At 40.1% G+C, this 69,135-nt stretch overlaps 1 protein-coding gene and 1 non-coding gene across 5 annotated transcripts; both read left to right on the forward strand.

The window, feature by feature from the left end:
• The first annotated feature begins 10,475 nt into the window (after positions 1–10,475).
• Positions 10,476–57,256, forward strand: ZFR (zinc finger RNA binding protein). Of its 4 annotated transcripts, none has more exons than XM_057431107.1 (20): positions 10,476–10,633; positions 10,902–10,986; positions 28,503–28,785; positions 30,345–30,489; positions 31,337–31,555; positions 32,818–33,065; positions 34,033–34,224; positions 35,939–36,239; positions 37,178–37,371; positions 39,243–39,362; positions 40,263–40,408; positions 40,784–40,946; positions 42,567–42,772; positions 42,992–43,142; positions 44,608–44,749; positions 49,788–49,885; positions 50,701–50,796; positions 53,843–53,954; positions 54,062–54,159; positions 54,906–57,256. In XM_057431107.1, the coding sequence occupies exons 1-20, from the start codon at positions 10,597–10,599 to the stop codon at positions 55,083–55,085; spliced, it is 3,216 nt and encodes a 1,071-aa protein (XP_057287090.1). In that variant the 5' UTR covers positions 10,476–10,596; the 3' UTR covers positions 55,086–57,256. The 4 variants fall into 4 exon arrangements, with proteins under 4 accessions (XP_057287090.1, XP_057287091.1, XP_057287092.1 ...); XM_057431108.1 differs by having other exon boundaries at positions 35,939–36,227; XM_057431109.1 differs by lacking the exon at positions 39,243–39,362.
• LOC130610943 (small nucleolar RNA SNORA66) lies at positions 25,221–25,357 on the forward strand. Its single transcript, XR_008975121.1, has one exon. It is a non-coding gene; the product is annotated as a small nucleolar RNA SNORA66 (small nucleolar RNA).
• Positions 57,257–69,135: the final 11,879 nt, after the last annotated feature.

Here is a 69,135-nt window from a genome sequence, read left to right on the forward strand (position 1 = left end):
CATTATCTCTACTCTTACACATCCATTTCACCAGCTGGATTTGCAAGCAACGTGACACATAATCGTCACACATAAAGCTAAACCTCCCACCAATAAGACAAAAGTCTGAAAAAAACACCTCAGTTACAGTGAACTACGGTACTGCAATTAATATTTCCACTGCAGCTTCAACGCATCAGACACTAGAGTCTATTTATTTGCAAACAAGAGGGCATTCAGCCTTCCTCGAAGGCATGCCACCAGGTGTGCTTCTGTATCTCTCTAGTATGCAAACGTGGTTAAATATAGCAGCCATACATCTTGCCTGCTACTCTCTGTAACAAGTAAATAGCTCATTTGTTGTTTCACAATAAAAATAAGCATCCCTGAAAGAAACTGTATAAAATAACTACAGCTAGGAAAGGCTAACAAAAGATTAAACAAGCATAGCTTAGGGGAAAAAAAATAAAAAAGAATAGTGGTGTTTTTAAATTGGTAGAGAAAAATCCATATGCAAATTAGAAAAAATTGAATTTAAATAATGATAATGGATCAGCGTGATTCTAAAGAAGGGTAATTTCTGCCGTAATATCTTCAAGCACGATGGTGGAAGCTGTAGCACTGCAAATTAAACAGGGCACGGGGAAGCACAACTAAGCCACGCTGCAGGAGGGAGGCAGAGGAGAGCTGCAATGGGACAATGTAAAAAAGCACAGCGAGGACACGAAACCGGGTGAGCCGAATGAGAACATACAGATACGCGGTGGGGCGAGTGTAGCGGCAGTGAACAACTCCAGGGTCCAGATGAGGGAGCGACAACATGGAGGAAGGTGGGGGCGGAAACTGGAGGGTAAAAATCAATGGGGGGTGGTAGGGGTCCCTCAGGAGAGACTGGCAGGCGCAGAGTGACGAAACACTCAAGCACCGGGGAGAGCGAGGGCGGAATGAGACGGGCCAAACGAGGACGAGGGGAAAAGACAGAGAAGACAAGCCAGGGCGAGCTAGGAACACCAGGTAGGCGGATCCCAGCCGCCATTTTCCTCCCCTATTCCTCTTTTCTATGGCTCGTGTTGCCCCCCGGGGGAAAGCAGCGAGGGCCTGAACAGAGGGGCACAGGCAAGGACGCCCAGGCTCTCCCGAGGCAGGGTGGCAGCAAGCAGGCTGCACGTCACCAGCGAGGAAGTGGAGAAAAGGCAGCACAAAAAGAAAAAGGTCAGGGGTCTTCAAGCGAGCAGGGTCAAATCTCGCAGCGGGGGGGAGGGGGGGCCGTAGCCAGGCAGCTCTCCGCCGCCATTTTCTCCCTCACTCAAATCCTCTTTGCCCCCTCAACATGGCAGCTTCTCCTCCCGCCCCTGGCCTGCTGCAGAGCGGGGCATCCCTCCCGCGGGGCACAGCAGGCACTCGAGGAAAAGGGGAACCCTGACCACCACATGGCTAACCGGGCGCGACTTCCACCCCCTGCGCCCGCCGGGGTTACCAAGGAATCAGCAGTCAGCGACAGAGGTGGGGAGGGGGGGGAGGAACTGGCGCCGACCCCGATGGAGCCACACACGGACCCCAACACTTACGTCCCGCTTCACACGCTAGTCCCCTCCGCTGCGAAAGAAGCGGAAGTGACGTCCCGAGCAGTCCCCGCCCCTTCTGTATACCATGTGGAAGGGCTGGGGGAAGCGCTTAAAGGGGACGCGTCCCTTTGTTACGCGTGCCCGCGCATTCCCGTGGGGCCGCTGGTGCCGCTGCCTCCTCTTCCTCACGCCAACGGAGCACTGAAGGGCGCAGGAGCGCCCCTCCAAAGGGGACACCGGGGCGGCGGGGGGGACACGGGTAACGGCAGGGCTTTGCTCGCCCTTCGGCCCAGCCTGAAGCCCCCACGGTTGTGGCCTCGCTGCGGGGAGGTGCCGCCGGGGCTGGGCTTTCACCTGCCGCCTGCTCTCCGCTGGGGAACTGCGAGGGGAGGGAGGACAACTGGAAAGGAACAATTAAACAATTAACAGTAATCTGGCAATGGGTGTTTTCTTCCGCCCGCCGCAGCGGTTCCTCGATGTAGTCGCAGCGCTGGCCCAGCAGGAGCTCCGAGAGGCGGCTTTGCATAGGGAAACCGCAGCGGGGGGCCCCGCAGCGCTGTTGAGGAAGGCGCCGGTTCCTGTTCCCGTCAGCTGGTGGCGGGTTCCCGGCATGGCGGTCACCCTCGTTGGGTCAAGCGCAGGTTGGAGGGTGGAGGTTAAAACAACCTCGGCTCCTGTTTTAAACATCTGCTTTTCAAATGTCCTCCAAGCACCAAAAACCGCCCCAAAACAACAACTTGAAACACAGTTTTACAATGTTAACTATTTGTGTGCCATGTTACAGCAGAACGCGCTGCCTCCACGGTGCCCTGCTGATGCTGTCTCCCGCACCAGGATCTGAAAAGCAGCTGTAGGCTCAGCACACCTCCACAAGTAAGCATTAGTTTCCAAGATAAAACAACACCTCTTTGGAGGAGAGGTGAGGAAAGGTTCTTCTGCCCCCAACTTTGTGAAAGGAGAAGACTTTCAGCAGCCTTTGGAGGCTGCAATAGGCCAAGCAGGCTGTTGGAGCATGGGTGGTTTCATGTTGTGCCTTCCTGGGTCTCCTATTTCAGCCTGTACTTTATGATGAGATTTAACAATATATTATAGTCAACACAGCTTCACGCAGAACTAGCACAGCCTGTTACTGTTTGCTTATCACTGTTCATACTGATGGGTCACGTAGCTGTGCTGCAAGCATGGCAGGCTGCCAGTGTTTAAGATGCCTATTACCAGTCTTGTCCTTTTCTCAGTGCTATTACCTTTAGACCTGCTTTTGCTGTAATGTAAGCTTTTAGTAAAAAGTGCAAGCAGATTATCAGAAACGGGAAGTGGACTTCACTCCCAACACCAGTTTCCAGATAAAGCTATGTCAGGCTTTAGAGCACATGTTTTATGAGCAATGCCTGAGGGTACTGGGGTTGTTTAGTCTGGAGAAGAGAAGGCTCAGGGGGGACCTTATCACTCTTTACATTCTTACACTCTTTACAACCTGAAATGAGGATGTAGCCAGGAGCTGGGTGATCTCCCAAGTAACAAGTGACAGGAGAAGAGGAAACGGCCTCAAGCTGCACCAGGGGATGTTTAGATTGGCTGTTAGGGAAAAGTTCTTCACAGAGTGGGTGCTCAGGCATTGGAACAGGCTGCCCAGGGCAGTGGCGGAGTCACCATCTCTGGAAGTATTCACACACCGTGTAGATGAGGCCCTCAGTGATGTGGTTTAGTGGTAGCCTTCGCAGTGCTGGAGTAATGGTTGGACTTCATGATCTTAAAGATCTTTTCCAACCAAGGTGGAGCGGGGTGGTGGCTGATCGGCCTCTGTAGTTTCAAGGACAAACACCTATTAATAAAGTGTTTAAAATCAAATGTCTTGGGCTTTTTTAAACTCCAAAGATCCCTGTTTTTTAACATGGACCAGAAGGATAAACATAATCTTTCAAAAGACGATAATTTTCCCAAAGTCAGCATGAGCAGCTGCAAGTGATATAAGGAAAGCAAGTGCGTGGAAAACATAGGGTTAAAATACTTTTAACTTAACTTAGGTCTAAGATGGAGAACAATGTGTTGTAAGTCTGTGGTGTGATAACAGAATTTAGTAGTCTGACTAACAAGAGTGAATTGTTTCCTTTCATCCTTCTAATGTGTGAAGTATTTCTTACCATCCTTCTAATTATCAGTTAGTTTGGAGACAGTGACTCCTGAACATCTGCTAGCTTGGGAGGCAATAAATTTTGTATAGAAGGTCACACTGTTTAAATCTTTGCCAGCTATAGAAACTTGCAGATACGGTTGGTTTCAGCTAATTTGTGATTACTGGGACATCCACCTGTGCTAAAGGTGAAAAGTGCACCCTGAGGAAGACTGCTTACTTCATCTTGAAGACCCCTGCCCACGACCCTCGGAGGGCAGTGTGCAAGCGCCAAAAGGGAGGAGACGTATGATAATGAGTACCTAAACTAATTGTAATATCCCTGCCAAACTCTGGGGAACCTAATGAATATGTATGTTTGTGTGTAATAAATATCTGCTTTTTGCCTAACCCCTCGGTGTGCAAGTTAGGAGGAGCAATCCCGCTTGCACCTGGAGCCGTAATAAACATACCTGCTTTATAACTCTCTCTGAGTTGTAGAGCCTGATTCCATGCTTCACATGTCCTAAGCAGGACTTTCAGGTTTCTGAAAAAAAAACCACTTACAGGAGGTGGGCAGCAGAGGTTTGTAGAAGGGATCCAGGAAACCTTTACAGCCCTCACCATGAGGTGAGATAAACTGACTGCCACTGTGAGCCGGTTTTTCACCTTTTCACTTCAGTTGCAGGAAAACAGTAAGTCAATACCAGAAATAAGAAGTGCACTCTTCTACCTAGTTCTTGGAAACTGGCTGCTTTATAACATGATATATCTTGCAAAACAAATATAGGAAATGTACAGTTCTTAATTTGTGCCTGATGCTTTGATTATAATCAAAAAGCACAGTAAACGATGTGCATGCAAATATATTCATTATCACCACTGAGCAAATACCAGGCTTATCGAGCCATATGACTGAAGATGAACAGATGATACTTTAATACTTAATGCTTAACTCCAACAAAAAAGGAAAACAAAAAACCTGTTGCACACAACATAATCTCCTCATGTAGAATACTAATTTGAAAAAAAAAGCCATTCTTTTCAAGGCTTTTACTGACTTTCATATTAGAACACCAATGGCAGTTTAGGTCTTTGTAATAGCTGCCCTACTTTCTTACAGGGCAAGACCCGGTACATAAAGAATGCTATGGTTTTTGGAGCATCACGTTCAAATCAAGAATTCTTTATGCATTTTTAATCAAGTTCTTCAGCCTTGAAATAAATCAAAATTACTAAAAGAGATTTTCCCATATGACCTTAAGGAGTTAATTTCTCCCACCTGCAACATTTCCTCCAAAGCAAGCACCGAGTTTATTTTTACAGTTGAATTTCTGAATAATAGGTCAGGGAAAGGGAGTGTTTGTTGGAACTAGGGATTTCACATTCTGTTTTTTTCAGTAATGATAGGTTTCTTTGATAATTGTTCTGGTCATTTAGTATAGTGGCTGTTGAGCTTTTTGATAAATCACCCTTACTATATGTTAATCTATTTAAAGACAAGAAAGCAGCTACTAGGCTTTAGAAAAGTGGGAAAGAAGCCTTAATTTTCCTGAAGTAAATTTCTTCTGTTACCTTCTCAGTGAGTCATCTATCCCCCCAAGGGGTATAGCACATCTTCTGAGCTCTTAAAATAGATTTTTGTAATAGGTTTGTTGCCTCATCAGACAGTTTCCTTCTGTAGCTGCCTTAAAAGGGCTTAAATTCTTCTAGTTACTGCCTGATTGCCTCATTTCATATCACACATGTCTTTGGCTGAGAAGAACGTTGAAGCATTAGCTTTTTCTTCAAAGGGAAATTTTAGCATGCAGATTTGCACACGAATGCTGAGAAATACACGCTTACGCTTCTGATCACACAGCTATTACTAACTGCAGTGGCTTACTCCTCTAGCTACAAATAGTAGAGCTGGTAGGAAACACATTTAGTGGCAAGCAGAAAGAGAAAGAGCTCTTTAAATGTTTTAGTATTCGCTACTTACTAGTTTAAAAGCTGGATGAAGAAATCAGCTGAGAAAAGGAAGGATAACCTATAATACGGACGTTAACTTTATTGAAGTGTCAGGAAAGAAAGAGTGAGGGATACTGCCAAGCGGTATTTCGTTTGTGTAGTGTAACTGGTTTGTTTCTCATGTGCATACGATGTGTAACTTGAGTTTGCATTAGCACTTGCATAATTTTATCTTGCACTTGGATTTGGGTGGTGGGGTTTTTGTATGTTGTAATTTGGTATTCTAAGCACTGATAACTTCAATTTGTGATTTAATAAATTACATTTATTAACACATCTGTTGTTATGGTTACTGCTCAATGTCTAAATCCTGTTGTTAAAAGGTAACACTTTCTTGCTTTAATCACTTAAAATCTTAGTGAAAACATCGGGCCTTTGTTTTCATTGCTTAAAAAAAAACAACATAATTTCACTTTAAAATAAGAAGGTTGATAAGCTAATGAGGGTCCTGTCTCTGTAGCTATCAGATCTGATTTCCAGGTGAGAACGCAGCACTGGACTCCTTATACTGATTTTAAACCTCTTCCTATCTAGGACTTTTACAAAGAGAGCACTAAGTATTAAATTACCTTTTCAGGAAATGAAAGTGCAGCTTTTATTAACGTGGTCTGTCCTCTACTGAATAAGGAAGCTTCAATCTTCTGTTATACTTGTCCTGCCCTCTGGTGGTCGCACCAAGGCGGGCTGAGAGTCCGGTTTTACATAAACTGGAAGGTTGCCTCTAATAAATCTTGCCTCCCATCTGTACCAAAAAAAAATTTAAAAAAAAGAAAAAGAAAAAAGTTTATGTTTGCTTACTTTCAGTGGTTTGAAGAGAAGGTACAAAATATTTAAAATTTTAGCATTTTCTCCATCGTTTTTCAACCAGAGTTTTGCAGCCCTGCAGTAGAAGCAGAGACGCGTACCTTTAAGTAAAATATTAGGATTGATGACAGTGCATGTTACATGGTACTTTCTTCTTCGCACCATATTTTGGAGATCTCCTGTCCCATAGCTGAAATGAAGTTAAAAGATCTGTTTTTCTTAATGCTAGCTTGACATTTTTGCCTGTGATATTTTTAGATGCACTGAACTTTGCACAAGCAGAGTAGCTGTACTATCTAATTCTGAATTAAAGCTTTGTGATCCAGTGTGTGTTTTCATTCTGGAAATTCCTGGCTGACCTTCTGCAATCTTAACAGGAGCACAGGTGGAGAGGTTTCTTTTTCCTATTAAACAAATAAGACAAATAAGCAAAAATAAACACCACTGTGAATGTTTCACTAAAACCTTCCTGTCTTTCTCCCTCTTCCACATGATTTGCACTTTATCACTCCGTTTATTTTCCTCCCAGGTAAGGGTACAGAAATCAGTGAGGTTCAGAATGCCCTGAAGGATCTAATCTGAGTGTATTACTGTTTCATTTTGAAGCAAATCTGATACACGTCTCACAGAGATGCAATCTTGTTTTATAACCCACTGAGGTTTCTTAAGTGTAGACTATGAATCTGATCCTGCAAGCTAGTAGTAACATAAATAGATGTTATGTAATGGTTCACAAAGTCACGAGGAAGCATCAGGTTCTTATTAGGAAACTGCTGAGGGAAAGGCTTGTATAATACCACTGGGTTGTTTTATTTTTTTCCAAGGAAATGGGAAAGCTGCTTGAGTTTAATTTGGTTTTTGTTCACACTTAGTACATGTGTGTAGTTGTAGTCTTTCTAAAGTGATACATGCACTGAAGATTCAGTATGCAAAACTCACCCTGAAAAGTAACTGGAAACTTCTTCTGGAATTGCAGCTGAATTGGGCTGCCAAACAGGAGCTTCTGCTCAGACATTATGCATGGCTGAAATCACAAGATGTAGGGTGCAGTGTCTGAATTAGAACTACTAAGAATTGTTTGAATGAAGGAAGTTAAGAACCTAAGGCAGAATTCTGTATTGTGCATAAGAAAGCCTTTTCTTTTTCCCTTCAGCTTGTGGAGCTAAAGGTTGAAAGGAGGGTAAATATTCCAAGTTTACCTCATCAATGAAAAAGAAGTAGGCAATTGCAGACCTACCCACTTGCAAATATAGCTTTAGTGATACAGTGTTAAAAGGTGTGTGAATGTCTGTATGCATATAGATGCTTATATTTTAAGCAAAATGTATATTGAATACTGTATATTTATCAGTATATTGGGAGGTTTGTACTGAAAAAACTTGAAAAAACAATGGAACAAAGAAAATATCAATGTCCTTTTTATCAAAGCACCATGATCCGGTGGTCCACTTATGAACAATCTTTCATAAAAATAAAGATGGGAGAGTATAAATACTTCTCGATATTAGAGAAATGGCATGAGTCAATTGAGGTTCTCATGGCAGAAGAGGCCATGCCCTGTGGGAACTGCAAGCTGTCCTGTCCCCACTATGTGGATAACTAAAGAAGAAGAAGAATTGCTGACAGTGCACCTAGGTCTTGAGTAAGGCAGGGAGTGTTTGGGTGCAAGGTCGGGCTGGGAAGAAGCCTGAGGATTGATTGTTTATAGAATGGAATTTATAGTGACTGAAAACAGTCACTGGGAATGACGTAGTTGCTATTTGGCTTCACGGTTCGGACCCGTATCTGTATGCTATATATTACCATGCTTGAGTGAATAAAGGGGAACTAGTTGTGAAAGCAGTATGTATGTGTGTGTGTGTGTGTGTGTGTGTGTGTGTGTGTGTTTGTGTGTAGCCTCTTTCTTTACAGATGCCGCAATGCCCTGTAAGTTCTTCTACAGAAGGTTTGCATAAAGCCCTCTCCTGAAGTACTTTCATATATAACTTCAGGATTAGGGCTTTTTTTATAAGCATTAGCAATTAAGTGTCTTCACCCAATAGCTGCTTTCTTCACTGTAAAGCCCTTTGAGTGGACATGCACTGCAGAGATTAGAAACTTATTCCTTTTCCCATGCAGGTTCCTTTTCATGTTGTGCTTGATTAGGATAAAAATGAACAAAAGGTACAGTACTGTTTAGTTCCTATGCAAAACTAGTAATAATGACCAACAAATTATGTTCAGTGAATTGGCAAAGATGTTTGGCACCTTAAGTAGCTACAGTTCATCTGCAACTGCAATAATATAAGCTTTAGATGAGAAATTACTTTCCTCTTCTTATTTGTTTTATGAACAATAATCTCTTTGTTGAAGTCTTACAGCCTAAGATGCCCGCACATACCATGGGATAAAGGAAACCCCTGTTTTTGTGAGGGCGGTGGAAGGTCCCAAGCAGGGGTGATTTTGTAAGTGTGGCTTGCAGAAAATAAGTACTTCTAAAATGATCACTTATTAATCCAGAAATCTTTTGTAAGTCCTGATCAGTTTATGAAAAATCAAAGCACAAAGTACACAAAAAGATGCAAGTATTTAGGGATTTAAGTTTTGCTTTGTTCCGAGGCTTGAGAAGAATCTGCTGCTCGGAGGAAAGGGTTGCCTGAAGGTGGCACAAATGCGCATTCAATCACTCTCCAGGGGCGGTTAGTGCACTGGCTGCTGCCCAGCGGTTTTTAGGAACAATGTGATGGAATGTGGCTGCCTAGAAACTTCAGATTGATGGGCCCTGTGTGGGTGAGGCTTTACGTTGTGTGCAGTGAGCATGTAGGTACTATGGCAGAACTAATTTGTGGGCACGTCAGCTGTGGTGCTCGGGGACAGGTCAAACAATGTGCAGGAGGCTTTAGCTGGATGACAGTGATGCTCTTCGTGTATGGTAATGCAGTTGTATGGTGCAGCTGGAGGCCCAGGTGAATCTAAACTGTAGACAAATGATGGTATCATAAAATAGTTTGAGTTGGAAGGGACCTTTAAAGGTCATCTTGTTCAAGCCCCCTGCTAACAGCAGAGACATCTTCAACTAAATCAGGTTGCCCAGAACCACATCCAGCCTGGCCTTGAATGTCTCCAGGGATGGGGCATCCACCACCTCTCTGGGCAACCTATGCCAGTGTTTTACACCCACTTTGTGAAGAATTTTTTCATGACCTCCAGCCCGAATCTCCCCTCTTCTGGTTTAAAACCATCACCCTCTGTCCTGTCACAACAAGCCCTGCTAAGTTTTTCCCCATCTTTCTTATAGGTCCCTTTTAAGAACTGGGTGGCCGCAAGAAGGTCTCCCCAGTCTTCTCTAGGTGGAACCCCAATTCCCTCAGCCTTTCATCAGAGGAGAGGTGCTCCATCCCTCTGATCACTGTTGTTACCCTTCTCCAAGGTTTTGCTATGAGCTCTGCACACGTGTACTAAGTGCAGATGCTGCCGTCTACCTCTGTGGCCTTGCAGGAGTGCTCACTACCTACTTACTGCGTGCCATGATCGGGCAGACCATGTGCTTGTGTGGGGTAGCCGGCGGACACTGGCGTGTGCGGTCCACGCGCACAGACACAGCAGGGGCGGCAGTGACCCGCTTCACCAGTACCTCTGTTATTAAAACTACCCACTGCTTGCGATGTGCGCTCGCGGGCAAGAATGAGAAACCCACCCTTCCTCGGCCATACGAGCCCGCAGGCCGTGACGGATAGAGTAAGGCCGAGACCGGGCTAGTGGGGCCCGCAGCAACAGCCCGACAGCAACCGCACGTAGGCCCCGGGACCACAGCTCCTATGAGCCTTTGCACATCCCGCGCATGCTCGCGGGGAGGTCCCGCGGGCTCTCACGGCCCGCCCAGCAGCGCAGTGCAGGGTAACGGTGGTGGCGCGGCCGCGGGCCGGACTACAGCTCCCAGTAGCGCCCGTACATCCCGCGCGTGCGCACGGCGTCGGCCCGGCCGCACTCCGCCGTTGTCGCTGTAGGTGGGTGGGTGGGGGGAAGGCAGCGAGCGAGCGCGGCCCTGAAGAGGAGGAGGCGGTGGAGGGAGGAGGAGGAGGGGGGGGGTGGTGGTGGTGGTGAGAGTTGGAGAGTTCAGCCGCCGCCGCCGCTGCCAAGGCCGGACTCATGATTCCCATATGCCCGGTAGTTTCGTTCACCTATGGTAAGTAACGGCGCTCGGGGTCTTGTGTCCGTGCGCGCTGAGGGGGAGGGGACTGCGGCCCGCGCGCGCGGGGCGGGTGTCCTGAGGCGCTGTGTCTGACCTGGTGCTCACGCGCTTTTCCTGTCCCTTGTCTCTCTGTCTGTTCCCTTCTGCCTCCTCTACCGTTCCCCCACCCCCTTCCCTCCTTCTCTTCCCCTCTCCTTCTCCTGCCGGGCCTCCTGTCATGGCCCCGGCTGCCGCTGCCGTCTGTCGGTTGTCGTCGCCACAGTGCCCAGCCGGCTGGGAGAAGATGCCAAAATGGCCACCGGCAACTACTTTGGATTCACCCATAGCGGGGCTGCTGCCCAGTACAGGTAACCGCCGGGACCCCTCCCTGCCCCACCCCGTCCCTCCCCCTGCTCGGGCCCGCAGCCCCCGCCGTCTTTCTCGCCGCTGGGCCCGCGTCTCCCCGCGGGATCTCCCCGCCCCCTCGGGGCGGAGAGCTCGAGGCTGCTACGGTCTCCCGCTCCGTGCATGGGCCTCCTCTGCGCCCTGCTCCTCCCGGGGGTGGTGGTTATGCCCGGGACCCTTCTGCTTGTGTGCCCCGCCCGCGGGTGTGTTTTCTTCTTCTCCCGGTAACGCTGTGTCCCCATGATGCGAGGGTGGGGAGGTGGAGCTGAGCACGGAGGAGGAGGAGAATAGGCGGCAGCATCAGGTCCCGAGGCCCTTAAATTAAAATGGCCACTTGCAGGCAACGTCGCCAGCACGTTACCGGCAGCCGCCTCCGGGCCCTCCTCCTTCTGCTTCACTGAAGATGGAGCTTGCTGCCCGTGTGTTTGCTCCCACTTCGGTCAGTGTGGGATGACAGAATCCTGTTTAACATAGGTTAGAACCCAACTATGGAAGACTAGATGTTTAAGGGAAGAGCTGAAGCACAGCAAGATACGGGGCACTTCATTACATTGAATCAATGTTATAATTAATATGTTTAAGAAAGTAGAAAATGTACTCGCAGGGCCAGGCACCTTTAAAAAAAGAGTTCCTAGTGTGATATCTAAGGCCAGGAACAGGTCTTCTTAGGGAAGCTTACGTACCTGAAACTACAACTTTTATAGTCACACTGCCATAAGTCTTTGTAGGTTTTGTGAATAGAAATTGTGTATCAGAGTATTAAAATAATTGGTAACATCCATCATCTCATGTTTTCAGACATGAGATTACTGCAGTTGGCAAATACCAGATAGGAGCTTTCTCACATTTTTGGCACGTGTTCGAACAGGCACTTAAATTCTACATTTGAGTCTGTGTTACTTTTTTAATAAATCTGTAATATACAAAGACAGATCTTCCTTATTGTGTAAGTCCTGGTTAATGAGGAAAAAAAAAGACAACTAGAGCGAATATGAGGGATTAAATATATATGAGGGGTTATTAACAAACAAAGGCAGATGTGTCCTACTCTTAACTAGGAAACAAAAATCACATACTTGAGATAGGTTTGGGAATATACAGTTTTATGGAGGTCTTGGAATGACTCCTAATCTATTCTTTATATCTATTGTTTTTCCTGGAAATGGACATAAATACATTAATTTACTCCAGTGTTTAATAGTTAAAAGAGAGATTTAAAGTTAGTTTGTCTTCTAGTTCTTTTAAAGTTTTGTGCTCACAGTATGTTTGTTTTTTATGTGACAGTTATAGTAAAATTTGAAACCGAGTTGCCATGGGGTATGAAGGAGTTTCTAAATAGGATTGTGTGGGTTTTTTTTTTTTTTCTTTTTGTTAAAGTAAATTAACTTTACATGAATAAGTGGGGATGAATTTTTAGAAGTATTGACTTTATTGTAGAGCTGAGGTGGTCTCTAGACTTGCGAACCTGAAAAGCTTGTTTGACATTTCCTTTTGAATTACAATATAAAAACATATAGTAATTGGAATAGCATTCAAGTTCAAAGCTTGCTGTCAGAGTTAATCCTAAATATGTTCTTGAGATAATGGAAAACTGGTCAGAAGAAGCTTTTTCCTTTGTTATCACAAGTGCAAGATGCTATTTCATTTGCTGTTTGGAAAAAGACGCTGTATTCTGTAAGTGTTTTGTACGTTTATCATATCTGAAAACAGTGTTGAAGCAGTCTTCTCACAAGAATTAATATAATATTTTGAGCAGAAAACAGAGGAGTCTCTTAAAATATCAAAAAGTGAGCTTACAGTCAAGAAGGCAGACTTGGCAGGCCCTTAGCAAGTTGTTTGCAGAATGCTACAAAATGTGTATTCCACTTGATTATATTTGAGAAAGAGATGGTGGTTGCAGGGGTGGATAGCAGAAGATTTAATATTGCAACAAGTCTTCTAAGATTGTTACTGGTATTTGAAGTAACAGTTTATTGAATTATAAAAATTCTACATTCTAAGGAACCAAGATAATAAATAAACAAATGGATGTTTATCTGCATAGTTTAAACATAGGTGAACCTCATAAATCTAAAAAAAAAAATAAAAAAAATTCTGGTCACAGTACTAATCCATGGACTAAAAAAAAATGTTGCTCAAAATAGCAAGATTTTTAGGAGGGCACATCGGACAATTGCAGTTGAAGACCTTAGTTCTTTGGTATTTGCCATTTAGATATACTAATGCTATAGCTTTTACAGTAAGTAACAGAAATATTCAGTCAGTGGTTCCTAGTAGTTATATACTGAAACCTGTTGACTTCACCACTTTAAGTGCAAAAAAATCTGTGCTATTCTTTTTAGGAAATATATCTTTCTAGGAGTATCTCAAGGTATGAAACTGTTGAATCTTTAGCTGGAGACATGCAGGAAAAGTTAAAAACCCCTGCCACATCAGAAAGAAGAGAATCTAAATAGTTTCTGATCATTTTCAAAGAATAAAATAAACTATTCTAATTGGAAGGGATCCACAACAGTCACCTAGTCCAACTGCCTGACCACTTCAGGGCTAAACAAAAGTTAAAGCCTGCTGTTAAGGGCATTGTCGAAATGCCTCTTGAACACTGACAGGCTTGGGGCACCAACCACCTCTCCAGGAAACCTGTTCCAGTGTTTGACCTCCCTCTTGGTAAGAAAATGCTTCCTGAATCCAGTCTGAACGTCTCCGGATGCAGCTTTGAACCATACCCATGTGTCCTGTCACTGGGTACCAGGGAGCAGAGCTCGGGGCCTTTCTCTTCCTCTCCTAAGGAAGCTGTAGGAGATCAAGGAGGTCAGCCCTCAGCCTCCTTCTCTCCAAACTAGACGAGCCCAGAGCCCTCAGCTACTCCTCACGGGACATTTCCTTCCAGTTCTGTCACCAGCTCTGTTGCCTCTTCTGGACACATTCAGGACCTTCACCTCCTTTTTAATGGTGGGTCCCAGCACTGCCCGCAGTGCTCCAGGTGAGGCTGCACCAACTCTGAACACAGTGAGAGAATCACCCCTGCTGACCGGCTGGTGATGCTGTGCCAGATGCACCCCAGGATGGGGTTTGCTCTCTTGGCACACGCTGCTGACTCACAGAGAGCCTGCTGCGGACCAGCATCCCCGGAGCCCTTTCTGCAGGGCTGCTTTCTAGACACTCTTCTAATCTCTGCTTATGCCCGGCATTATTTCACCCTAGGTGCAAAACCCAGCATTTGGACTTGTTAAATTTCATCCCATTAATGATTTCCCATTGTTCCAATCTGTCTAGATCCCTCTGCAAGGCATCTTGTCCCTCAAGAGAATCAACAGCACCTCCCCATTTGGTATCTTCAACAAACTTGCTAATGGTGCATTCAACTCATGCATACAGATTGGTGATAAATGTATTGAACACAGCAATTTGTACATGACTTTCCCCTAATTTCTCATACTGAGCTACTATGTTTCTATGGTATCAAGAATGTCACCAAACATTTTCATTCCCAAATGCATTGTTTCCAATGCATCTTGTTTGAAGTCCATTATAATTTTGGTGGTCTTCTGCAGAGCAAGGACACACATGTTTTAGCATCTTCATCAGATTTGTTAATGGTGCATTTGACTCATGCATACAGATCATTGATACATGACTGAACCGAACTGTCCCTAGAACTGAAGCCCGAGGAGCACTGGTTACTAGCCAGATGTATCCCTGTTCCCTAAAGCCCTTCTGAGACCTGCTGTCCAGCCAGTTCTTCACTCAGTGTACCATGAACCTGTCCAGGCTACTGCTGGACAACTTTTCCAGAAGGGTGCTGTGAGGAACAGTATCAAAAGCCTTAACAAAATCAAAAGTAACTACATAGTAGAATCATAGAGTAGTTTGGGTTGGGGGGACCCTTCAAAGCTCATCTAGTCCACCCCCCCTGCAATTAGCAGGAATATCTTAAATTAGATCAGGTTGCCCAGAACCACATCCAGCCTGACCTTGAATGTTTCCAGGGATGGCACATCTACCACATCTGTGCCAGGATTTTATCACCCTCGTTATAACTAATCTTTGCATCACATCCAGCCTGAATCTTGTCTCGTTTAGTTTCAAACCATCACCTCTCATGACAACCGGCCTCCCTGTATTTATACAGGCCCCTTGTAAGAACTGAAAGGCCACAATAAGGTCTCCCCGGAGCCTTCTCCAGGCTGAACAAGCCCAGCTCTCTCAGCCTTTCCCTATAGGAGAGGTGCTCCAGCCCTCTCATCATTTCTGTGGCCCTTCTCTGGACCCTCTCCCAACACATCCATGTCTTTCCTGTACCGAGCACTGCAGAGCTGGACACAGGTGGGGTCTCACCAGAGCAGAGGGGCAGAATCGCCTCCCGTGACCTGCTGGCCATGCTGCTTTGGTGCAGCTGAAAATACAGTTGGCCTTCTGGGCTGCAAGCGCACGTTGCCCTCTCATGTAAAATCTTAAATTCATACAATCAACTAGGTTAGAAAAGACCTTTAAGATCATCAAGTGCAACAGTTACGCCAGCACTGCCAAGTCTGCTGCTAAACCATAGCACTGTATCTACACGTTTTTTGAACACTTCCAGAGATGGCGATTCCACCACTGCCCTGGGCAGCCTGTTCAAGTGCCTGAGCACCCCCTCTGTGAAGGAATTTCTCCTAATACCCAGTCTAACCCTCCCCCAGTGCAGGTTAAGTCTGTTACCTCTTGTCCTGTCACTTGCTACTTGGGAGAAGAGACCAACCCCCACCTTACTACAACCTCCTGCAACTGTCAGACAGTTGTAGAGAGCGATAAGGTCCCCCCTGAACCTTCTCCAGACTAAACAACCCCAGTTCTCTCAGCTGCTCCTTGTCACACTTGTGTTCCAGGCCCTTACACCAGCTCCATTGCTCTTTTTTGGCCATGCTCCAGCACTTCAATGTCTCTCTTGTAGTGAGGGGCCCAGAACTGAACACAGAATTAAGAGCTGCAGCCTCACCAGTGCAGGGAGATGCTCACTGTCCTGGCCCTGCTGCCACACTATTGCTGATACAGGTCAGGATGCTGTTGGCCTTCTTGGCTGCTTGGGCACCAGCTGGCTCCTGTTCAGCTCCGTCAGTCAGCACCCCCAGGTCCTTTTCTGCCAAGCAGCTTTCCAGCCACTCTTCCCCCAGCCTGGAGCATTACATGGTTGTGACCCAAGTGCAGGATCCAACACTTCGATTTGTTAAACCAGTATGCCCAAGTCCTTCTCAGTGTACATTTACTTCATCCCCTAGGCAGGTGACTTTGTCGCACATGGGTATCTAATTAGTTAAACAGGACTTGCTTTTCCTTTGTTAACTATCACTGTGCCAAGTGATTGTTTTGTTCTTTGAATGTCTTTCAACAGCACCCAGTATTAATTTCTCCATAATTTTTCAAGGAACTGAGCTGATACTAGCAGGTCTGTAGCTTCCTGGGTCTTCCTTCACACCCTTCTTATAAATTGGAGTAACAATGGCTAGCTTCCAGTCAGCAGGGACCTCCCCAGACTCCCAAAATCTTTGGTAGAGGGTTGAGAGGGATCCTGTCATAGCATCTACTGGTTCCTTCAGTGCTCTGGGTTGAATCCTGTTGTGCCCTGTGGACTTGGGAACATTCATTTGAAACTGCTGATCCCTTAGAATTTCAGTGTCTACACATGGGAAATCACTATTCCCACAGTCATGGTTTTCCTACTGAGAGGACTCAAAGAAGAAAATCTGCTATATTAAGTGATTCTTGAAAGGTGCTTGTGCTAAAGGTTTTCTGAATTTAATTCTAGACTTGTTGGAGCCCAGTATAAACCCCACTGGAATTCCAGTTTCTCAAAATGACAATATTATAATTTGCTTTAATCATAGTAAAGGGACAATGTATTGGGTTCAAAGAAATAGCTTCTTTAAATTAACTGAAAAGGTGAAGCTATTACTGGCATAGAAATCACTGTGTCTTCCTGTGATTATGTATGGCCATGGTGGATCATTTAAATATTTTCCTTCATATGAAAGATAATTTAAAATTTGTCCAAGGAATATAGTCTTAACATCAAATACTTAATATTTGAGGCCATTAGAAAGGCCAGATTGGTAGCTGCTCAGGTGTTAGATCTTGCATTTGGGAAAATTATGAGTAGTGTGTGCAGGAGTTGGTAAACATACTCACTGTGGTAATAGTGTAAGCAGTATAGTTCCCTAAATTGACTAGATAAAAAAGGGATTTAGTATCTGTCTTTATTAATTCAAAATACGATTTTTTGTAAAACAAATTTAGAATTTAACTTGTTTCATTACTCAAACGCAGCAGAAGAGCTGAGTGTTCTTTAAGCCTGTAAGTAACAGATTAGAAGCAATCTTGTTGCTTTCAGTGTTGTCAGCACATAAAATTTCCTGCTGCCCCACTCATTCAGAATTCTTTGTGTGCGTGACCCGGTAATAACTTAATGAGAGAATCATTAAATAATGCAAATACCAGTACAGGAAATTTCTCTGAATATTGCAGTACCTTTACAATATGTGCTTTCTGCTAGTGGTGGTTTTAGGGCCTTAGGTTATAAAATTCCATACAATGCAACTGTTACTCATTCAAGAAACTGTGTTAATCTGTCTATTTAGAGCCTGAAATAAATGTGGAATTTGGTGATAATAGTCCTGTTTTCTCTGTGTGTGTGCATGCTCTGTATGTCGTCGCCTGAACCACTGTGTGTCTGTTCAGTTTGAAGCAGACAATATTGACTGGTCTTTCATATGTAAAAAATATTAATGTTCTTGAATCAGTGGCGGAGGGAGGCATAGTTATGCTTTTTCTCTAAAGCTGGCTGATTGAAATGTGGGTATGCTGGTGAACAGATAGGGGCATTGAGAAATGTTTGGACAAAGAAGTGTGCAAATGTGGTAATCTCATTTAATTAACCTTGTGTTAAGATTTTAGTTTCTGTGAAGAATATGAAGAATCTTTTTAAGTGTCTGAGTTTCATCTATGTCATACTGTGCCCCTGCTCTAGTAAGACAGGACACAGACAGATGGGAGATTCTGGGGTAGTTAGGAATGATTTGTTAACTTTGAATTGCCTTCAGGTAGCATGACTATTACTAAATCTGGCAAGCCTTCTCAGATAAAGGCAGTTCTAGCAGTTCATGTCCGGAGCAGACCACAGTGCCTGTGAGTTTAGGTTAAGATGCAGTCTTCTAGGCAGCCTTAGGAAAGCGAAGGTGAAATGCTGCGGATGGACAAGCTGGCTATTGAGAATTGTTTGGGGGTGGAGTCTTTCTTTTCACATTTGATAGTACTTCTGATTAGCTTCAGTTTTGTTGCCCCACTTACCTCTTCTTACAGCTAGATACTGGTTTCAAAAGTGTTCAGCCTTTCAGAGGCACTAGGGGTGTAATTCACACAAACCTACTTGCCCAAGCTTAAAGTATCACTAAACATATTCAGGCTTGTACTGGTGGATAACAGAAAAATAAAGACAATATGGAGCAGGACTCAACACTTCTTCTGAAGTGTGCTACTACATTTAAACTTACGTTAACAAAAACATTTCTTCATCTTACAGGACTGTTACATGCACCCCATTCTAAAATGCATGGGAAATGAAAATACTTACAGTTTTATCATAGGATGAAGGTACCTATATCATTGTATAAAAACGTCAGTTGCTTCTTTTTTTCACCATGAATATTATGCCCATGCTATCTGGAGTTGTGTCACATCTTAATGGATATGTGTTTCTAGTTAAGAGAGTTCTCTGAGTACAGTAGAGCTGCATGGTACAAATTCTCTTTTGTTCAACCAATGTTAGTCTTAAGTGCTGTCCTCAGTGTGCTGTTCTAGCTTACTTAATGTACACAGGAAGCCTCCAGTAAGCTACTACTGTTTATAAAAATATTTTGATAGACTTACTTTCCAATCAGTGAGGTCCGACTCTCAAAGGAGGTATTCCAGCATTAGAAAGGCAATAAGGGGCTCTCGGTTTGTTAACAGACTCTGGGCTCTGTGCCAGTATTGCAGTTGACTAATGATGAGGAGTCAGAGAACATGGTGGTAACCAGGGAGGAAAGGTACTTCACTAATTAGAGGAGCCTTTGTCATTTTTAGAAGGGAAGGCAGCCAACTAGCTGAAATTTGCAGCAGGTTCATGGCTTAGGAACTCAGCAGCTGGGGTAACTTCTCTGTAATGGCATGGCTGCGTCCTTTGTATAGTTGTAGCCTCAAAATGGGTTGATGGTTGTAGGCCTTAACTCTGGGGTATTAAATTATGTGTAAAATTTTGTCTGCTAATAAATGCACTAATGGTAGGTTGAAGTGCGGTTGCATTATTGATACTAGAAAAGTGAAATAGTAGCTCAAGGCAGGAAATACAGAACGTTTTAAGAATTGAGTACAGTTTTCTATACTAGTGAAGTTTCTTTACTTTTGTAGAGAGCTTGCAAATTTCAGCATTTTTTTCAGTTTAACATCTTCATTAATGGTCTGGGTGACGGGGCAGTGTGTACCCCCTGCAAGTTTGCCCATGACACAAATCTGGGACAGCTGGCCCACATACCAGAGGGTTGCACTGTCATCCAGAAACCGGAGATCTTGATGGTCTGGAGCAATGAGCTGACAGGAGCCTCATGAAGTTCAACAAGGGGAAGTGCAAAGTTCAAGAAGGGGAAGTGAAAAGTTCTGTACCCAGGGAAGAGCAACCCCCTGCACCACTTTATGCTGGAGGCCACCCTGCTGGAAAGCAGCTTGGCTGGAAACACCCTGGGGATCTTGAATGTGGGCCAGTAATGTGTCCTTGAAGCAAAGAAGGTGAATGTCATCCTGGGCTGCAGTAGGCATGATATTGTCAGCGGCTGGAAGGAGGCGATCCTTCCCCACTAACTCCACCCTGGTGTGAGGCCGCTCCTGGAGCCCTGTGTCCAGTTTTGGGCTCCCAGTACAAGAGAGACATGGACATATTGGAGAGAGTCCGACAAAGGGCCCAGAGAGATGGTGAAGGGACTGCAGCATCTCTGTTCTGAGGAAAGGCTGGGAGAGCTGGGACTGTCTAGCCTACAGAAGAGCAGGTTGAGGCAGGATCTTAATGTTTAGAAATGAGTAAAGGGTGCAAAGAGGACAGAGCCAGGCTCTTTTCAGTGGTGCCTACTGACCGTACCAGAGGCAGTAGGTTGAAATACAGGACATTTCCTCCGAAACACTTTTTTACTGTAAGGGTGATTGAGCCCTAGCACAGGTTGCCTGGGAAAGTTCTGGAATCTCCATCCATGAAGATACTCAGAAGTTGCCTGGACACGGTCCTGGGTGACTGGCTGCTGCCATTTAGGTGGCCCTGCTTCAGTGGGACTGGACCCCAGGACGACCTCCAGAGGTTCCTCCCAACCTCAGCTATTCTTTGATTCTGCGATTTTTACAGGGAAAATCTTGGTGGTTGGTACTTTTTTGGACAAAACATCTCAAGTTCAGTACTTTTTGTCTTGCGTGTTACCATTGTGAACACGGCTTTTGTCTTAGACTTTAATAAAATCAATGTCTTGATAATGAAGAAAGCAATATAGGCAATGAACTGTCTATTGTGTGTAACTGAGTAAAGGGAACTAGGTACATGAGACAGAACGTTTGTTATGATGTACAGTAAGGAAAAGATAACAGAATTTGATTGGATTTAAATCAGGTTGTGAGATTAAATATGAAGATTAACAAAGCAGTAACAGTATATGAAAACCATGAGGATGTTTGTCATTGTGGTGAATTATTAGTAGTACATGGTTTAGATGTCTAGTAGTAAATGTTACTTTTTGTTTGTAATGGAGTGACGCAAGGCTATTTGTAAAAACAAGGAAGAGAAAGGAAAACTCAAAACTGTTATAAAGAACTGTCATTTTTAGGCCATGCGTAGTTAAACCATAGGCTACATTACTAGGAGCTGCTGAAATTTAATAGAATTGAAGAAGGGATTGCACATTTGCATGCTGTCAAGCCTCTCTGGATTTTTAGTGAATTGCATTACAATGTTCTGTTCACAAAATTGCAGCAGTAGGAAATAATTTTCATTAAAGTTCTAAAAAGAGATACTCAGTTTTCATCGAAATTTAATGCCTGTAGTGAGTGACAGGCTTTAGAAAAGCAGAAGTCACTTCTAAAGTACCACTTCATGTAGCATGATATTTCTTTTCAGCATTTTATGCTGTTTATTGTCAAGTATGTTTAGGAGGAAAAAACCTATCTTGTTCTTCTTTGATTTTGATTGTTAATATTTTGTTTTTACATTGCCCATGTTAGATTAACACACCTGTAACTTCATCTGACCAGTTACTCAGTAATGCCTCTTCCTAGGTTAGGGTCTGAAGAAGCAGCAGATTAGTGCTGCTTTCAGTTTTTGTAGAGTTAGGTCATGCTTGTTTCAGTCTTCATACGCCTGAAAGAAAAACTGCAAAAGTGTATTTTTTTGCTATTCTGCCATGTCCTGGTTTCTTCTGGAATGGAATTGTTGTTCTTCCAAGTAGCTGGTGCAGTGCTGTGTTTTGGTTTTAATCTGGGAATAATGCTGATAACACACCGATGTTTAGTTGTTGCTCAATAGCGCTTACCCTGATCGAGGACTTTTCAGTCTCACGCTCTACCACTGAGGAGAGTCACAAGAAGTTGGGTGGGAGCAGAGACAGGACTCCTGACCCTAACTAGCCAAAGGGGTATTTCATAGCACAGCACATCATGCCCACTGTATAAACTGGGGGAGATTGGCTGGAAGGGGCTGGACACTACTTAGGGATGAGCAAGGCATCGGTCAGAAAAAGGTGAGCAATTATATTGTCACTTTTTTTTTTCTCCTTGAGGGATGGTGCTTATTTCTTCTTTTCTCTATATATTTCCATTACTGTTGTTATTATTTCAGTTATTTAGCTGTTACTATCTCAACCCATGGGTTCTTACACCTTTTTTATATTCCCCTCCCCATCCCACTGGAAGGTGGCAGGGGGGTGAGCAAGTGGCTACATGGTACTTCATTGCCAGCTGGGCTTAAACCAGTGTGCTACTAATAGAATAATCTATGAAAACTTGAGAAATTTGACAGATCTCAACAGGTATGGTTTCCTTAATGCTAAAATGTATAAGTGTTCTTTAAAGTTAGAATTTACTTTAGTAAATTAGTATTTTTTTGTTTAGTATTTTAAATTTTAGATTTAGTATTTTACTTTAAAGTTAGAATTTACTTTTGTGATTTCTTGAAATTTCAAGAAATAAGTCTTAATTAGTGGGGGAATTTAGTTCAAGATATTCATAGTTTAAAAATTACTTTAGGAGGGTCAAAATTTTGGTCCTGATCATTACATCAGAATAGCACTCTTCACAAAACTAAAAAATTTAAGATGTTCTTAGCCTCTAGGAGAGTTTTTAGTGTTCAGCACCCTAAAAAGGGCTGGAATAGCAGCATTAATGTCTGTGTGTGGGATCTTCTCTTGAATTCAGCAGTAGCAGTTATTTTTCTTCTTCCTAGTAGCTGGTGCAGGGATGTGTTTTGGTTTTAGCCTGAGAACAGCGCTGATAACACACGGCTGTTTTAGTTGTTGCTCAGTAATGTTTACTCTCTCCAAGGACTTTTCAGTCTCTCATCATCTGCTAGTGAGGAGGGGCACAAGAATCTGGGAGGGAGCAGACACAGGACCCCTGACCCAAACTAGCCAAGGAGGTATTCCATGCCACAGCACATCATGCCCAGTATATAAACTGGGGGGAGTCACGCAGATCACTGCTCAGGTTGGGCTGGGTATTGGTTGACGACTGGTGAGCAATTGTATTGTGCATCCTTTGTGTTTATTGGTGGGATTTTTCCCCTTTCCCTTTCTATTTTATATTCTTTTACCTTGTTATTTCCCTTATTATTAGTAGTAGTTTTATATTATACTTTAGTTATTGGACTGTTCTTATCTCAGCCTGTGGGTCTACATTCTTTTGATTCTCCTCCCCATCCTGCCTGGAGTGGGGGAAAGGGAAAAGGGGGGAAAGTGAGTGAGCAGCTGCATGGTTCTGAGTTACTGTCTAGGCTTAAACCACAACAGTTGTTAGTTCAGATATGCACTGAGGTTGTTTTTTGCTTTTATTCAGCTATGTGCACATGAGTTATAGTTCTCTTTTGGTTTTATATCAGTCGTGTGATGAAAAACAAGACTTAGAGGGAACCTTATATGTGCTTCCTCTGTACATTTTACGGAGCTACAGTGCTATCTATCTTAGATGAAAATATGTTGTATTTCTCTGACAATAATTGCTACAAATAACTTACTAATTTTCTTAATGCGTGACTTGCTCCACAGATAACTTAAAATGGAAGCTGAAGTATCTTACAATCTTAAGTCATCCTAAATTATTACTTGGCAAAATAGATGGCATTATGTCACAGTGTTTTGTTTTCTTGATATTGTTAATGTGCAAAAAATAAAGCTTTCTGCTTTCAGTTTACTTTTTTTCAGAAAAAGCCTCAACACATTTTTACTAGAAATAGCCAGTAGCTGGAAAAGGAAAAGATCATAAACCGGATGTTCTACAGAAGATAATTCAGTATTGATTTCTTAATTGCTCTTACTTCTCAGTCATTCTTGGGCTGGTACATCACAGGAAATCCAGACCTAGCAGTGTTGCTACATAGGAGTAACCAGCAAGTGACGGTTCTGCTATATGTGATCTAGTAGTTATAACGTAAGTTCTCATCTAAGCATTTTGTGTAAGAACGTTGCCCATTTGCAAACCTACATTTTGTGGCTATTTAAGTTAGACAAATCTGTGATTTTGGAACTGGTTGTTAAGTGGACTGTTTATTAGTAATTTCTGCGTCCTGTCCAGCTTCTGATTTAGTAATTTTAGGTTGTGCTGCTAGCTTGTTGCTTCAGCTTGGAAGTCCATGTTTCTTTTTCTGTATTAAAAACACTGCTACACTGTCCTTGAAGATCTTTGTGGAGTTCAGAAAAGGTTTTTAATTGCTGCTTGAATATTCTGGGTGTTCACAAGGAGAAGAAAAGTTACCAACAGATACATGAAATTATTGTAGTTGGTTTAATAACTAATATGGAGTAGTGGTGGCTAACAAATTCTGTTGAGAGCTTGTCAGGGTGTGGACAGTTTGTTGCTGAAGTTTTAATACAGCTTGACTAAATATAAGTGTTCAGGCTGGAATTTTCCTGGCCAAGTATCTACCTAGAATTAGACTTTTTTAAAAGCTGTACTGTAGCTGAATTGATTTTGTGATGTAGAATTGGGCAGGGAGTAACTCTTTTAAGTTACCAGATCAGTGAGTTAGCTTCCATGTTTGCTGTGGTACCTGTTTGTTTGTGTGTAGCCCATAGAACATGCAGAGTAATTTGTTTCAACGTTTCCTCGCTGTATTAGGGGATTAAGCTAAACTGAATTACTTTCTTTGTTGCGGTGAAGAACATGCTTGTGGTTTGTTACCTTAGCTCAGCTGACATACTCTATTTCATTGTTGCTCTAATAACTAGATTATGTGCCTGAATCGTTTGGAGTCTTATTTATTGGGACTAAGCTGAAATACTTGATGTGGTGCAGCACAGAAAATCATTACTTCAGGTAGAGATTAGTAAAAGAATTGTGGAGAAGGAACTGGTACAGGTGGTTAGTAGAAGAGATTTCTGTTATCAAATAGAAACAATTCCAGTGGAGTTCTCAGTCGTACTTAGTGTATTAGTATGGCATGTCATACTTTATGCAAGGAAAATGCTGTCAGTACACAGGTAACTTTACAAAAAATTGCCCTGAGGAAACTAGACTGTTTGAAAACACTGGGACAGTAGACTTTTAGTGTAGCACAACTGAAACTTCATCTGAAATGAGGCATATGGTTCTTGCCATCTTTAGTCGAGAGAGAAGGTTAGAGAATGCTAGGATAGGTGGAGAGATGAACAGCAAGGAAGATTAATGGAATAAGGAGTTCAGCAAAATAATTTAGGAGGAAGTAAGTTCATATCAGCAAATGTGCTAAGGCAGTAAACAAGATGATGAAGTTGGCACAAAAATCTTTTTATGTAAATTAGTTACATGAAAGTGTCTGGTCATCTTTATTTCTAAAGGTTTTCAGTAAGACTGCGGGGAGAGAAAGGAATGTCATAAATGTAGAAAAGATGTCACCATAAATTTCAGTAACACAGCCTAACATTTAAAAAGGAGGAAGCAATCCACTTGTAATATTTTTCTTGTAGTCATGCAAACTCGATCACTAGCTCTGCATGATGTTGCAGAAGCAAGGGGAACAGGTTTGCTAAAATAAACATGGTCATAGAACTGTATTAGCCCAATAAATGAAATGATTGGGGCTGTTACTTCTATACCATGATAAGGAATCTTGGTACCAAAAATAGCACAGAAGATATTAAGTTGTCTATACCAGAATCTTGTTAATAGCCCTGCTGAGAATGATCATAATCTCTTCACAATATTAAATACTGAAAACTGTCACATAGCTTTAATCATACGTATTCTGAGAACAAAAGCATTTCTTTGACAAACTGACTGGTAGTATTACTTCACAGATGTTGTCAGCACTTTGTTGTATTCAACGCAGTTTCATGCAACTTGGGAGAGCCAACTTAAAGCTTCCTGGACAGGTCCCTGTTCTTTCTTCTCTCCACCCCCAACCCCTCATCACCTTTTTTTTTCCTCCTTGTTTCCTTATGTATAACTTATGTGAGTTATGGCACTCAGCAGACTTGTTTTGTAAGCTTCAATGTTTCTAACATTTCTACCATGTTAGAAAATGAGCCCAGGATAAAAAAACAGCATGATTTTGTTCTAGATTAATGAGTTGAATCAGTGCATTGAATAGCTTGAGAAGCAGCAGAACTAACACCAGGGGTGGAATAGAATGGCATAGCTAGGTTTGGTATGTGTAAGAAGGGAAGAATAAGAGTGGAGATAGGGGGAAGCAGCACTTTCCTTGTTGGCAGTATTGGACTGTTGAGGTGTTCACCTACAGTCCAAGTCTGACAGTCTGCTGTCCATTTTCTCAGTTCAGTTTATTTTTAGTTGATATATATGATAATGGTAATGTCTTAGAATTAGCGAATATTTTACACTTCTGTACTGTTAGTTATGTACGTAATGCAGACTAATTTTATACTTTTACCATCATAAAATGATATTCCTGAATTTTCTGGTGAAGCTTGATTTCTGACCTTAAACTGACAAAACAGAGAATCTTCCTATGTACATCAGGTAGGAGGAATTGTTTCAAATGGTGGGAGCTACATCAAAGCGGTTTAGGTCTTTTTGTTCTACTGTTATGTTAAGAAATTAAAATGAAATAGAGTAGTGAGTACTATTCAAAACTGCCTTAAATTTGGATGGAATGCAGGTGATCTTCTAAGCAGTTATGGGCCTGTAATGGGAAGAATGTGGAGTTCAGCTATGGAAGCAATAAAATTTTCTCTGTTTCTGCAGTGAGAATTCTTTTTAATACATTGAAGTTAATGGATTCTTCTTTAATTAAAATGCCAAAATATTTTTTTATAAAAACACATAGTTTTACTAAATGTAAGGGAGTTACAGAAATGTCTTTCACAAAAATAGTAGTATGTGTAGTTAAAAGGTACTTTGTTTCTTGTAGTTGTGTCAGAGAGAATATTGCAGTCTTTACTTAAAAATAATGTAATTTGTTTCTTTTGGATTTGAGCATAACCATATGTCCTGGTTTCAGCTGTAACAGTTTTTTTTCTTCTTTCTAGTAGCTGGTGCAGGGATGTGTTTTGGTTTTAGTCTGAGAACAGCGCTGATAACACACGGATGTTTTAGCTGTCTCTCAGTAATGTTTACCGTGATCAAGGGCTTTTCAGTCTCTCATTCTCTGCCAGTGAGAAGGGGCACAAGAAGCTGGGGGTAAGCAAGTAGAGGACCCCCGACCCAAACTAGCTAAAGGGGTATTCCATACCACAGCACATCATGCCCAGTATCTAAACAGGGGGGAGTTACCCAGATCGCTGCTCAGGTCAGGCTTGGTATTGGTTGATGAGGAATCGGTTGATGAGCAATTGTATTATGCATCCCCTGTGTTTATTGGGGTTTTTTTTCCTTTCTTCCCTTTTTAGTTTCATATTCTCTCCCTCTGTTATTTCCCTTAGTAGTAGTAGCAGTAGTTTTATATTATGCTTTAGTTATTTAGTTTTTATCTCAACCAGTGGGGCTTGCTTTCTTTTGATTCTTCTCCCCATCCTGCCTGGAGTGGGGGAAAGGAAACGAGGGAAAAAGTGAGCGAATGGCTGCGTGGTTCTGCCTTACTACAGGACCATACCGCAGCTCCATTGTGCCACTGAGTATATTTGCTTCAAGTGAGATTTCATTCTTCTATTTTCTTCTGAAAAACAGGGGATTCTACCTCTTTGATAGTCATGGAGCTGGTTTTTAATTATCTTGTTTTAATAGTGCTGTGGAGATGTGAAAGCCCACAGAGGTTCTTAAGTATTACTGAAGAGCAGTGCAGGAAGTGTACTACAAAATTCAGAAAAATCACGCAGTCGCCACTTTTACATCGTTGTTCCAGATAGTGGTATTTTGCCTATTTCACTGTTTAAAAATTATAATAACTATTCTAAGCTTCTAATCAGAAGACATCTCAATGTTGGACAATATTGAGGTGTTTTAGTTATTGCCTAGTAATTTAGTTTAAATAACTAAACCTTTGAGGCCAGAATTTTTTATTTCCACTGTTAATAGTTACTCATTCTTAGTAAATAGCCAAATGTTAATGTCCTACCTGCAAATTTTAGAGAGGCAGATTAGTCTCAGTATGTGCCTGGAAGATTGCCAGAGCTCTCATAGCAGTTGTCTTGCTCCACCTCATTGTCTGTTCTTTTGATGCAACGTATTGTGAGACAGTGGATTTCTGTATGAGAAACCAGGGCCAGCTGTTACAATGCTAAAGTTCTGTGGGAGAAGTTCCCTATCCTAAGTGTGTATTTAATGTGTCTTTGCCTTAATTGTAAGAGTTCTGAGCTAATTTTTGTGGAAGCTTTAAAATCTCATTACTTGAATATGCTTTATTGAAAAACATGCAAATGCAGGTCAGTAATGAGCTCTTACAGAAAAGTTGTGTTTTTCTTAATTTGACAGGCAGGTTAGTTTTATTGAAGAACTACATCTAAAAACTTGTCAGTTACAGAAAGTTATCAGTTTAAGACTTCTGTATTACTTTGAATTAAAGACTTGTATTCCACCACTTGGAAAAAAAAAAACCAAACGCCCTCCCCTTGCTAAGAAAGTCTTCACCTACACAACATAACATGCATCTACAGAAACTTCAAATGGTAACAGCCTTTTTAGTGGGGGTGAAAGAGAGGTAGTAACAGCCATTCGAGTGTATGTATACTAGCTACTTCAGATCTGTTTTTAGAACAGGCAACTATTAATAAAATCTTGGATTTTGAAATGCGTAGGCATCAGTTTTGTGTGCCGGATTAATTAATTATTTGCTTACTGTCTTTTTCCCATGTAGCCAGCAGCCAGCTTCGGGTGTAGCCTACTCCCATCCAACTACAGTTGCTAGCTACACTGTCCACCAGGCACCAGTCGCTGCACACACTGTTACTGCAGCCTATGCTCCAGCAGCAGCCACAGTTGCAGTGGCCAGGCCTGCCCCTGTAGCTGTTGCAGCTGCTGCAACAGCTGCTGCATATGGAGGCTATCCTACAGCGCACACAGCTACAGATTATGGTTACACACAGAGGCAACAAGAAGCTCCACCACCACCACCTCCTGTCACTACGCAGAATTACCAGGTGGGTTCCAAGAGTTACTTCTGTTGTATGATTTTTAAATGATGCATTAAAAGGAGGAGGCCTGTTTGGGTAAGTAATGTTGATATAAGTAATGATGGGATGATATTTCTGGGGTTTTCACTCTCTGAATCACAGTTCAAGTATGACTCAAATTACTTCGTAGCAAAGACTCATAGAAGGTGAAATGAGTGCGGTCTCTTATGGCCCGTATAAAGGACTATCAGCAATAGTACTCCAGGAGCTAAGATTTAGACATTCACACAATCAGCAGTTAATTGATGTTTACCTCCAAGTGATTTTCTGAAACTACTGCTGAAAAGAGTAGTTTTCCACCACTTACGGAAAATGATATAGGTGATACAATAGTCTTGTTTCAGATATTTTAAATATTCAAGTGGCGTGCAGTAAACTATGCCATGGAACTGATGTAGATGAAAAAACTGGTCCAATAAAAATTTTTGGTGCAGGTAGAAGTAATTCTCTTGTCAGACTTGTGCGTGCCACTTGAGTTCTAGTACCAAACATACAAGAATAAAAGATTGCCCTGGAAGAGGAACTACACTTTTGGTAGTTTTTGGGTACCTTTTGTGAGACCACTGCCTAACCTCTTGTGGCTACAGGCTTCTACAAAAGGAAACTGTTTTTCTGTGTTCGTGTAGGATGTTAAAACAGTATGTCTCTTGTAATAATCTTAGCTTTCTAATTCTAAATTTAAGGCATTAAGTTTAAGCATAGTATTTTGGTTTGTTTAAGAGGACTATTGCTGCATGTTCTCAATTCTTTCATATAGCTTTTATGGTTTGTTACATATGTCAATGAATTGTAACTTAAGAGGCTTTCCAGTGGTATGTATACTCATAATTACAAATAATTTGGTAGGGAAAGAGGTTTAATAGAATCATAGAATGGCTTGGGTTGGAAGGGACATTAAAGATCGTGTAGTTCTAACCCCTCATGCCAGAGACAGGGACACTTTCCACTAGACCAGGTTGCTCTAAGTTTCGTCCAACCTGGCCCTGCTGGGGATGAGGCAGCCACAACTTTGGGCAACCTGTGCCAGTGTCTCACCACCCTCACAGGGAAGAATTTCATCCTAATATCTAATGAGTTTAAAGCCATTCCCCCTTGTTTTATCCTTACAGGCCCCTGTAAAAAGTTTCTCTTCATATTTCCTGTAGGCCCCTTTAGGTACTGGAAGGCTGCTGTAAAGTCTCCCTGGAGTCTTCTCCTAGGCTGGACAACTCTAGGTACCTCTGCCTGTCTTCATGTGGGAGAGACCACAACTCTTTTAGTGGAACCATTGACCTCATAGCATGAGGTTAATTCCTGTATCAAGTCTGAAAAAGACCATCAGGGTTGTTTTCAGGCTTGAAGTATCTGTAAACATAAATCTTATTTCTTTAATGTATTTATTTGTATGTACTATATCTGCACACTTTTTTAATTCTAATGGACAAGAAGAAAATACATTGTTTGTTTGACTCTGCTAATGGCTTTTAGTACTCCAGGCATATATTTCAAGGAGAAATCTGCTGATTTTCCTTTTTTTTCATTTTTAGGATTCCTATTCTTATGTTCGGTCTACTGCACCAGCTGTAGCTTATGACAGCAAGCAATACTATCAGCAACCAGCAGCAACTGCGGCAGCTGTGGCTGCTGCTGCCCAGCCGCAGCCTTCAGTAGCTGAGTCGTACTACCGGACAGGTGGGTGGCATTATTCAGACTGCTGTCATTCCACACAGTCTGTGTGCTACTTTAAGAGCTGAAAATAGTTTTCTTAGTATTTCACATTATCCAGATATGTTGGGGTATTTTTGTTTTATTTTGTCATGTAATTGGTGTCAATGAGTAGAAAAATTTGCTGCACTTAGACTTTGAACATTAGTATGATGTTGCCATAAGTAACTATCTCTCAGGTTTATACTGTTAATAAGTACACTCAAAACACACTTGTAGGCAAACTTTTTGTTGATGTTTCTAGAAACCTTACTGAAATAGGTTCAAATAGTTCATGATGGGTTCAAACGATAATTTGATTAGAAAGACTCATTTTTAATTCTTTAGTTAATGCATGTAGTTCTTTATGATTGCTGTATGTAGTTATGTCATGATTGCTACAAAACATAAATTCTGTTTATTTTAGAAATAATAGAAAAGTTTAGGTTTGCTTTGGTTTTGTGTACTCTAGTAAAACCATGGAAAGAAAACATAGCAGCACAGTTAATACATCTGATGCTTACTAGTGTGAGCTGTGACACTGATTAAACAGTTGTGTGATACACAGTATACATGTGTGAGACGTGCATGACTTTAACTAAAAAAAACAAAACAAAAAACCCACACCAAAAAAAGAAACTTCAAAGAAAAACAACCCAACAAACAAATCACAACACAAAGCCCAAAAACCAATCAAAACAAAAGCACCAAAACAAAAACCACTTGTTACACTTTTATTCCCCAGCATATAGTTAAGTATCACTTAATATGGTTTGCATTTCATTCAACTAAAACATGGCAATGTTTGCACATTTTTATTTTCTATCCTAATTAGCTCCAAAAGCAGGATATAGCCAAGGAGCAACTCAGTATACCCAGGCCCAGCAAACACGGCAAGTGACAGCTATAAAACCCGCAACCCCAAGTCCAGCAACAACTACGTTTTCTATATATCCAGTATCATCTACTGTGCAGCCAGTAGCAGCTGCAGCTACAGTGGTTCCATCCTATACTCAAAGTGCGACATACAGTACAACAGCAGTTACTTACTCTGGTAAGAATTTTGCATATTATGTTGCTGGCATCTTTGCAGTTGCTACTTTTGAGTACTCAGGATATTATCAGTTGATGTTCAATTACATCATAATTTACTGATAAGTATCAACCAGTTACATCACTAGAATGGCAAAATATTTTGCTGTAAAAGAAGTTTGATGTTTTTATGTGCCTATTGTGTTATATGTATATACAAAGTGAGAATATACAAAGTGTTTGCATTGCTGTGTGCATAGTGTACTGTGACTTCCTGTAAGGTTTTAGAAGAAAAGATGGGGGATAGAAAAAATAAGGAAACGCAGCCACACAAATACTACCCAAGGAAATTGGAAGGGAGCGTACTGGAATCAAACAGCAGTTACAGAGACAGAGAGGAGCAGTCCAATGTAAATTTGGGGTATCTTGACACAAAATGGGAAGAGGATAAGTGCTGAAAACCCCACTTTCCTTCAAACATGAGAAATCCAAAAAGTAGTTAAAGATTAAAAGATGTTAAATTTAAAGCAGATGTTAAATCAGCTGGCATCTTACAGCTGTCTCGAACTTTCTGGTTTTTCTGTTTAAAAAGGGATTTTAAGACTTCCTTGAGGCAGAGCCTGATCAGAGGATTAAAATAGTAGAACCAGTAGGTATAGAAAGTTTATGGGGAAACTGGCTTAAAGGTATGGAAGCCCAGTTTCCTTGATTTAATCAACTTTGGTACTACAAATCAAGGACTGTATAATCAGGCATTAGCAGGCAAACAGCTTTTCTGCACAAAAACAGCTTAAAGCAGTGCGATAGAATGGAATAGTACTTATCCATTCTGCCTTTTATCTTAATTTTTCTTTTTTTTTTTTACACTTCCTGTACATAGTGTTTCTCCTCCTTGACATTTGGAAACTTGAACAGCAAATCTGTTTCTGGAAGACTGCTTATTTCAGTTGGCCTTTGATAAATCTTTTACAGCGTACTTGGTCTTACCAGACATACCAGAAATTTCACATATTCTTTAGGGATGCTTTGACGTATGCAATACAACTGTGTGTCTGCAGAGATGTGTCTAGAGTCAAGTACATTCCTGATAAAACTGCTAGCTATATATTTGTGTAATTTAAAACATCAAGGAAAATTCAGACTGCCTAAGAAGATCTCAATAAGTCATTTATGTCCTGTCCCCTACCTTCCAAATCTATTATGCAACATGTTTTGATATTAGTATATTATGTAATCGATACATGGTGAACAGTGATGTAACATTATTTTATTTTGATCTTTGAGGTACCTCTTATTCTGGCTACGAAGCTGCAGTGTATTCAGCTGCATCGTCCTATTACCAGCAACAGCAGCAGCAACAGAAACAAGCAGCAGCAGCCGCTGCTGCTGCAGCTGCAACAGCTGCTTGGACAGGGACCACCTTTACTAAAAAGGCACCATTCCAAAATAAGCAAATGAAACCAAAACAACCTCCCAAACCACCCCAGATCCACTACTGTGATGTTTGTAAGATCAGCTGTGCTGGACCACAGGTACCTTTATTATGTAATATTCTGCTATAAAGTTTAGTCATAATTTATTCAGCTAAGAAACTGACCCTTTTAAGAATATGTGTTAACTTTTAAAGACCTGATTCTATACTTCTGTCAAAGGAATAATTAAATGAAAATGTGAGCTATTGTAGAAAGAGTTCCTATGCGAAGACATAAAGATACATCCCCTGAGCTTCTACAGAGAAGCTTCAGCTGTACTTTGGACTTCAGAATTATTCTAAACATTAAATTTGATTTGCTTTTTTAGCATAGCAAACCCGTTAGAGAGTATTTTTTTTAAAACTGTGGAATTACATTAGTTTTGTTAATGGTAAGCCTGCAAGTTTATTCAGATGCGTAGGAAGTAGATACCAGTTCATGCAGCGTGCTTATGCTTGTGCCTGGCTGAACAGTTCTTAGTCTTTCAGTAAACTTGTCAATACTTCCCACCCTGCTGCTCTCTAGATTGCCAGAGAGCAATCCAGAATAACTGTTGTGTATGAACGAATACCAACTTCTGCATTTCATTTTCAGCACAGCTTTATTTATGCACTGCCTTCTTTTAAATTGATTTTTTTCCTTCTCTTGATCACTGTGCTCTTGTTCAAGGAAAATTCAAATCAAGGAAGTTGAATGCAGTGCATTCTCCATGCAGTTCTCTGATCATATCAGGTTTTCACCAGTAATATGTGTTGACCAGTATTTGATTGAGGAAGTGAGACATCAGAGGAGAAAAGCCCACATTGTATTACCTAATGGAATCCTGGCAGTGGAGAAGACAATATATTGGTCTTAGAAGTGTCCTGCTAATGCCTTAGAGCATGTCATGTGGAAGAAATGCTCAGTGTAGGAAATATTTGTTATACAAAGCATGTGTTTTATGCCATGTTCTGTATTACATGTACTCACATGAATGATGCACAAGCAGTACTTAAGACAGCTTATTGTGTGCGTATTGTTTAAACAGACTTATAAAGAGCACTTGGAAGGCCAGAAACACAAAAAGAAAGAAGCAGCATTAAAAGCTTCCCAGAACACCAGTAATAGCAGCACTTCTGCTCGTGGAACTCAGAATCAGTTGCGCTGTGAGCTTTGTGATGTGTCTTGTACAGGGGCAGATGCTTATGCTGCCCATATCCGTGGAGCCAAGCATCAGAAAGTAAGAGATTTCTCTTGTTCTTTCTATACAAGTCATTTGTGTATTTCTTCACATAATTTTTTCTCAGAGAAGAGAAAATATGCAAAACCCTATAATATAATTATTTTGTTTAAAGACATTTGGTTCTGCTTTTTATTTCAAAATAATCTTTCAGCTTACTGTTGGAAGGGCCTTGTTGGAAGAAGGTGGGACAAATGCTACCATGTATCATCAGTGGCAAGAGGGTGTATTGGGGGCATGAATGAGAAGAGGGTGTCTTGGGGTATGTGAATTGTAGGAAGAATGTAGAGTAAGTTGGGGAAAAGGGTCAATGAGGACATGCAGTTGCATGTTTGTGCCTCCTCATTCTTTTCAGGACTTTTCTTGGTATTTTTCTTAATCCTCTGGTGCTGTGAAGCTTTCAGTGCACTTTGAAACACTGTAAACTGAGTCAGTGCTGAGGGACAGGAATATTATGTATTTTCCTGCAAAGAAAATTGGCAATTGGGAGTGAAGAACAATGTCCTGTAGTAGATCTTATAAGGAAATTGAAAGACTTTTGATAATCATGTTTTCCCTATTGTTTGGGTGCAGTTAGGTGGGTATTGTGGAATAAAGACTGTGGGCTGCTCTGCAAACCCCTGTGACCTGTGTTTTAAATTCAGCTATACAATAGTAAATGCAGTGTCAGCATACGGATTTTCCTCATAACTCTGGAGAGATTAATGTTAGGAATAAATACAGTATTAATATTCAGGTTTTGTAGCTGAATATTTTGCACCTTAGAACACTGTACAAAGTGGCATCACTAATTGTATGTATTAAAATACATAAATCTCACTAGATTTAAAACACATTTCCCACAAGAGCAAAGATTGTATTTAGATAGACTTGCTTAGTGTTCACAGGAGGAGTTCACAGTACTGCTGTGATTTTGCATGGTTTGTTCTTATGGACTACGTATTTTGCTTTTTCAGGTGATAAGCTGTCACCAAAAAGCAGTATTACTCTATTTCAAGGATGTTGTGGAAAGGCCTCTGCTTGTTGCTTTTAAGAATAAGCGTATACCTCTTTACTTTCTGTGAGATACTAAAGAGCTCTGAAGTACACCTCTTGCATACTCCTTAACTATCTCTGCAGATAGGCCTTTTTTTTGTTGTGGTTTTTAAAAAAAGAAAACCATTGCCTAGGGAATCTGTTTGGTTTTGCTAGGCAACCTGGAAATTCTTTAAATACGAATAGTCTTGAAATACAGCGATCAAGGGAGACAGTGTTGTTGAATCTCTATTAAATATCTCTTTATTTACAAATATTACTTGAAAATGAGATATTTCTATGCACTGCACTGTTGGAGGAAGAGTAAAAGCAACCAGGCAACAAAACAATCACATTGAAACAGTTGGAGCATTATGTTTCCTGGAGTTGCACTGACTTCTGAGTTATTGGCGTTCCGTTCTCATCTGCACAGCTTTAGGAGTAAATGTCTGAATTTCTAATGGAAATGAGCAATGTGAGGTAACTGTTAACTACTTTCTTGTTACAGATGACAAGAGCTTTTACATGTGTAGGGATTTTTTTGTGTGTGTTTGTATGATTGCCAAGATCACTTTTTGTAAAGAAGCAATAACTAACTTTTAGTTAATTGATTTTTTTTAGTTATGTGATGTTTGTGTTACATAACTTTTTATAGTTATTCCAGGGGGTTCATATTAAGATTTTTTCTTCATTTTTACAGGTGGTGAAGTTGCACACAAAACTTGGCAAGCCCATTCCTTCAACTGAACCAAATGTGGTTACACAAGCTACTTCTTCAACATCTACATCTGCTTCTAAACCAACTGCCTCTGCTTCAAATATAGCAACTAGCAGCAGTACTGTGAACTCCTCTGTTGCATCTTCTGCAGTGAAAATTCTTACTCCCACGACAAACACACCACTTAATACTGCATCCAGCAACAAAACATCTTCAACTCCTGCTAATATACCTGTAAAGAAAATATCTACACCGAAAATAAACTTTGTTGGCAAGTACAGAAGTCAGTCTTTATTTTGAAACCTAACCTATTCTATATTTGTTTATAAGACTTAATGCAGTAAATACAAACATATTTAGTTAACTTTATACTTGAGTAACTCTGTGTTTAAGAGAATTACTGGTGAATATAAGAATTTATATAAAGATTGTGCTTTAAAATTTATGGTGTTTTCTGCCCAGTTGTCTCCACCGGAGCTCTCTCAGAGGCTTTTCCCACCTTCATAAGAAACCTTCCACCTTTGGTTTCTTACATTGTAGCTGCTGCTGGTTCATAGTCCAGTTGCTCTTGGTTTCAGTTTACAGCCTGGACTGTTAAGGCAACCTGGGGGAGGTTGGCAGTTGATAACTGGGCAACTGAAACATCCTTGTAACAGTGGAAACTTTTTTGAAGTTTCTTTTTAAAATGAGCATGACAGATATTAAGAGTTGAGAACCAGCAATTCCACAATAAGCTATCCTGCTCTTCAAGGAAAGACCTGTGCAATTGCAACATTGAGAGTATATTACATTTGTTAGTACAGACATTTTAAGATTTTAAAGTGCTTTTTAGGTTTTTTGTAAATGGATAAAAAAATGATGACAAAAAGGGTATTATTAAAATATATTTGCTGAGTTGTTCTCATTTAGTCCATTCAGCATGAAAATTATTATGTATAATATATCTATAATATATATAATAAAAATGTCAGTTATATAAAGCAGAAGTTTTTCTTGCTGAAATGAAAAGTGAAGTGTCTAAGTAACTTGAATATTGTTAAACTTATTTTCTAAAATGTTTAATTGTATTTGAAATATGTTTAAGTTTTAATTCATTTTAAATGACTGATAATGCTTTGGCCGTTACATTGATATTTGCAGAAAAAGTCTTCAGTTTGCACATTATGTGTAATCGTATTCTCATTTTATGAAAGTTAATGATTTAACTTTTTTGATTTGTAGGTGGCAATAAGCTTCAGACAACAGGAAGCAAACTGGAAGAGATGAAATCAGCCGAAACTGTTAAAACAACTCCTCCTGCTACAGTACAAACACAGGAAACAAAACCAGAGACATCAGCTGAACCAGTGACTCCCACAACTCTTGCTGCTTTGCAGAGTGATGTCCAGCCAGTGGGCCATGACTATGTGGAGGAGGTATTGATATGAAAACATGTAATATTTTTTAACTGTATTAGTGAAAATTTGTTCAACATTAACCAGAATCACAGAGTTGTTGAGGTTGGAAGGAACCTCTGGATGTCACCTCATCCAGTCTTTCTGCTCAAGTGGTGCCACCTTGAGCCATTGCCCAGGACCAAGCCCAGGCAGCTGTTGAGTATCTCCATAGATGGAGATTCCAGAGCTTCCCCAGGCAACCTGTGCCAGGGCTCAGTTACCCTCATAGTAAAAAAGTGTTTTGGAGGAAATGTTCTGTGTTCCAGTTTGTGCCCACAGCCTCTAGTCCTGTCCTGGGAGCCACTAAGAAGAGCCTCGCTCTGTCCTCTTTGCACCATTCCTTTACACATTTCTAAACATTAAGATCCTGCCTCAACCTGCTCTTCTGTAGGCTAGACAGTCCCAGCTCTCCCAGCCTTTCCTCAGAACAGAGATGCTGCAGTCCCTTCATCATCTTTGTGGGCGCTTTGTTGGACTCTCTCCAAATATGTCCATGTCTCTCTTGTACTGGGAGCCCAGAGCTGGACACAGGACTCCAAGAGCGGCCTCACCGCCTCACCAGGACAGAGTTAGTGGGGAAGGATCACCTCCTTCCAGCTGGTGGCAATACCGTGCCTACTGCAATCCAGGATGGCATTCACCTTCTTTGCTGCAAGGACACACTCAGCTTGACTCACATTTAACTTGGGTGTCCACCAGGACCCCCAGGGTTTTCAGCCAGGCTGTTTTTCAGCAGGATGGCCTCCAGCATAAAGTGGTGCAGTTGTTCTTCCCTGGGTACAGAACTTTGCACTTCCCCTTTTTGAACTTCATGAGATTCCTGTCAGCTCATTGCTCCAGAACATCAAGATCTCCGGTTTCTGGATGACAGTGCAACCCTCTGGTATATGGGCCAGTCGTCCCAGATTTGTGTCATGGGCAAACTTGCAGAGAGTGCACACTGCCCCGTCACCCTGATCATCAATGAAGATGTTAAACAGGACTGGATGTAATGGTGATCCCTGGGATGTACTGCCAGTTTCTAGCCTTCAAACAGGCTTCTTTCTACCGATCACCATTGAGCCAGTTTTCAGTCCACCTCTCTATATGCTTATCCAGCCCACAGATCAACTGTTTCTGTATGAGGATATTATGATGAGGCTGTGTCGAAGGCCTTACTTAAGTTCAGGTGGGCAACTTCAACTGCTCTCCCCTCTACCAGGCTGTCATTTCATCACAGAAGTTTATCAGGTTGGTCAAGCATAACTTCCCCATGGTGAAGCCATGCAGACTATTCCTGATGATTTTTTTTTTGCCCTTATTATGCCTGGAAATGGTTTCCAGCATTAGCTGCTCCGTCACCTTCCCAGGGATCTAGGTGAGGCTGACTGACCTGTGATTCACTGGGTCCTCCTTGAGTATGAGAATGACAAGTCATTGAACCTGCAAAGGCTTGTGCATGTTTGCATATTTGTATTGTGTGTGCTTCTTTTATGCTCAGTGGGACATTCTTCATGTGAGTGACATGAGAAAGGCAAGTGAAGTCTGATTTAAATTTTTCATGATTTGCAGGTTTGTAATTCAACTGAGCATATTCAGGCTTCTGTTTAAAGATATGTACTCTCTGAGATGGAAGAACTTTGTTCTTCATTACCAAGCAAAATGGTGTGTCTGTAAATTGAAAGCTCTATTTTGCCTTCTTTCAGTTACTGTGTGAACTTTTTAGCATGTAGTCTGAATCTAGTGTCAGTGAATTAGATTAATTTTTACATCAGCTTTGTTTTGGGGATTTTGTTGGTGTGGCTTTGTTTTTTTTTTAAGCAAATATCCCAAATAACACATCCCAAATGTGGTATCACTTTATTTTCCAGGTAAGAAATGATGAAGGCAAGGTAATCCGCTTTCACTGTAAACTTTGTGAATGCAGTTTTAATGATCCTAATGCCAAGGAGATGCACTTAAAAGGGCGGCGCCACAGACTTCAATATAAGGTTAGTAGAAATGCTGATGGTTCTGTTGCAGTTCGTGACAGCTGACTGACTGCAACTTCTTACATTTACAGAATTGAACAAATTAGGTACTCTTGAGTAAGCAGCATATAAAAAAAGATACAGGAATATATTTCTTAACAAGTATAGCCTTTAAAGAAGTAATGCAGACTGTGAAGTTGGATTTTTGTGGTTTTTTTTTTTTAAATATTTTGAACGTTGCTTTCAGGTAACCTTTGCAACACTAAAATACAGTACAACCTGTGCAAGCAACAGTAGGTCCTTTGTTATTTACCATGAATAACAAATAGTGTAAAATAGTAGTGCTCAGTGTTTTTGGCAGGATAAACCACATAAACCTTTTGTGGAGTCACAAGTGTTGCAGATTTTTTAGTCATGAATGATACCTCTCTACTGACATATGGTGTGCATGCTGATTATTGTAAGATTATATTGGAAGAATCTACTGTGATCAGAGGAGAGACAGTGGACCTGCATAATCGTGAAAGAGATGAAAGAAGAAAACTGCCAGAAAATTTTACTCAGTAACTCATGGTTATGCCCCTGTATGAGGAACCCTTGAGGAGCAGGGCATCAAAAAGCATACCTTAGTTAAGATGAAATGCTTTTTCATCTTGCTACAGAATGAACAGCAAATTATTTAGTATTTCACAACACTTAAGTCTAAAATTGCTTTGTTCTCACGTAAGTGAAGAGGGAATTATGCTGTTTGTAGTATGTTGATATTTCCTTTCTTTAAATTACTGGAAGCAGTTCCATAACTGCATTTTACTCTACTTGATTTTACCATAGACCAGTAGTGTGTGCTAAATATTTCAGAAGAACCCTGTAACCTTGAAAAGAGAAAAAACAACATTTAATTCATTATTTTTTCTGAACTAGAAAAAAGTAAACCCAGACTTGCAAGTAGAAGTAAAGCCCAGTATTCGAGCAAGAAAAATTCAAGAAGAGAAAATGAGGAAACAAATGCAGAAAGAAGAATACTGGCGAAGGCGAGAAGAGGAAGAACGCTGGAGGATGGAAATGAGGTAATGCATTCTCTTTTATCAATGAACAAGACAAAGCTGCAGTCAGATTATCCAAAACTAACCCTGCTTCTGTAGTTACGTTTCTTGAATACTTGTTTTGGGAACTCTGTACTGTCTTAAGTTTCTGTAATACCTCTGGTGTTTTTGTTTTAGTGTTCAGCCTCTCAAGAGGAATGCAGACTTACTAGAATTATTTTGCTGTAAATTCAGACTCACTTCCAAAATAACCATTCATTTTAGTTAAGTCTCTAGAGTTCTGTGGTATTTGCTTATGACTATTAGAAATGAGTTAGTGAGGACCTACAAGAATTTATTTAGAATGTCTGCAAGTAATAACTGCTGTGTAAAGAGAACACTTTGATTGATGTACTTCAGGAGATATGAAGAAGACATGTACTGGAGGAGAATGGAGGAAGAGCAGCACCACTGGGATGACCGTCGCAGAATACCAGATGGAGGATATCCTCATGGTCCTCCGGGACCTCTAGGCCTGCTGGGAGTTAGGCCAGGAATGCCTCCGCAGCCCCAAGGACCAGCTGTGAGTTTCTTAACTTGAAGAAAAAGACAAAATCATAACTTACCAGGAAGCATAGTTAAGAGCTGTAAATTATTCAGTGCTACTTCTGTTGTCTCCATTACTTCTTAGAGGATTTGGAAAAGTGAAGAAAAAATTACATGCTAATGAAACTGTGTAGGTGGACTTGTCTTCCAAAATAAGTCCACTGAAATGACAAAAGGATGCCTTCGTGACAAATACTATTTCTTCTGAGATAACAAGTCACTCTGGATTTGTGTACTCCTTTTATTTAATTGCATTATACAATATTATTAATCTAATTGTGGACAAATGTATGGATAAAAAGTGGTTGGATTCTTAGTCTCAGAGGATAACGGTTAGTGGTGTGTCATACTCTACCTGGAGGTCAGTAACAAGTGCAGTAGTACGTGGGTTTTATCCTGGGTTTTGTCTCATTAGCACTTTATCAATGATTGAAAGGTGATGGAGTGAGTGCGTGCTTATAACGTTTGGAGCTGGCATGAAACTGAATCATTTTGGGGTGGAGAGAGTAGTTTGTACCTTTGAGGGAAGAGCTGCTAACCAGAGGGACCGAGGCAGACTGAAGGAATAGACTAACAGGAACTTTACAGAGTTCTGCAAGGACAAATGTCTAATGCTGCACTTGGGAAGGGATAACCTCGTGTTCTGATAACAGGCTTAGGAGTAACAACAGGCTGGGGAGTGACAGACTGGGTACCAGCCATGCTGAAAGGGGTTTGAGGATCTTGGCAGGTAGCAAGCTGAACGTGGGTCAACAGTGTGCCCTGGCAGCAATGAAGGCCAACAGCATCCTGGAATTTATTAACAGGAGCATAATCAGCAGGTGAAGGGAAGTCAGCTTTTGTTAGACCCAGTCTGCAATGCTACATTCAGTTTGGGGCTTTCCAGTACAAAAAAGTATGGGACTACCAGGATGGTCAGGGGTCTGGAGTGTGTGCCCTCTGAGAAGAGACTGAGGGATCTGGGCTTCTGCTTCTTCAGCCTGGAGAAGAGAATGCTTCACAGGGACGTAATAGCCTTCTAATATCTGTGCTTTACAAAGACAATGGAGCCAGGCTCTTTACAGTCATGAGAGGGTGAGATACAGCTAGTTTAAGCTGACACAAAAGAGGCTCAGATTGAATACATGAAGTAATTTTTTGTCCACATGAACATTGTGCAGCCTCTGTCTCTGGCAGTTTTCAAGAACCAACCTGATGAAGCCCTGAGCAACATGATGTGGTTTTATAGCTAGCCCTGGTTGCAGAGGAGGTGAGGACCTCCTGAGGTCCCTTTGTATTTGAATTATGCTATCATGGATACTTTATTCTGCAGCAATATGCAAGTATTTCTCAGTTTATAGACAGGTAATAGATATTTGTGTTGGGGAGATAATTTTGATTCTGGGGTTGTTAAATTTATTACATTTCATGTTTTTTCAGCAGTGATTGATTGTGACCAGTGAAAAATGCTAAGGACACCAGTTCATGTTTTGTTACATTTCAGTGATTTAAGGTTTGAATATTCTGTTGTTTAGCCACAATTGCTTTTCGGTCATTTATTGGTTGTGAACTTAGAAGTATACTCAGATTTCAGAAACATGCTTTTTCATCTCTTTAGCCTCTTCGCCGCCCTGACTCCTCTGATGACCGCTATGTGATGACCAAACATGCCGCTATATATCCAACAGAGGAGGAACTTCAGGCAGTCCAGAAAATTGTTTCCATTACTGAGCGTGCTTTGAAACTTGTTTCTGACAACATGACTGATCATGAAAAAAGCAAGAACAAAGAGGGAGATGACAAAAAGGATGGCAGTAAAGACAGGTATTTTTTATTTTTTACTTCTTAAGAATTTCATCATTTATTTCTAAAGTTTTTCCTTGCACTGTTATCAGTGCTTCTGTTTGGGTTTTGATATGGTATATGTCATTATGACTTCAGAAGTATGTGGAATACTCTGATTTTATTTCACTTTTCTACTTTCAGGATTAGTTTTAAGGTTTTCGTATTATTTTAAATGCAACTTTTAACTGTAATTCACAGAGCTTTGAAAGGAGTTTTACGAGTAGGCGTTTTGGCTAAAGGTTTGCTACTCCGTGGAGACCGAAACGTCAATCTTGTTTTGTTGTGTGCTGAGAAACCTTCAAAGACATTACTCAGTCGTATTGCTGAAAGCCTTCCCAAACAACTTGCAGTAAGTAGAGTACAGATTTTTGGATTTAGTATTTTTGTAAAGATACTGTGAAACCTATCCTGAATTCAAACGTCTTCAGGGCTCACTGTGCCACATTTCATAGCTCAGGTTTAGTTTCTTTCCATTTTCTGGGTGATTCCATATGAATTCAGAGACTAAGCTGCATGTTTGGCTTTCTGTATATTGTGCCCATACAAGTATCTAGGTGTGTATGCTAGTGGTTTAGTATCAGTCATCATTTAATAGATTTCATTTAATTGAGAAATAAAAATTAACAGAAGAAAGACTGTTACCTATTTACAAGCAGCAATAAAGGTAATCTGTGCAGCGTTACAGGAAGCTTGTTGCCTGAAAGTTGATGTTGTCCATTAATGCCAGTCTGTTTGTACTCATAATCTTGTTTCCAATTGGTGTCAGCGGCTTGTGGTTCCACAATTAGTTACCTAAGTCTTGTGTGGTTTGTTTGTAATGTGTTTTTTTTTTTGTTTTAATTTGGCTATTTGAAATAAAAATAATAAAAAAGGAAGTACTTCAAGTACTTAGACCATTCATGGGAAGTAATATAAACCATTTGCTGTATTTCTACCAGAAGGGAAGTACAGAATAAAGTCTGTTCTCTGCCGAACAAAACCTGTTCACCATTGTTATAGAATGCTTGTCACAGCATTAGTATTTCAGTATCGCCTGCTAAATTGTTCGTCAGTATCGGTGGCATGGTAGAAGCTTTCGCAGGATCAGGTTAATTAGAAAATAAGCTTGGCTTAATTCTTGTTAAGAACAGAAGAAAATTTTAAAAAATACACATCTTGGCCTGTCTTTGCGGAGAAGTCACTTGTCCCTCTAGTTTGTGGAAGAACGTGACAGATGTGTCTACAGCTTCCTTTTGGGGATATTTAGAATGATTAGTTGCAAGAAGCAGTTCAGAATCACTACCTTGTTAGTTAGTCTTGCATACTTCTCCCTCTCGTTTGTCTTGTCCTTTGTTCTTAGCACATTGTGACAGCCAAGTATAGAATGTACCTAGCAGTACCCATGCTGTAACTGCAAGCTTGAAGAACAACCACTGCATCTTTGTGCTTTTTAAAGGCTCCTATGTTCCAATGAGAAACATATCCAGCTGACATTTTAAGTGGCACTGAGGTTTTTCTTTATCTCAAAAACTGTCAAGATTCTTATTGTGTAACTTACTTGTCTATGAATTTCCTTTCTGGGTAGTTCTTGTTTTTTGTCTTTTGCATGCTAGTGACTGCTCTGTATTTTTTATTAATGATTTGGAAACAGTATGGAAGTCCACATGTATGTCTAATTGTGTACACTGTGGTTTCTTTGAATAGAGAGGTATCTGCTTCATGTAATTATATCATGTTTCTGTTTTTCTGTTAAGAAGACTGTGTTGAAATCCATTTTCTTCCCTATGTTTTTATTAGCCACATGCTAACAGAAATTTCTGTTTCTCAATATTTAGGTAATAAGTCCTGAGAAATACGATATCAAGTGTGCAGTCCCAGAGGCAGCAATAATTTTAAATTCGTGTGTGGAACCCAAAATGCAAGTTACTATCACACTGACATCTCCAGTCATTCGGGAAGAGAACATGAGGGATGGAGGTTGGGAAGTTGTTAAAGATGTTACTTCTTTCTCACCCTTTTTTTTCATTTGTTTTTTTGGGTTTGTTTTGTTTTGTTTTTTCCTTTTTTTTTTTTTGTTTTATATATTCTGCTTAAGATGGCATTAAGGTCCTGGAAGGCAACATGCTGGCACATGTATTTGATCGAAACCTTGTTTTTCAATGAGTCTTGGTAGAGAACAGTTGGTTAAAATAAATGCTTATATGATGAGTTTATTTAATTTTTAAAATTTCTAATTGCATGTCCAACCTCAGCTTTCTGGAAAAGGTACAAACTTAACTGCTTTTTCCCCTCTTTTGAAATTATGTGGAAAACTAAGTATTTTATAGCAAGTGGCTATAAACTGGCTTTCTAGAGCAGTCTTGCCCAAAGAGAAAGATTGTACGGTTTTAGAAATCAGATCACAGGTTTTGGGGTTTAAACTGGATCAGTATTACCATCACACGTTCCAAACAGGAGCACCGCTTAAAATGCACTTCTGTAATACTTTTGATGGTAACAGTGCTTCTAACTTAAAAAGGCAATGCGATTTTTTCCAGCTCTCTGAGGTTGCTTTTTGGTCTGGAGTGCTTTTTGAGTATATTTAGGCTCCTGGTATTACAATCAGTCTTCTATCCAACTGGCAAACCCAGACTAGTACAATGAGAAATGGCTTTGTCGTTGAGCTGAAGCAGAAAGGTGGAGCTTGTAAATCAATTTATATTTCTGAAATCCACAGTTTCTCTGGTGCCAGCAGTGTTGCTTTAGGGTCTGTTCTATAACACTTTCAAAGCTCCAAAAGCTTTTAAGCCAACAAGCATGATTAATGTCTGCAGTACGTTGGTTCTTTTTGTTTACGGGTCAGATAAAATTAACTTTTGTTTCCTTTTAATTCTGTATTTTCATAGTGGAAAGAGATCATGGCAAACAGGGTTCTGGTGTTTGACAGTGAACCTACAAATAGGAAATCTGAGACTATCTTAACACTTCTTATATGCAAGTTAAAAAAAAATTGTATGTGTGTATGTATACATGTGCTTGTGTATATACGTATTTATAAGTCACAGAGGTTGGGTTTTTTTATTTCATCTCATTACATGTCCTCTAAAATACTTGAGGTTTTTATATTGCATTAGTAAATGTCCTGTAGCTGTGACTAGTGCATTGTAAGCAAGCTGTGTTAACAAAGTCATCCTACATAATGAGGCAGAAAAATTTTAAGCTGCATTCTCTCACTTGGATGACTTCTGAAGAAGAGTCATAAAGAGTGTTTTGTACGTGATTTTTAAGCTGTGCATATTATTACTAGCTATAAAGGCTTTGTACATGTACTGTCACGCTCAACCGAATTTACTTGTTTTTTTGACAATCTTAACACTCTTGGTTTGCCTGTGCCGAACCCAACATCACATTTAAGTTTATAAAGACTACTTTAACTTAAAAGATTTTATCATTAAATTAGATTATCCATGAAATTAAGTTAACCTTAAACACCATGTTTATTTCCTAATGTACTGTGCAAAAGTGCAGTCAATACCGATTTCTGCCACAGTACTCAATTTCAGTTAGGTAGTTTCTGGCCTAAAATTCTGTGATGTCTACTAAAAATAAAATAAATTTCAAATTACTACCATTAATCCCTCAATTTATGCCACCTAAAGGAAACAAATCTCTATTTTTGTCTGACCCACACTTGAGTTAAAATGATCATTGTGAGTTTATTCACTGCTGAATGCAGTACTGCCTCTAGGCAAGCAAAATCAAGTTAGATTTCTCTTCCAAGACACTGAGCAGTATAAAATGGATGTACAGAAAAGTTAACTTTGAAACTACAGCTAATAGAAGACTGAACTGCAAATTACTGCAGCAAAGAAGGCATTATTACGAAGACTGCTGCTTATCTGCTGCAGAGTAACTGTATGTGTTTGTGTTTTTTCTTTCTGCAGCTTCTCATGCTCTGTGTCTTACAATGATTTAAAGTTTTCATTTTTTTTTAGCCCGCTTGGGGAGCTAGTTCAGGTATAAGGAAGGCTTTACCGGAAGAACAAGTTTGAGTAAAGATGAGACTGAGACTTGCACATGGAGTAGAATCATGTTTGATGTATAATTATGTGAGAAAAAGCTAAAAACAACACAGTGAAATAAAATTGTTAACCGCATAGCTACTGTTTCTTACAGTATTGTGCGTTTGACAGTTTGCCAAATCTGATATCTTCAAAGTGCTCTAACCCCTGCTGTGGATGGAGTCTTTCCTTCGGCAAAGTGTACATACTTATAAACACATATATGTGTGCGCGTGTGTCTTCTTTTATCCTTAGCTAACAGCCCCGGTCCAAAGCCTTCTAGCAGAGGGACTTGATTCCTGTCAGGGGTTGCTGCCAAGACATCGGAAGGATTTTTGACCAAGGTTTTCTAAAGCTCAGTGTCACACCTGCCATGCTTTACAAAGGAGGGGGTTTGGATGCATAGTCCTAGCATCTACTGTTACTTTGTGTTTTGTTTTTATCTTTTTTTTTTTTTTTTTCCTCCTTTTTGTCTTTGTCTCTCTCCTAGAATTAAGCAGTGTTCACACTAGTCTTGAAATAGTTGACTGGGTAAAATGTATTTCACATAATAAAACTTACTGAAATTGAAATACCTGTTAACTTTTAATGAAGAGGTAGTGTGGACACAGCATGTCTAACTGAAGATTAACCCCTTATATTTAGGCTAGTAATAAATTAAGTTATACAGAGTAAGAATTCACACTTGTGTTTTTTAAATTAATTCATTTTTTTGTCTTAGCTTAACAGGGTGGTAGGTTAGGCATTTGAATTCAGTTAAATAGTCTTTAAGGGGTTAATCCTGAAATGTGAAACAGATGCAAAAATCCACAGATTAAATATTAAGAGTTTCCTTGATTAATTTTTTCAGTCAATGTATTCTCAGTGCAATAGGTGCCTTGGCAACTTCTGACTTTCAAAGTCTGTTTTAAGTTTCAAAGGTATTCCCGTGGTATCTATTTAGTAACACATTTTAGATCAATATTTCCAGTACGGAGTAAGATTCTTTTATGCGTATTTAAACTGTAGTTCTTCTTAGTAAAATTATTTACCAAATTGAAGTTTTTCAGAGCTAGAAGTAATTGGACTTTCAAATTATGTAATCATTGCGCTGAAAGTTTGCACAGTGTCACCTATTTGCATATTAGTTTTAGAAGAACATAAAATTATGAATGTTGATGTAAGCAATTGGCTGCCCATGGCAGGGGGTTGGAACTAGATGATGTTTAAGGTCCCTTCCAACCCAAACCATTAGATGATGATGAGGCTACTAGGCCCATTTTTATTTTTCATTTCTCAGCCTTACTTTGCCACTTTTTTCCTGCTGTGGGTTTTCTCTAAATGTACTCCTTGTCTCTTATACCCAGATTGTACTTGTTTCATCAGTTATCTTACCTGGCACCTCCCTTGTATAGGTTTGAGGTTTTGTTTTGTTTTGTTTTAAAGGGAATACCACTTTAAATGTCTTCATTTGCGCTGTAAATGACTTGTTCAGTGCAGATTTTCATCTCTCCACCTTAACATGTAGTCTGTAAGTTTGAACATCTGTGTGAGAAGATACCTATGTTCTTCTCAGCTTTGTTCATATTTTAAAATCCTCTGCCTTTTAGGCCTGTGCAGAGCAATGGGACTAATTGGTAAAAAAATGCTCAAATCTGAATGTAATACTTCATATGAAGTTTAATTATTGTGTTGCAAAATTGTACCATGTTCATTCATGGCTTTTTAGCTCTCTGTAAACTGTTCTACTACTTGGTCTGCATTTGTGTAAAAACAGGTGGTTTCAGAGCTATCTTTCTGCAGCAACCCTAATCTCATTGTAGGCATGTTTCATGAGTTTCAGTTTTTTTAATCTTTTTTTATTCTCTGACTTGCCTAAATTTGTATCTTGCTGGAGTAAATTACATTGTTCAATACAACCAACTCCTCAAATTTAAAAAATTATCTTGTGTATCACCAGTTACGCTACCGATATACTTTGTTACTGGTCACAATAGCCATTTCCACAATCAGTAAATCAAAGATTGAAAATTGATCACTGCATTATATCTGTACAATTTTTAAGTAGCCCGAGGATACCATTTCACTTTGTTCAGTGGTTCCACTTCCATTGCTTAAACCACTTCCAAAAGGGCCTGTAGTCTCATCCTTTTTGGTAACAAAGCAGTCAGTTTGGCAATTAAATTCTTTCCTGAATACTTAAATATACAACAGCTGCTCTATTTTCTTTAAGACATTCTGCTTTTTCTTTATTTTCTTAACTAATCCTTTTCTTTTTCTGCTGAATCTTAAAGCAGTCCCTTTTCAGAACTTCCTTGCATCCTAAATGATACTGGAGCGCATATATTATGGGTTGAGGAATTTCATCTGTATAAGTAAGGAAAAGGTCCTAGAAAGTATTAGAAATCAGTAATATTGAAGAACATTTCATGTTCTTTTAGTCAGGTTTTTAAAGCAAAATAATTTCAAGTTCAAGGTATGGTAAAAATAACATCATTACTAATCATCTAGTGCTTTTAAGATTTGTTATTCTTAGTTTTTCTTTTAAGAACAGGTCCCAAATAACAGAGGCCTATTAAAATTTACAAGAAGCTAAGTTTGAATGTTTCTACTTGGTTAAAGTGGATTTTTGTGTTCCTTCTGTCTTGTGTTCTCTGTGCTGGTGCACTGTGTCCAACCATCCTTCCTTCAGTATTTAATTTTAGGGGATATGTGTTTTCCCAATGTTAGCTTAAATAAAGAAGTACTACGCATTGCATAATCTGCAGTGCATTTGAAAATAACCTCAGAGCTAAAGTATACTATGCTCTTGATCTTTATACTGGGTAGATGCCCTAATCCTAATTGAACGGCTTTTGTTGAGCATTTACATTTGTTGTCCAAGGGTTTAAACTTTAAATGGCATGTGTGACATTGAAGCTACGTTGAGGAAGTGTCTTGCTCACCTGGTCAAACACCCATTCCTCACTGCATTTTGCCAATTCAATCCATTTTAGATGTAACCTCGGGTATGGTGAAAGACCCACCGGACGTCTTGGACAGGCAAAAATGCCTTGACGCTCTGGCTGCTCTACGCCACGCTAAGTGGTTCCAGGTTCGGAACATCATTTTACTTTCTTCTTGTAGCCTTATGAGAGATTAGTTCAGTTGCAATATAAATGTTTAACTGTGTGAAAACACTCAGCGTTGTTCATGCTAATAATATTTTTCTGGTCCCTAAATTTAAATGTAGAAGGTTGAGTATGAAGGAACTGCTTTATGCAGTTATTGCTCATTTGACGTGATTTTTTTTTTCTGGTCATTGAGAAGGCGATGTTGAAAGCTTGACTCGCTTGGGGTGATCATATGTTGTATATTTGTTATATATTCCATAAGGCTGCAGAGTAACTTTGCTTTAAATAATGGAATATGTGTTTAAAGCTTTGTGTTCAGACTTAAGACTTTTTTTCCTATTTCTTTAATTGCATTAAGTGTAGGGAATGAAAGGTGAGAAGCAACTGTTTGGTTTAGTGACTTTGCCTTCTGGCAAAGGCACAACAAAGAAACCAAACAGATTCCCTTGACCTTTCAGTCTCTATACCTATTTCTTAGATCTTTACTTTATCCTTTTCATTTCTAATATAGAAAGATACTGTATTTATTGTTACAAGTGAACATAGGTCAAAAGTGTACAGGGGATCAAGAAATGTTATTCTTGTATAACCTGTGCACTTTGACTGCTACCACCTTAAATTACTAACCCTGTGTAAAATACTGCTGTAAATGGCAGCTCATGGAATAAAGTTGTAGAGTGATTTGTTTCAATCTTGTGTCTGAGCTTCCATTGAACAGTGGTGTTTTAGTCTTTCAGCAAGTCCTACTCGCTGTAGGTGCTGGGATTAATTAATTTGATTTTGTATTGCTCTCAAGGCTAGAGCTAATGGTCTGCAGTCCTGTGTGATTATCATACGTATTCTTCGTGACCTCTGTCAGCGTGTTCCAACTTGGTCTGATTTTCCAAGCTGGGTGAGTAATGTTCTTTTGAATGAGTCTTTTTAGTACACATAGTACTGCAAGTAAAGGACAGGGCAGTATTACTACAGGTTTTCAGTGTAGACTTTTTCATAAAATAACGTAGTGTTTTGTTTGAATTTTGTTTGATTGGAGGTTTTTTCCCAACAAATAATCCAGATTCCCTCTAAGAAATTAATTTTCTGAGGTTTTGTTATTTTGAGCTGGATTTGTTGTTTTTTTTCCCAAAAGGAATTCTCTCAATTCTTTTGTATTCTTTGTGGGTAGCATTCTTATTCTAGATTTTAGCATTTTTAACTCTACTGTGTATGAAGAAATCCATTTTTTTGTAACCACCCACTCTAAATTGCTAGGAGTCTACTGAAGCACATTTAAAATAATTTAATGTGGGATAACAGAAAGGCTACTTGAAAGAATAAATCATAATAATTCCTATGATCATTAATACGTATCTTCTGCAAGATGAAATACCACAGTACTTCAGTACAGTCTGTGGATGTGTGACCATTAGCATTTTAATTGGTATCACTTGAATCTCTAGGTTGTCCTGGATTACCTCTTTTAATTCTTGCAGCTGAGCATTCTTGGAGCATTCCTTTTGCGTTGGCTATCTTAAATGATGCTCTTCAGGAGAGCAGCTTGAGCTCCAAACATTAACAGATACTCAGTGTGTGGACTGGACAGAGTTAGTGTGAAATAAAATATCTGGAACTTGTGGGTGTCGTGTAGAAGTAAACTTAGCTCTAATTGTTTTCTTTCACAGGCCAAGTCCTGTTACACTGTGCTGCTTCCTTTTCAGTTTCAAAAGGAAGAGTGCTGACATTGTCGACCATTTGAGCAGTTGGCATTATTTCAGTGAACAGTGTTTTACAACTGTACTAAGCTTGCAGGCAGTTTTATTAAATTACTTCTGATAGTACGTATTGTTTCTGGAAAAAATAAGCCAGTTATTGCTGGGTTGTTTTAAACAGTTAAAGTAAAAGCCAGTTTCTGTGATGCATTTCATTAAAGGTGCACTGTACAAATACAGCAAAAGAAGCTAAGAAGTATGTAAGTGCCCTCTTAATATCACTGTGATACTGAGTTGCCACAGAATAAATCCTGGCATGCTCTTAGAAAAGCATCCTTAGAACTACTGCCGCACATAGCAGGCACATAGATAAAGAACAATATTATTCCTCACATTATCTCGTCTAAGGCATGTCCAGAAGGGAAGAGAGTTATGAAGTAGTATGTTGGGCCTAGCTAAGGCTCATTTCTCTCCAAAAATGATTCCTGATTTGCTCCTGGTACCTGATGTACTGTCAGTGACAAGAATGAACACTGAAGTCTGTGTAGTCAGCTGTTCTTTTGGCCCATTGGCAAACTCTTACTGATAAAAACAATGGCAGAATGAAAATGGTGATTTTAAATATATGTAATTTCTGCCATTTACAGGTGGAATTTCGTAGATTGATGAAATATATTTTTCTGAATAAGAAATTTTCCTAATCTGTATGCTTGAAGCCTGTTATAACCCAGAGATGCCAGAGCTGTTCGAAAAGAACCCAAGCAGTTGTACAAATAGAAGTTGTTAGCAAGTCTGAATATGGATGTTAGTAACCTCCTCTTTATGTACCTAAAAATAGAAACTAAATTAGAAGAATTTTGTCAAGTTCCTACAAGTTAGAAGGAACAAGTTAGAAGGTTGATTTTTCGAACTTAAAATCAGTCATTCATTCACATAAACACCAGGGCACCATAATTCACATTTTCATAGGATTAAGTTGTGGACTTTTGTGAAGATCCAAAAGAGCTAGACTTGAGTAAATGCAAAAACATGATCTGCTTTTTTAATTTCCTGCTGCATTTTGCCTTGAACTTGAAATTAACTAAATTACTGTTGCTAAATCCTGAGGGACACAGTTGGAGTATAGAAATACTAGGCTCAAGAACTGAAACTTGTGAGTTAAATGGGGCTAATACAGGAGAGAAGAGGCACCTTTAGTTAAAGATTGTAATCATCACTGCCTATAGTTACTTGCATGTATCAGAATAGACATTTACTCCTGGAAAGTAAAAATAAAAGGCAACATTTAAACAACTGTAACTTGGTGAAGAGGGGGAGGGCTAAAAATAAAAACCAAACAACTCCAAACAAAAAAAAAAACATCAAAAAACAAGAGAGACACTCAGTTTGAGAATTATACTTGCAAAAAGGGTGGTATTGAAACAGCCATTTAATATTGAAAAAGAAACAAGGAAAGCTGTTCTTTACTTTTGTAAATATCTGCTATAGATTTTTCTGGAAAAAAAATGGTGTCTAATAAAAACAAACCATGGAAATATTCACAGTAAAAATGTTTAAAATACAATTAATAATTTAAATCATTTAACCAATACCAAATGATGTATACATTTCAGAAAACCTGTTTATCATCAAGGGTTTTTTTACACACACTTATTTAGCATTTGAGTTAGTGTTAGCCAATATCCAGGAGAAAATTTGCTGTGAACTTCAGTTTTGCTAAACTGAAGAGCTAGTAACCACTTAAACATGGAATTATCATTGAATTTTTGGTGCTTTAAATTTCTGTACTCTTGTAGAAGAGTGTCGTAGAGAAGCGTCTTCTGAATTTTGTTAGATTCACTGTGTGCTGTTTATTCATGTGATTGACAGATTCCTGTAACTCAGCATGCTTTATGGTCTCAAAAAATGGTCAGACAAGTTGTCTACCTGCATATGTATGCTGCTGCTGTATACATTCCTATAAAACTTTTGAACAACTTGTGAAGAGAAGCATCAGTATCAGTACTCAGTGTTAATCTTGCACCATCTTAATTTTTATAAAATATTTATATAATTATTTATATAATTATTTATGTATAAATATGTGAACTACTTACAAAATGTCTGGGTTTTTTTTCCATTTAACTGAAAGTGCTCTATGAAGTCTAATGTTCTTCAAAATTATGGATTCAAAATTACTGAACAACGTAGCACCTTTTTTCTGTTTAATCTGTCTTCTAAGTTGGCTGGATTTTCTTATTGTTGGTCTAGGCTATGGAGCTGCTTGTGGAAAAAGCAATTAGCAGCGCTACGGGGCCACAGAGTCCTGGGGATGCACTGAGAAGAGTGTTTGAGTGTATATCTTCAGGAATCATCCTTAAAGGCAAGTTGCATTTGATCAGTGTCTGTTTACTTACACTTGACTGATGTAAAATCTGTAATGGTTGAAATAATGTAGAGATATGCTACTAATTAGCCTAACCATTGTAGGTGGTCCTGGCCTTCTGGACCCTTGTGAAAAAGATCCTTTTGACACACTTGCTATAATGACAGATCAGCAACGAGAGGATATTACTTCAAGTGCACAGGTAAGGAAATATATGTGTGAAGTAACTAAATATGATGGCAGTTTTTGCGGGTGGTTTTTACTTGTAGTTTGGTTTTGTTTTTTAAATGGAGGTATTTAGTAGACGTAAATTCTACTTTCTTGGAATGCAGTTTGGTCTTAACAGTGTTAAGCTAGGCAATGAACATGTCACAATAGAAGATCTATAATCGTGTTCATTTCTGCACTATAATTAACATATTTTCATGAAAAATTTGAAGCACTCCCATACGTATATATCTGTAAAGATGCTCACTCTACAACAGTATGTTATTAGATTTAAAGTTACATTAGCGTTTAATATTTTATAAATAAATGTGTAAGTTTATTTTTTCATTAAACTTACACATTTTCATTTATTGTATCCACTTACAGTACTGACCACTCACACTTGTTAGCTTACAGGGTTACTGCCCCTATCTCGTCATTTGATCCTTTTGCTAAAGATTACTAATGTGTAATTGGGTGTTTGAAAAGCCTTGGCTGCTTCAGTTCAAGTCCAGTAGCTAAACCACAGTATTGTTATGCTAAGATGATGTACTTTTTACAGAAGCAGCAAATGTGACATAACACATTTTATAGCGTTGATTTTGTTGTGGGAAGGAAGAGGGGATAATGAGAGCTAAGAATAATACGTAGACCGCTAATTTTCTTCATTAATTGTTTGACAAAGTACTCAAGATTGACCTTTGTTTCTAAGAGAAATATCTTCTTTCGACCTTTTTCTAGTTTGCTCTGAGACTCCTTGCATTCCGTCAAATACACAAAGTTTTAGGAATGGATCCGTTACCACAGATGAATCAACGCTTCAACATCCATAATAATCGTAAAAGGAGAAGGGACAGTGATGGGGTTGATGGATTTGAAGCAGAGGGGAAAAAAGACAAGAAAGATTATGATAACTTTTAAGAAAAACTTGTTATCACTGCTAGGATTGAAGGTGATAAAAAGTCCATTTGTTGCCTTGCTTTTACTTCATTCATAATAATGTCTGCTTAAAACATCCAGAACCAACTTGTGAGTTAATTTGGAAGAGAACAACCTAGCTCTTCTGTGGCATTCTAAATGTTTTAATGGATGTACTGTACCAGACAAATTATGGATGGAAAGACTGCAAATGGAAACTATATTATTATAGAAAAAAATAGTTTTCCCTCACTGTGTTTTCTTTAAATGTGTTGCTAATTTTAGTAATTTTTCTTTTTTTCTTTGTCTTTTTTTAACAAGTGCATTGTCTTCTCAACTGTATTTAATACAGCATTTGTGCTTCTCTTGCTATGTGTATTTTAACTTTTTATCTAGGAGTTTTTTGTTTGCCTTTGACACTAGTTGTATAAGTTACTTTGTGTTAGATGGTATAAACTGTTCCCTTCCCAGTTAATATTTTACAAAACTTTTTTTGTAAAGTGAGACTGCAGGATTATGGCTTTTTCTAAATGTGAAGGGGGTTACAACACAATTATCCTGCCATTTGAGTGCTCAGAATTCAATGTTTTTGCCCATCTTGTGGCATTTGTCTCCTTAGTGTGATATAACGGTGTAATTAAGACATATTTGTGTTAATCTAATCAAGTTTGCTGTTAGTTGTGCATTAGCAGTATAAAAGCTAATATATACAGTATGGTCTTTCAACAGCTTTAAAGCAGCTGCATAATTGATCGAAGTTTTGCATGATGTTTCTCATAGAAGGGCTTTTCAAACTATAATTTTAGGTTAAACGTGTAGGTCTTTGTATGATTGACTTTGTGATATAGCAAGGCCAAAATAAATAACTTTCTGAATTTCTTTTCTCAGCATACAAGCAGAAGTGGGCATTTCCCATTTAGACAAAGTTAGTTGTTCTTTTCAGTCAACTTTGTCAATCTGATACTAATGCCTCTCAGCCCTTAAAATAAATGTTTGTCATATCAGTGCCTGTGAGGTTATTCCTTATAGCTATTCCTGTATGACCTTTCTGTGATTTTTTTCTTTTTTTTTAATAATTCAAACTTTACAAAGTGAAGTATTACTGGAAAAGTGAAGGTTATCCAAAAAAAAAAACCCAGAAAATTATTTGATGTGGCCATAGTGTATGCTTATGTCTCTTTCAAAAAGCTAAATATAGCAGTGGTGTAAGTAAAGTTACATCATACTGTTGATGTATGCTCTGGTACACAGGTGTGATTTGTTGTCACAGCACTATAGTGGAATACACAAATAGAAACTAAAATTTATTAAATTACTAAAATGCATTATACACTGGAAACTGAAGTTTCACTCATTCTCTTCAATGTGTATTATGCTTTGTTGTAAACCCATAAAACACGGATTAATATAGACTAACATTCCGGTAACTACTTTATCAATGGCTGTAGAAGAATATCACACATTACAAAATCATTTGTTATTTCTGGTACAATATACTAAAAACACTCTTTTGTTCTGTTCTGAGGTCGAATTTATCTTTGACCTTTTTAATAAATGGAGTAGGGGGGATATTTCTGTTAGCAACACTTACTGCTAACAGCATAGGCCTGTGGAATAAAAATACAATACTTCAGCAAAATAAAGGGAGTCTAAAGACTTAAGGAAAAAATTAGTACAGTGTTCTTCAGGCATCAGAGTGCAATTTTTAGGGGATTGATTATTAGTCTTTAGCAAATGAAAGATTTCTCATTGCAGGAAAGATTTGTAATGTCTGCATCAGAAATCTAGAAAGCAGAAATGCTTGAAGTTACTTTAAACTTACTAGTTTCTGTAGCCTAGCCTTCATGCATAGCCCAAAGCATGTGCTTTTTCTTACTCCTTAAGAGGGTATCTTGCTGCCGTGGGATCTAGTTAGCCGTTACTATTTATTTCGAAAGCTACAGGTGCTATTCATGTGGCTAGTTCAGCTCCATACCAAAGTTTCTTTCCTCATAAATCAAACCTTTCTATTCAGGCACGTGACCATAAAATTTAGGATTAAAAAGGTCAAAGAGGTGTTTTGGATTTCCTGTATTTTTGTTCTACTGGCTTTTAACTCTTAACCAGTTTCTGGATCTTTTGAAATACTGTATACTTAAAGTGATTCCACATTAAATATGAAGCTGTGACCATGATTTTTCATGCTGTGTGGTGAAGAGTGTATTTGAAGTTTGTTTCTGGTTTTCCTGCCCATTTTAATGGGATATTTTAGGTAACTTCTGACTCTTCTTAATTCAAGAATTGAAAAACAAGGTTTTAAAAAGCTAGTTTTGACTTTAAACATTACACTATGCATGTAGGAAGACAAAACCAAGACCAAGTAATCAGTTTAATATCCTGTGTCTTAGTAATGTTAACAGTTTACAAGTAAGCAGTATTTGCCTTTTTCATTCAGCAACACTCTGTGTTATGTCTCAAAATTCCAGATAACATAGTTATCATACACAAAAGAGAAATACAGCAAGGATTTTCCCCTCAGTGCTCTCCTTAGAGGCACAGTTTGTGAAAACATAAGCTGTTCTGTTTTGAAGCTTTTACAATCAACTTGTCTGCCTAGTTTATTAATGTCCTGTCTGTGAGCAGTTAGTTTCACATGGATTTCGGTATAGGGGCGTTACTAGAACTTGATGTTTTTGGACACAGTCCATCAACTTCTTGCCCTCTTATGAAATTCTAAATGAACTATTAATCTTACAGTGCTATAGAATGAGAGGGGTTCATTTGACGCTTCCATTTTTAGACCAATTTCACTACTCGGAAGTGATGGAATAGTGCTTAAAATTGATATACCTGGCAAATTTCTGAGGGTTGGAATCTAATTCAGATATTCCTGCAACAATTTATATGCGTATTTAACATTTTTGATGCTGGTTGAATATCCACTGATCATTGGTCTGTTAAGTATTCACATGTCCTGGGTTCAGCTTAAACCACGCCAACAGTAAGCCAAGTTCATTTCTTTATTAAAAAATTAAGACTTGTTTGGACTACCCAAATGGATTTTAATAGCATAGCATTAATAATAGAAGGGGAAAATAAAGAAGCAGGCACAATTTGCAGTCTGTTTTTTTTTCACTTACATTGTAGGTTTACAAAGTACAGTGATAGATTCAGCAAAAACAGATGTTTTCCTTCTGTTTGTTGTGGTTTGGTTTTTTTTTTTCTTTGACAGCTGTAGGCCAAAGAGCTTTCTACCCAAAGGCTAGCAGCTTAAATGTCTCCTGAGAAATTCTCCTATAAATATTCTCCAGAGCTCCTTTTCCCTTCACTGTGGTATTTCTCAACCTCCTTAAAATGAAACAGATACCTGGTCTTTTTTTTGGGAATTAAAATCCCAGGATTTTAATCCCATCTACAGGGTTGTCAAAATGGTTTTGATTTATGTCCAATTGAAAATAAGGTTTCATTCTGTAAATATATGTTAATTGGAATTCTCACACTTTGTTCCACTTTCTCATACAGATTATGAAACGGGCCATATATATATTCCTAATACTGAGAGAAGCTTGATATTCTTTATTGAACTGCTTCCTTATGTTTTACTATTTGCATTTTAAGAAATGCTGCCCTAATAATAATTGGCAAGTGTAAAGCTCCTGGTAGGGTGAGGGTCATTGTCTGTCAGGGGTGCATGATGGGAACAGTGCACATTTTAATCTTTAACATAGCCTTAACACATCTGTGTTAGCAAGGGTCATCACTAAGTCATCTTTTTAATTATTACATGTGATTTCATGAACTGTTTTGCAAAGCCATGGCCATTAGTATTTATCCTGAAGCCAGCGATTCATTTATTGCAAGGTAGTTGAAAGCCTGTCATCTTCTAGAGGCTCAGCCTAGCTTAAATACTTGCACATAATATTCTACATCCATCCTATTTCAGGCTGATAACTTAAATCCAGAGAAACACAGAACAGATTTTTGAAGTTTCCTGTATTTAAAAATCTAAGATTGCAGAATGCAATAGCTGACAAAAGAGAGATCACATTCTCTACAGTAAAAGGTTACTCTAGAATTTAAAGAGACAAAAAGTTTGTTTCTACATGAGAATCACAAACCTTGCATGTTATAGAAGCTTTTTTTTTCCTGCATGCTGTATCATGTTTGTATTAATTGTATGCATAAACAATTAGGAAGCTCTGTACAGAATATATCAGACAGCCTTATCACAGACTTAACTTCTGGCACACATTTAAATTTGCCAGTAATTTGCTGGTTATACAAGTTAATGTTTTTTTACTGAGACATTAAGTTGAGCTGCATTGCTAACAATGCAAGTCAGAACAATGGGAGAGATGAAGGTGCCTGAGGTGAAGGGGTTTATTGTCATTTTTCATGCTTCTGTGGTACATACTGCTCCAAAAGGGGACAGTAACTTCAGTGTATTTTGTAAGTGGAGAGGCAATAGAATAGACTATTCCCATTGGAAGGGATCCACAACAGTCACCTAGTCCAACTGCCTGACCACTTCAGGGCTAAACAAAAGTTAAAGCCTGTTAAGGGCATTGTCAAAATGCCTCTTGAACACTGACAGGCTTGGGGCACCAACCACCTCTCCAGGAAACCTGTTCCAGTGTTTGACCTCCCTCTTGGTAAGAAAATGCTTCCTGAATCCAGTCTGAACGTCTCCGGATGCAGCTTTGAACCATACCCATGTGTCCTGTCACTGGGTACCAGGGAGCAGAGCTCAGGGCCTTTCTCTTCCTCTCCTAAGGAAGCTGTAGGAGATCAAGGAGGTCAGCCCTCAGCCTCCTTCTCTCCAAACTAGACGAGCCCAGAGCCCTCAGCTACTCCTCACGGGACATTTCCTTCCAGTTCTGTCACCAGCTCTGTTGCCTCTTCTGGACACATTCAGGACCTTCACCTCCTTTTTAATGGTGGGTCCCAGCACTGCCCGCAGTGCTCCAGGTGAGGCTGCACCAACTCTGAACACAGTGAGAGAATCACCCCTGCTGACCGGCTGGTGATGCTGTGCCAGATGCACCCCAGGATGGGGTTTGCTCTCTTGGCACACGCTGCTGACTCACAGAGAGCCTGCTGCCGACCAGCACCCCCGGAGCCCTTTCTGCAGGGCTGCTTTCTAGACACTCTTCTAATCTCTGCTTATGCCCGGCATTATTTCACCCTAGGTGCAAAACCCAGCATTTGGACTTGTTAAATTTCATCCCATTAATGATTTCCCATTGTTCCAATCTGTCTAGATCCCTCTGCAAGGCATCTTGTCCCTCAAGAGAATCAACAGCACCTCCCCATTTGGTATCTTCAACAAACTTGCTAATGGTGCATTCAACTCATGCATACAGATTGGTGATAAATGTATTGAACACAGCAATGTGTACATGACTTTCCCCTAATTTCTCATACTGAGCTACTATGTTTCTATGGTATCAAGAATGTCACCAAACATTTTCATTCCCAAATGCATTGTTTCCAATGCATCTTGTTTGAAGTCCATTATAATTTTGGTGGTCTTCTGCAGAGCAAGGACACACGTTTTAGCAGGAGAGCGTCTGCTTTTCCCAGCCTTTCCCCCTTTGATAGTCAATCACTTCAACAGATGCATTTTTCCAGGGAAAAAGAAGTAGGTTTTGAGTGAAGATTAAGGAGAAGAAATGAAAAAAAAATTTTACAAAAACCAAAAATAATGATATCAGAAGAACAGAACTGATTAAATGGGCCCAACTGAAGAAATAAATGAGGAAGTGCATTAGAGATCTAAAAATTAATGCTAAATTAATAATGGAAGAAAAGGTACATGATGTAGTAATACAGTCAACTACAAACTACAAGAATAGTGTAAGAAAATTAAAAGAAAGGCTCTATTTGATGTGGAGAGAAGACCCAATCCAGTACGTGCTTTGCAAAACTCTCCACAATAACATAGAAGAAATAAAGCAGTACCAGCTGATGGAGGGGGTTGAGACTAAAACGGTTAGAGGCAGATGGGCTGAGGTCACACATAAATATGTGAAACGTCATAGCAAATGGGCTCGGATGAAAGGTGAAGGGAACGATTAAGAGAACAGACTGACCTTCCATCCTGATTCACAGACAAAACTGTGCATCTAGTGTCTGTGCCTTGCTGCCATGAATGTGCTCCATCCCTAGCAGTGTTCAAGGCCAGGTCGGGCAGAGTCTTGGTCAGCATGGTCTAGCGTGAGTTGTCTCTGCCCATGGCAGGGGGTTAGAACTGGGTGATCTTAAGGGCCTTTCCAACCCTAACTAATCCATGATTCTATGTGAATGAAGAGGAAGGTGTTGGACAGGGTGCAAGGACACTTCTCCAAACGCCTGGAAATCAAAATGAATGCTGCACAGCCCATAAAAATGTGCCATTTCATGCAGAAAATCAACAGACCTATCTCGGCTGATACTTGCATCTCTGTATGCTCCCAGCAGAAGAGTGTGCTGTGTCATCAGCAACAACTCCCATTTGGAAAGGCAGAGTTCACTTTCACCTTGCTGTGACAAGCACGAAGTGAAAATTGTGATGTTTCAGCCACTTCAGCTTTCTATTGCCAAAGAATGCACTTTAAGATGATTTTGAGCCAAACAAATACAGAAGATGCAGCAAAGTTGCCATGGCAGCAAAATCCTGTGTAAAATCTCTGCTACTGCATAAGAAGAGAGCAGTGGTTAGAAACACAATCAGGATTTCTCATAAATAAATTAGAAGTAAATACTTCTGGGGGTAAAAAAATGGAACATTTCAGAGTAGGCACAGAAGAAGGGAGAGATTCAATTTATCCCGAGTCACTGGGGGGCTGCAAAGAAGAAATGAGCTATCGAAGCTCTCTGAGGTAGGGATTCCCTCTGAGGAAGGCAGCCTGAGAAGGAGGTTGTAAAGGAAGACCTGGTAAGGTGTGTCAAAGAGTGTATATGGGAAATTCTTGAGAACAGGAGGAGAGGAACATTTCAGATGCAATTTTTGTGTGAGGAGATCGTGTGCCTTCTTGCTTTCTTGCTTCCATTTCTTAGGCATCTTCTTGAGCTGCTGTCAAGGGTGATTTCAGGACAATAGAATCAGGATCAGCATTCCTCATATGGCAGTGGTAAATCATAAACCAGGATGCTGGATGCTTGAAATAATGTCCCCAGCATGTTCTCCAGCATATCCAAAAGCATAAGATGTGCCAATTTATAAACAATGTGACCGGTTCAGAGCTCCTATTACAAGAGTAGCTAGGGCTGAAGAGTTTCCCAAGGAGCAGTGAAGTAGAATGAGAGAAAACAGACCTGAAAGCCAAGGGCTTGGAACAGAGTCTGCACAAAAAAACATCCACTACCCCCTGCTGGTTTATATATTGTCCCTGAGGAATAATCCTGCTACAAATGTCACCCACGCACCAGAAAAGAACAGAAGATTTAAAATAACTTACTTCCTTGGAAAAGCCTCCTGGAGTTCTGGAAGTGTAGGCGAGTTCTGGAGTCCCCGAAACAAATGCTTCCAAATACCCACCCGACACCTAGGCATGCCAAATTCCCATGCACACATCAGTGTGAATACATTTCAATTCTAGAAAGTTTGGTCAAGAAACTTTCCAAAGCCCTGGAGCTGAAAACCACAGCAATTCTGGAGAGAACTGTTCTAGCAAATCAAAGGCAGTTGCTAACAGGGTAGAATATGTGGGTTTCTGAGATTTCCTTTACAAGATCTGCTGCTTTTATGAAGTTTGCTGTTTCAAAGATTCCTTTGTCTTAGTCAAATAAAGGTTTACCTTGCTTAGACAAAGGCCTTTTTGAAGTCATGTTTGTGTTTTACTATTAATTTCTGCTAAAGACCATGTAGCTTTCTTTAAGGGGTAGGTTTGTGCCTGTTTCTTGAATTATCTGGGCTGGATTTTTTAGTTACAGCAGCTGTATGGGAGTTGGGGACAACAGTATAAGCATTAAGCTGAATGGTTTCTCTCAATACTCCATGATCCATGACTCACACATGCATTTTTCATTAGGAAATCAAAGCCAAGAGTATGTCAAGGGCCTGGTAGGCAAAGTAAAACAAGCACATTTTTTACTGCAGTCATATGCGAGATACAATTTTCGCTGCTAAAGGAAAGAATAAAAGCAACAGCACAACACTAACAAAACCTTCAAGTCTCTATATGTAATTCACAAAGAGAAGAGGCTACTGTTTAGTCCTGAGTATTCCTCCCTATGGATATGCTGGGAGCTGCCTGTCCTGCTGTACCCTGTGACTCAGATGCTGGATGGTTCTCCTGATTTCTCCCAGAGCAGGAGCCCTCATGCCCAGTAGGAAAGAGCAGCTATTTAACTACATTGACCAGATTCCCATTTGGTGATGGGTAGTCCATGGACTTTCCATCTGCATCGTGTTTGTTGACTTACATGGGCAGAAAGAATCAGGGCTACCCAGTAACTCCAGCAAGGACCCCTTAGCAGCTTTTTCCACCATCAGCTTAGGATCTGGCATCCAAACTGAGAGATGAATGCTGATCTTCTCTTCCCAGGGGTTCATTCCAAGACAGAGGAGTCAATTTGAGCTCTTTAATATCAGGAGGACCATACAGCTATTTATCATTATCCTGTTTCGTAAGAGCTCATGACCCTTAGCACCTCCATTTGGGCTGCAGGTTGAGAAGAACTGGGGATGAGAGGCAAACCCTGGTTTAATTTTGCCTCACATCCAGCCATGGTGCAAGCTTTATCCTGATAGGGATGGGCTTTGGCTCACCCTTTGGGTACTGTTAAGGGGAAAAATTCTCCAGCCTGAAGTAATTTGGATTCACAGCCTTTTGGGGAATAAAAGGAAGAGGTTCACCACACAACAAAGAAATCTTTGTGTGCTTGCGAATAAGTAACTGTGTATTGCTTTCAAGAGAGCTAAAAAAAAGGTGGGGAGTTTCCCTATCTCTTGTGTTCTTGTTTCTGACACCTGTGCTTCCTTGGGTGAGTAGTGTTAGTTACTCACTTCCTCTTCTCCCACTTGTAGCTAAGAAAAGGAGGTGCTATTTGCTATTAGATGTGAGGTGCCTTGTTCCCTCAATTTTCACAGCCCTCATAGCAATACTTTGTTTTCCATCCTCAGGTTTAAACTATGTAATTACCAACTGCATCTCTATGACTAAAGTAAACACCCTGTTTTGGGGTGTGTTCTCAGCAGTTAATGCCTCTGTCCTACTCAACATTATGTACTTGCTAATTTAGTCTTGCACTCTTCTGCATTCATGCCCCAGATGACAGGTCAACCCTCCTGGTAAACTGGGGGATGCCCCATGACCTTTCTACAGCCTTTTACTATGTACATTATCACTTGACCAAGATTTAAACTTTCCATTTGCTCATTAGCTCCAGGAGGCCCTTGTGGAACAAAACCACTTAGTAGTTAGAAGGTAGAAACACAACTGCAGTGGTCTGTATTGCTGAACTGAAGGAACTGCTGTTTGCCATGTGAGTCACTACCTGGCCATACTGGACCTCCTAACTGGCTTTACTTAAGAAATAAAATGCATCTCTACGTCCACCTTCAGGGAGGAATTGTGCACATTGTGGTCCAGGACTGATAAACAGGATACTGAAGGAGTCAAAGGTGGAGGTTTCAGCTGAGGACAGCTGGTATAGAGCTGCTTCTCCTTCACTGGGGGAGATTCACAAAAAACCTCCCCAAAGAAACCAGGTTCTCACAAGAATGAATAGAAAACTCTGCTTAAAAAAATGGAACACAATACAGTCAGTAAAGAAAGAATACTGCAACAAAGATAAAAGATGAATTCATACGGAACAGCATTACACAATCTCTGACCATATACTTAGTAAATGAGAATTAAAACAAATGGTTATGTTCCACAGCTCTAAATAAATTACCTTTGTTCGCTATGAAGGTGCCAGACTGTAAAGGATGAAATCCAAACCAAGTTTGGAAATTAACTCCTTAAGGACACCTGAAAGTACTGGCAGATAAAAATGTCAATGTGAATCCAGTGCTAAAAGCATCATCTTAGAGCCCTTCTTTTATGTTCTCTTTTTTTTTTTTTTTGTTCTTAATAGAATACTCTTAATTTGCATAAAGCAAATACATGACTTTTAGTAAGAAATTACCTTAACCTGTGTGAAGCAGAGATGGCTGTGGGCTGTTTATAGGCAGGCTGATTTGCAAAACCTTCCCCAAAGGACACTGCAGTACATTCCTAATTTCCAATGTTCTTTGGTACATTTCAGTAACCTGACTTCCAGCTTCATCTTAACTCTTCTCCATTTCTTGCATACTGATTTCAGCTGCTTTAAGGTGGTCCCATACTGTTTAATATACTAAGCCCTAAAGTCAACAATAGTAATAGGGAGTATCAGACCCCGCAGGCATGGCCAATTTCTGTATACTTGGGCTAAATATAAGACTTCTGGGACACCTCCTACCTTTGGAGCAAGCATAGCCAACTGTGATGCTCTGGGAAGTGCCAGACTAATTATGCATATGCTACAGAAATACTCAGATTTCTACTCCTAAAGGCAATTGTTACGGTAATGCCCAGCCAAGTGTAAAAACAAGAAGAGTAATCTTCAAAATATACCCAGGTAGATTTTTCTGGATAAAAAGAGAGGAAACATTGTCAAACGGTAATTTTGTGGGATTCTCTTTCGAGCTGGGAAGTGCATTTACTAAAAGCAGCCTCCAGACCTAGATCCAGCCATGATGAGAGGTTGAAGGGGGAGCACAGCCACATTTCTGCCAGTGATTTACCACCCTGGAATGGAAGCTCTGCACACACTCGTGCCTTTGCAGGTCTTCAGCATGTCAAAGACTCCCTTTATTTCCTTCAAAAAGAGGAAATAGGGAGGGGAATTCAGATGTAGGCATGCAACTTTGCTCAGTGCTCAGGAATGGCTTTTAATACTTTACTCCTGCCCAACGTACACCAAAGCATTCACAGTGACCTGCAACCTGTGCCCACCCAAGCACCCCTGGGACTCTCCAAGGCACTGAGGTTTACACAGCCCCAGGGTCAGAAAAGCTGAAATGCGGTATAAAGCTGTGTTTAGCGATCTTTGCCAGCTGTGCTGCAGATATTGCCTGGGATAATACCTTATCCAGGCTACTCACTTCCCAGAGCCGAAGCAAGCCTGGCGCGTAGGACTGCCACAGTGTAAAAATAAGAGGTACAACTTGTAGTTAAGAAGATCCCTGAAAGACAACTGATAGGAAAGCTGTGAGCAGCTCCTTTGTGGCTTCCCTGCACAGGTTCCCACAGAGCCTGGGCACAGATGAGAATTCAGCCCAAAGAATTACTCAAATTAATGGCATGTAGGTTTTTAAACAAAGCAATCTCTGTTCAGGGGAACAGCAGAGCTGCTCTGTGAGTTCCCCTCCTGCAGATGGCTTTAAAGGTAAATGCTGTAATTACAGCTTTAGAAGAAAAGGCAAAATATCACTGAAACACCACAGACAAACTAGAGCTTGACCTTTAAAAGGCTTTACTCTTCTATATTTGCATGGCTGTCATTGACATACATCTAAAATTGAACAAATTAAATTACATCATAAGTTCACTTTTTTTTTTCTTTTTAATGGACAGAAAGTCATTGGCAGCATGGAACAAGACTTCCCATGTAGAAGTAACATGGAAAGATAAATTCTGTTACTGCACCATGCCAGGAACTTCAGTTTGTTGAGAAATAATTTTTTAGATAGTCTTCATTAGTGAAGAGAACTATCCCGAATGATACAGCATTGAACCACCTTATTTTCTCATGGGGATGGGGCAATTCACAGAACACTACAAAATAAATATGGTGGAGGGAGGAAGCACGTGAAAATAGCAGAGAAGTTAATATATAGATCGATATATACTAACAGTAGATGGCTACAGGGGGAGTGTAAAGACAAGGCAGGGAAGGAGGATGCTCAGAAAGGCCAACTCCAGTCCCATCAAGCCAATTTCCTGAGTGCCCTGAGCACTGGGCAGTCTCTTGAGGCTGTTTCTGAACAAGAAGTTTATTTGGGTACCCCTCTGACCTTCATCATATCCCTGTTTCCACAGGAGGATCCACATGGGTTGGGTGGCTGGGCTGAAGCTGGCTTTTGTGAGTACTACTCACAGCTAAAAGAGAAAGGGAGAAGGGTGCACAGGGGTATTTCCAGGGAAAGGGAAGATCACCAAAGCCCCCAGTGCTCTGTAATGTGTTGGGGCACAGTGTCTGGGTTGCAGCTGCCCTTTTCAGATGCAAATGTACTTTTCTGAGGTAACGCAGATGTCTGATAGCTTTATTTGGTCCCTTCCAGGAAAGATGAACGCACTGACAAAGTGAGGATCTGAACCCGGCCCCCAAATTCCAGGAAGAAGGCTTCAATTCCCTTCAGCAATAGGTTCAGCCTAGCACATTTGGCAGCCTGGGGAGCAAACCCTAGGAAGGAGCACTCCATGTTCATTATTAGGGACTATGTAGACATTCTGCTGATACAGAATAGCATTTTTATTCCTTTTTTTTTTTTTTGGCTGTAGAGCTTTTTTTGATGAGATGTTGAAGAATGAATTCCCATGTGCTATGTGGGAACGAAAGCTCCTTTTGCACTTCCCACTGGAGTCAAGACTCTGGCTTGGTGTCAAAACATCCCTTCTGCATAATAAGTACAATATAATATATGCCAGTAAGTAATATATAATACATACAGTAAGTAATACAGTCTGCTGTAAACTTCAGAGTGTGCTTAGAGGTAATCCTGCTATTGTCACTGTAAATTCAGACACTTGGAAAGATGGGGTTTTTAATAGAGCTATTCTCTTTCTTTGTGTATTTATACTACACTAGGGTGCACAGAGATGCCGTCCAAGTCTTCCCCTCACCCTAGATTTACTTTTGACCTATGCAGCTGAGAACAGATGCTGTGTAGGGGGAAGATGTGGAAGCAGCTGTGGGGTGAAACATGAGAGCTCTACTGCGTGGGATCCCACACGTGGGCTGCCTTTGTTGTAAAACTCCTGATGAAACCCAACCTCTGAGTCTTCCTTCAGGCTGAAGGTGGCTCATTCCAAAGGACATCTCTTTACTTGAGTCTGAGACTGAAAACAGCGAAATCGATTTATTCCTGAATCAAAGCAGTCACTCCATTCTACTTTTATAAATGCTGTCCTATGACTCCAAGTACCTGTTTTTCTTTGTCCTTTAGTCTTCCTCAGTTTGAGTTTGGAATGAGGTTAATAAAATAAAGTATTACAACAAAAAAGGGGAGGTGGAGGGCAATACGAAATGTGCTTATCATTAATATTTGAAGGAGCCATTGATTTCCACCTCCTGTGGTCTACTGACGCTTGTAAAGTATGTTTTATTTTTGTAAAAGTATTTACATAAGGTCTACCCTGTAAGCAAATTGTCTCCTGGCCTACCATTCATCATTCAAATTGCTGGGTAGTCCTGCCGCAGTGCTGCAGGCAGCTTACAATATTTGCATTGTTCCGTATCCATATAAAAATTAAGCTTTCTAAAGTAACCTAGATACCTGCTAAACCTGGTGTTTATTTACAGCGCTGATTATACTGTGTCCAAAAAACCACATTCCAGGGAGGTCACGTCTGTAACACTTTAATAGACATCAGGCAGAGGACTTCTTGGGGTGTATCCACAGGCAGGTTTTAGAGAACTATTCCCTGGAGAGCTCACCATACGTAGTTTTCCTCACACCTCTCCTAATGTAGGTAAAACTCAGCATCTCAGTGCTTTATGTGGATTTTACTTAACACTGAGTTTTCATCTCGGCATGTGTGGGTACAAGATGGGTGTTTTGCAGCTAAGCAAGAATCATAGAATGCTAGCATGGTTTGGGTGGGAAGGCACCTTAAAGCTCATTCAGTCCCAAGCCCCTGCCATGGGCAAGGACACCTTCCACTAGAGCAGGTTGCTCCAAGCCCCGTCCAACCTGGCCTTGAACACTGCCAGGGATGGGGCAGCCACAGCTTCTCTGGGCACCCTGTGCCAGCGCCTCAGCACCCTCACAGGGAAGAACTTATGTCTAACATTTAAACTAAGTCTCCCCTCTTTCACCTTAAAACCATTTCCCTTTACT

The sequence above is a fragment of the Pezoporus wallicus genome, unplaced genomic scaffold (assembly GCF_028554395.1).
Source record: "Pezoporus wallicus isolate ANWC-B61680 ecotype Strahan unplaced genomic scaffold, APGP_CSIRO_Pwel_v1 contig_8692, whole genome shotgun sequence".
Taxonomy (NCBI): domain Eukaryota; kingdom Metazoa; phylum Chordata; class Aves; order Psittaciformes; family Psittacidae; genus Pezoporus; species Pezoporus wallicus.

What these genes read in the sequence shown, in the direction of transcription:
- ZFR (XM_057431107.1), top strand. Translation starts at nt 10,597, where the DNA reads ATGATTCCCATATGCCCGGTAGTTTCGTTCACCTATG. An exon ending in CGCAGCCCCAAGGACCAGCT is followed by an intron (nt 40,947 to 42,566) that starts GTGAGTTTCTTA and finishes TCATCTCTTTAG; the next exon opens with CCTCTTCGCCGCCCTGACTC. An exon ending in TTCAGGAATCATCCTTAAAG is followed by an intron (nt 53,955 to 54,061) that starts GCAAGTTGCATT and finishes TAACCATTGTAG; the next exon opens with GTGGTCCTGGCCTTCTGGAC.